Source organism: Coptis chinensis, chromosome 2, assembly GCF_015680905.1.
Source record: "Coptis chinensis isolate HL-2020 chromosome 2, ASM1568090v1, whole genome shotgun sequence".
In the NCBI taxonomy this organism is placed as follows: domain Eukaryota; kingdom Viridiplantae; phylum Streptophyta; class Magnoliopsida; order Ranunculales; family Ranunculaceae; genus Coptis; species Coptis chinensis.
In genome coordinates, this window is record NC_141457.1 from 84,275,387 (window position 1) to 84,347,475 (window position 72,089).

A 72,089-nucleotide genomic window follows, 5' to 3' on the forward strand; every position below is an offset into this window, starting at 1 on the left:
AGGGGCGCACGCCCCCATGCTGTGCACAGGTAGAATTCCGGTTTTTCGCAGATAAACCGAGATGACTCAAAATTTTGTTTTACACTAAAATTTTGGAATCCTATATATATGAAGTTAGGGTTGTTTACCCAGAAGGATACACAAGAGAGAAACCCAATTTTGAGAGAAAACCCTTGCAAATAGATAAAGCTTGTAAGGAGATATTAGTGAAAAAAGATGGCTTAATTACTGAAATATGCAACGTACTTAGGTCCATTTAACACTTGTATCAACATACAATTTTTTTTTAACAAACGTATCAATGTACTATGCACGATTTAACAAAAATAGCAATCCGATAGGATCTGTCAGTTAAGTGATTATGTATCTATTTTTTTTTCAATTTTGTTTTTTTGCATTTTCCACTCGGCATACCACCTCAGCATTTCTACCACCCATATAACCCGTTTTCATCATCTCTTTCACCCATTTACAAATACAGATACAAAATAAGTAAAAGAAAAAATCCAAAAAGTAAAACTCCTAATCACTCGTTCTCCACAATGAAAAAATAAAATAATCTTCCCTTAATTTCTTTCCTTTTTTTTTTACTTATATTTTCTGATGATTCAAGAATGTTTGAAATGGTTAAGGGTCTATTTTGACTCCTTGGATTAAAGTTTTTCACGTACAAGTAATGAACATTTGATGCTTGAACGAGCTGCTGGGAAAGCACTCGTTGACCTTGTTGCGTGTCAACCCAGTGAGTCTAATGAGCGGAGAGAATCAATGACTCGGTGGGTGAACCGGTTGCGAATAACTAGGTTCAGCTCTGTTGCTTATAGTGATGACATGGCGGATGACGTGTGTGCTCTTTTGAGGAGGTATAAGGAAGGCTGGTCTATGATTTCGTGCTCCGACATTGGAATATTTTTGGTGAGGAAGGATCAACCGGTTGTATGGGCTTGTGCGTGGAAGTTGTGATTCCCGCCACATTGGAAAAAATCATTTTCCTGGCACTTGTGTTGCATGGGTTGCTTGTTTTGGAATTTGGATAGGATCATGCAATCACTTACTTGAATTTGGATACAATTGAAGAAATACATGATTGTCATTGGTTTTTCACATTGTTATGCTATTTTGTTAGCTGTTAATCATCAGAAAATATGTATCTGAAATTGTATCCGTATTTCAAAATGGGTGAAAGAGATGATGAAAATGGGTTATATGGGTGGTAGAAATGCTGAGGTGGTATGCCGAGTGAAAAATGCAAAAAAATGAAATTTAAAAAAAAATGGACACATCATCACTTAACTGACGGATCCTAACGGATTGCTATTTTTGTTAAATCGTGCATAGTACATTGATACGTTTGTTAAAAAAAGTTGTATGTTAATACAAGTGTTAAATGGACCTAAGTACATTGCATATTTCAGTAATTAAGTCAAAAAAGATCTAGTAAGTTTAGAGAGATTTGAGAGGAGTGATTTTAATATTCATTTCCATACTTATAAAAGGATTTGTTCTTGTGGAAGTAAGCATCATTGGCCGAACCACGTTATATTTTTTGTCTCATTGTGGTAAGTTATTTTACATTGTTATTGCTTGTTTGTGATAGTTAATTCCATAGCTTAGGCTAGTGGTTGTTGGCTATAGTGAAAACTTAGATTTTTGTTATTGGAGTATAGAGTGTTCATATTCAAGCTATCTTAGTGGGGAACGATTGGTATCGTTTTCCCCAACAGGTGGTTCACCCCCCATGAAAGGAGTGAATGGCATGTCATACTTGTTTGTTAAGTATGATGCATCAAATGTAATATGACATCGGCAAACTCTTTGTATGTTGCTCAACACCTACCATCTGCCCAAAAACACATTCCTCAATCGACCTTCATTGACTAAATCCATCGAGTGAAAAAACTTGGAATTCTCAGTTTGCATTTTTAAAAAGTAATTGCGCATAGCATTAGCATGTCCTTCTCCAAGTTGCAAACGACGAAATTTTTCAACATGATTTATACAGTCTTTCTCTAAATATAGCAAGTTCTCATGACCTTCTACCTCGAAAACAAATGAATTAATACTCTTATTCAGACGGATGCCGGATTCATCATTGTTTTCAAGCCTTCTCTTGGCTTTTGTTGCAAGTTTCCTATTGCATCTATAAAACATGGATTTGCTCGGACTTAAACCTTGGTTATGTTCAAGTATTGTAGAGCACTTTCCATCAAGGCGTAGAGCTAATGTAATTCTAGCTTTGCAATCTGTTTTTTATATTGGACGCATATTAACTAGACATTTTGACGTGCGCCGAGCCTTTCCTTCACAGCGAACAAACTATAGTCAAATACTTCACCTCCATGTTATCATCTTTTGGTACTGCTTCTTTTACAAATACCAAATCCCAACTCTTTTATGTAAATGAAGCTTTCCCACTACAGGCTTCTCAACTGTAGATTCTACATTAATTGTTTTATCCACTGGATTCACTTCACTTTCTCCCATCACCTCTTGATTTGAAAAATTATATGGTACTTCTTCCATTGGTATTCTAACGGCGACAAAAAATGAACACTATACAAGAAAAAAAAAATGAAAAACAGTTTCAGAAAAGGTGCTACAAACTAATGGTAAGATTAAATGGTGTTGGGCTCTGGAGAAAAGAGTACTTCTGGAGAAAATCTTACTACCGTTAATAAATTTTTGCAGGAACCATATAGGGAAAATGAAAAGTCGTGGAGGGAAAATAGAATTGGGAATAAAAAGTCATGGAGGGGAAATTATTTACTTTTGCTTTGTTAGTGGAAATCCTAGCCAGTGGGAATTTAGTCAAATTGGGTAACCACGTCAGTTAGTGACTCTTTGTTGGTAAAATTGTTGGTGCATATAGTATTACTCATAATTTGGTGCTTGTAGATATTGTACTAGTTATTAGTACTTAGTACCTGAATATGTAGAAATAGTGGTGATTTGGGTTGTGTTGTTCATCTTAAATCTTTTGTTTGGAGGAATGGTTTGATAGTTGAAAAATCTCTTCTAAATTTTCTAGTCTTTCTTTACTCTTGTTCTTAAGGTTTTAATGGTGGAAACACTAGTTCTTTATCTAGAATGGTTTGAAATCTTAATTAAACTATTGATTTGATAGAGAACATGTATGAAAATGGTTTAGATGGATATCTTGCTCATAAAGTTATACTCAAATGAGTATAACTAGTGTTTTTGGGATTGAATCAAAGATTAGGAAAGTAATGAAAACTTTGTATTGAAGATAATAAGAACTTGATTTAACCACTAAAGCTTGAAGAACATAAATAAGAAAAACAAGTAAAAAACAAATTACATTATTAATTTAAAACATATTATCTACTCCTAATGACCAAAAATTAATTCTAGGATAGAAAAATAAAGTTACAAACCAAATGGTTTGGACCCTAAAAACATTAGATACCTAATTCTCTACATCTCTTTGGTTTATATAGGACACCAATTACATATTTTCCCCTTCTTCTAGAAACACCACTACACCAATTTGCTTAAAAAACAACACCTGCCAGCGGGCGTAAATGAAGATTAATAGCTGTTGTTGTTAAGCGAGTGGGTTTAGCCGTGGTATATTGACTGAAGGGCCGTGGCTCTTGTATTTGCTCGGTCCCGCCCCATTTTTAGTGAAACTTAAAACATGCCACCTCAGTTTTCGGAGAGAAGAAACGGAAATTTTAGGGGGGAAAAAAAAGAACAAACTTTGTGTTCTAGGGTTACAGTTGTTGTACAGTAACAATCGATTAATGTTCTCACTTTCGCTTCGATATCTGCAGGTTTGGCTCCAGTTTTTAGATTCTCTATACTTCACTTCAAATCATTCGTTTCATGCTGGAGAGTTCTTCTCTATTTTTGCAAATATCATTCAAGTTTCTCTCCCTTGCTCAATACTCCAATTAACAGGTGCACATTAAAATTAAATATGTTATTATGGTATGGATATATTGCAAATTTGCATCTTTTCTGGGAAATTGGGTTTGCTGCGATTATTTGTGATAAATCCTAGGGTTTTCTCTGCAAGAACTGATATTGTGAAGTTTAGTGAGATCTATTTCTTCTTGTTTAAATCCCGTGAAGAAGGAAGGAAAGAAGTTTGGTCGCATGTGAAGTTAACTTTGGTGACCCCTAAACAATTAGACTAAGCTGCTTCTCCCATAACCCATCTCTCTCACCTCTTGCATAGGATGTCCATGCTATATCAGTAGCAAGAACTACTTGTAGTCAACAACAAATAAAAAATATTTCTTATCTTTGTCCTATTCTATTATACTTTCACCCTTTCAATCTTTTTAATTTGATACTTTTTTGATGACCTATGCTTTGGAATCATTTCTGGGAAACTGATTGATTGTCTAGTCTGCCTATTGATTGGGAGCATCATTTCTAGCTTTACTCTCTTGGATTTTGCTATTCATCTGATATTAGTCCTTAGTCTGAGTTGGTACCTTGATTTGAAGCAAGTAGTTTACACTTCTATCATTTCATCATCCTTTAAATTTTGTATTCTTTTTTTTTGGATTTTGGACACGCCTCTTTCAAGTAAGTGGTTGATTATTTTTCACTATTATTTCCTTTAGTTTTGGTGGTGCTGAATTTGGGTGGGATTATTACTTGTTGCTGAAATTTGACATTTGCAAATGTATAGCTAGTTAATAATGTGTTGTAATTCAAACAAGTGTGATTTCAATGGCTATATGACGTTAGCATGGTATTTTAAGTTTATAGTATTTCTTTTATGCAAATGCTTGTTTTTTTATGGTCTAAGTAAGACCATGGTAGCCAATTTGGTTTTAGAAATTTGATCTGTCTTCGCTATGTTTCTAAGGATTGTACTTATATTCTCTGTTAATCTATGGAATGTGTATGATAATCATAGTTAGTATAATGCGATTCATTTTCATATCAGGTTTTCGTACTCCGATATCATGTCTAATTGTCTATTGTACCATGAGCTAACTGTATGTTGAATAATTGATATTTAGGAGGGACTCATGTCACCGAATCACCCTATACATTCCACAAGCAATGTGCTCCAAAGTGGGATGTCACAAGTACACAACATTGTTCAATCTAGTGTTGGGTGTGGAAATTGATAATGCCGTTTGTTAGTGCTCTTCAGGTATAGTTTTATGATAAACGTTGTTAATGGATACCCAACCACTTATATGCATATGGGTTGCTAGTTGATTATTTATGTTTGCACTTAAATCTGTATGAATGTTAGCTAACTTAGAATATTGATATGAATTTGTGCTCTTTTAATCCCCCATACCAAATAGATGTGGCAACTCATACTAGGAAGAATGGAGTGTAGTCTTTATATGTTTATTACTGAGTCTGCTAAAAATATTCACAAGGAAAAAATGAATTTGTAGGTCTTTTGAGTTTATGGAAGGGGTCGGGTTTAAGGCTTGCATATTGGTGTCTTCTGCTTGTAACAGGACTTGGCTAAATGTTCAGGGCAGGTAAGTACTTACTCTAATTTATTCATAGAATAGTTTGCTTTCTTGTTTACTAAGCTAGCTAGCTTAAATAGTTTGATTGCATGGTGTTGTAGTCTGCCCAGTTCAGTAGCACTGGACTGATTTCCAGCAGCCTTTTGACATAGTTTGAATCAAATTTAGGTTTTAGCGACTTACATAATAAGATAGTATTTTATGTCCTATTTTCTAGTGAATCCTCTTTGTTGCATTTGGTTATCGTAGTCAGAAGTTACGATCGGTCGAATATGGCCTGGTCAACATTGAAATTTTGTTCTTATACATATAGGTTTTATTTTGTTAGGCTATGTTAAGTATTTGTATTGATACGACCAGATCTCATCGCTATTGGCGTACAAGCATTCAATCAATCATTGTGTATACATGTAGTGGTGAATTAGTGCCTATTATTTATAAACCCATGAGATTAAGCTTGACATACTTTCATTTGCTAGCTTATTAGTTGTCTTATGTCAGCGAGTCTTTTTCTTGTACTAGTGTAAGTTTGATTTTAGGAGTTTAAGAAAGTAGAGGTAAGTAGCTGGTGAGGGGTAGATTGTATGCCTAGTACATTGGATTTCTTCCTTTTTCTTTCATTGTTTGGGATGCTGCAACTGACTTATTAGTTTCTTTTGCTTTAATTCCTCTTTCTTATATATGAAGCTGCCAAGTTTACTTATTCCTTATTGAGTCTACAAGAAATTACCAACTATAAATATATAATATTGCTATATATTGCTATTCAACATTGTTATACAACTCTTGATTTTACACATGAATAGACTAGTTGACATGTTTGTCGTATTGAGATTTTCTAACTACTTCATATCTTGTTTGTTGCAGACAACTGGTCATTCATTGTCTAGGCAACCAACGGTATCGCGTTCTGGACAAACATGTGAGCTGCAAAGCATGGGGGGTAGAGTGGTACCATTGGAAGAATGCTTGGTGATCGAGCTGAAGTGCCTGAGAATGCATATCGGATCGTAGTGGACGAGATTCTAGAATTTCACGCGGAGTTGTTTGGTGTTAGAGGAAAGACCTTTGGTGACATTGACGTGGGATCTACTGTTATATGGCCTAAGACTTTTACAAATGTAAACTAAATTATTTTCTTTAGTTATACTAAAGACTTGGTTGTGCACAAGTTGTTGTATGCATGGGATTTGTTCAAGTTGAAGTTTTAAGCATTCAATCAAAATATTTTGCTATTTTTCAGGTTATTTTCTTATATTTTGTTACTGTTCTTTAGTTTTTATCAGGTGCAGCAAAAAAAAGGGGATACTAAATAAATAAACGACAGTGAATTGTTGAAATATTTCTTCCATAAACGACGGCTAAGTTTGTCATTCTATTCAAAATAAACGTGGACCAGATTTTAAGAGAAACATGTGCTGACGACCGTCGTTGATTTACAAGTGTTAAAAGCCGTCGTTGTTTTTTAAATATTACAAGTGCCCCGGACCGTTGTATTTCAAAAACTACAGTGGTTTTTATTACGACCCTAACGACGGAATATAGCACATGTTTTCGTCGTAAATGACAGCTATAGGCCGTTGTTTTTTTATTGTTTTTTTGTAGTGCACCTTGAAGATAAGATTAAGCTTTGTGGGCTTTTGATTTAAGCCCATATATTTGAATTCTTGATTTGGCTTTAAGTCCTTGAGTTCATAACTTTTAGCTTTGAGTCTTTAAGTCTTTAGCTTTTAGTCCTGAATCCTTGAGAGTTGACTTTGACTTTTTGACATTTTTGCTCCTAAACTGGAATCTTCCCAAGCAGCGTCAATAGCAATCCTTTTTGCGCTAAAATGCATATTTTAGGAATATGCGTCCTAAATGGCTGGTATCCTACAAAAGGTAGCAAAATCTATTAGTTGTCTGTTCATTAAGCATAAAAAGGGCATAATTGAAGCATTGTAAAGGTAATAAAATGCATATTTGGGGACTGATCAACTACCCCAAATAGCATTTTGCTTGTCCTTAAGCAAAGATGAGAGAGAAAAAACTAAGATCATAAATGTGTGATTTATTATACTAGTCTCATTTTGCGGAGTGCGATTGCATTGACCATATGTAACAAGACCTTAAACCACTAGAAATTCCCTAGTGGATGAGCATAAGCCTCATGAGAGTTTTCCATAGAAGGTACTCACAAACTTCCTTTATCTAGTACAAAGGGTCTTGTTTCCTTGTTTATTCTTAGAGGTCTATACATCTCATTAGCAGGGAATAAGGAAAAGCTCCTTTGAACTCAAAATAACATATACACAGTAATTTAATCATCTAAAGATATATAAACGTGCAAAACATAAGCGGTGAAATGTAAAAGTAGAATCGTTTTTGAAACTTTTGGAGAGCGTCCTTAAGGTGGGTTCTCACAGGGGTGTGTTGTAACCACAACTCTCTAATAGAATTACTCAAGTTTCATTTTCTTAAGTGAAGAGAGCACTTATATTCTTCACATACACAAATGATGTCCAAAGAAACCGGGATCAATTTATCACAATATCCAGTTATTATCATATCATCCTATTCCTAGTTGAGCTAGAGGTCTTTTATTAGGAATTGAATTACAGGGTTATGGTAGTGGTTTAGAAAAAATGGAAGAGAAAAGAAACTCTGATAAGTTAAGAAGTTGGGTCTTCAGGATATTTGTAACTAGAGAAGAACCTCGTTTTGTTCTTTTGCTTCCGAATTTGTGATTTATTCTTTAACCCTTTGGCTTTGTAACTCTATATGATTTTGATTTTTGGGAGTTCTAACTTTGTTTTTGTATCTTTTGAAATCAACTCCTTTTGATTTTGAACTTTTGGGAGATTTCGATTTTTGAATCTTTTATTTCTTTTCTTTTTGAAGATTCTAACTATTATATTTTTGTACAAGGCATTCTCTTCTCTTTTTACTGTTCATCCAATTCTCAACTCATCAGCTGGGTACGCTTTTTATTGTGTGTAGTAACGGTTCAGGGATTGATGTCAAAGAAATAAAAAGGTTTTTGGAAATTGGTGAAGGCTCAAGGGGGTAACTAGAGAAAAACTATCTTTTTATGGTTTTAACGTTTATTTGGTTATATCGATCCAAAATGGCCTAAATTCTCTCCTAGGATATGACGTGGTGATCAAGCAAGTGAACGTGTTATCTTTCTATCCGGACATCCTTTGTGTCATTACTCAATAATTATTCAGATGAGGCTTTTGGCTAGATTCTTACAGGATATGAAACTTAACTGTTCTAACCTTGGTCTCAAAAACTTACTGCTATATACAATCAAATGTTTATGCATACCATTCATGAAAAGATGCAGAAAGTATTGTATGTATATTAGTCTGAGTTTGAAGAACGAATCTTTACTCTATTGCTCTAATGAAACTTCTAAACCATTTGTTCATCATAGAAAAAGGAAAACAAGACGTTTAGTACTAAACAAAAAAATATTTTTAGTCTTTTCGAAATTTGTTTACAGAAAGAAAGAAATATAGAAATATACTTAATATATCTAATATAAAAATTACTATATAATAAATGCCTAGTTTTTGCAGAATGTTGCTATACCACCCCCCAAACAGAAATATGTTTTGTCCTCAAAGTACTATGTTCTTCGTGATGAGAATATACCACCCCCAAACAAATTCGAAACGTGGGTTGTTTGATATAGAATAAGAAATACATTGTTTATCTAAATAGTAAGCTACTTAATTATTCTACCATGAAAAAAATTTGGGTTTTTTTTAAGGTTGTTTTTCTCAATCTAAATGTATCTCTAACCATATAGAAGGTTTCTACAAGAGAATAAAATCATACGTTTCTCCAGTATCATTTTGGTTACTCTGGGGCGTAAGATTTTAATTTTTATATCCTCAAGTTTTGAAAACTATGTAGAGATGTTATAAAGATAACACGTAGAAAAGTTGTGATTTCTAAAGCTAAGTTTGAAAAAACAAACCATAACATGTGATCTTAGGCAACTTTCGTGTGGGCTCTTTATTGAACCCAATCCAGTCAGAATGTGGCTTCAGTTATGTGTGTTAGGGGATTAACTGTGCAAGACTTAAGATGTCTCGTACAAATATCATGGTGATATAGATAAACCTTAGTAACACATAACTGATCTTCAAACCGCCCTTAGAAGAATGGAGATTGCGTACTTCTAAGGGTTGGTCTATGTGGAGTCCATTGCCCGTGTTTTTAGAAAATCATATAACTATTGTTGTATCGAGAAACTCTATTATAAGAACGGGGAAAAACAAACATTTATGAAAGGGTGAGAGAAGGGTTTTTCTTTTTGGCCTTTTGGGTTTTTGTTCCTAAATTACTTAAAACAATAACAGAAAAAGAAAAAACTACTAAGAAAAATCACTATGAGGAGAGTGATCCTCCCAATAGAAGAAAAAGATTTTTGAAATTAGGTGACTCAAATTGCGAACCATCCCATAGTTTGGCCTCCCTAGATCTTCCACCTCTTGTTTTGCAAGTAGGCAAATCTAGTGAAGAGGACTAGCTCTATTTCTAGATAATCTAGTCTCTCCTCTCCTACTTTCTAGTTAGCCCTAGTTAAAGTCATTCCAACTAGATTGTAAGACAAAACTCAAAACAACTAGAAATCGCCCACAGAAAGAAAAAAAATTCGAAATAAAAAGGCTCAAGTTGCCAACCATCCTATGGTTTGGCATGCCAATAATATAAGACAAAGCATGCTAAACAACTACTCAATCACCATCTCACCTCTGCTTTGTTTCACATCTCTTCTTTATATAGGAAAGACTACTCAAGCATCAAAAGTGAAGATTGAAAGAAGGAACTTATGTAAGACAGAAAATTGGGAAATAACATAAAGCAGGAAATGGAAAGTAAATGACAGAAAAAGAATGCTATTTTAAAAAGAATGCAAAATAAAGAAAAAGAAAAATGTATATTTGCTCCATAAAGGTACACTACTCAAACTACGAGTAAAAGTGCTAACAAGAAATATACAATGTATACGTTGACTCAAGGCTCCAGCACAACCACACACTCAAAGTAGAGGGTCCCATTACCTTCATGATGCACTCGATCCTATGGAATGCATTGAGAACACATAACCTGAATCTTTTATAGTAAGATATTCAAGACTATATGTGGGGTCGTTTTAAGTCATATTCCCCAAGACTATGCATATGAGATGTATTATCTGCTATTAACTATATACTAATAGTCTAAATAGTTGGGGATCTTTATAGAAAAACATATGCAAGCATTTACCCCCAAACAGAATGAAATGATGCATTTGGAGTATAAAATACAAAATGATTAAAGAAAGCTTCATGATGCACTCCCATGGAATGCATTGAGAAAACATAACATAAATCTTTTATAGTTAGATATTCAAGACTATATGAGTATATGTGGGGTCATTTTAAGTCAGATTCCCCAAGACTATGCATATGAGATGGATGATATGCTGTTAACTATATACTAATAGTCTAAACAGTTGGGGATCTTTATAGAAAAACATATGAAATCATTTACCCCCAAACAGAATGAAATAATGCATTTGGAGTGTAAAATGCAGAATGATAAAATAAAGCTTATGTAACGCATCATGGAATTTATACAATAACTCATCATGTTTGAATTGTCCAAGAGAGTGTGAGTGTGGTAGTAGTTGTTCTTCATGAGGCTTAGAGGATGCGACGTATGGCAAACTGGGTTTTTCAGCCACTTGAATAAAGGGATCATCGTATGCTCTCAGGAACTCATATTCCACCTTTGATTTTATTTCCTCTTTTTCTTTCAATCAATGCAGGGCTCTTCTCAACTGGAATGATAGTCTCGGGAGTTTGTATGTTGAGCAAAGTCTCTTTACTGGGAAGATTTAGAAAATTATGAAGGATTTCAAGAGCAATTGGCTTAAGTGCAAGCTTGAGGTTTTTTTGAAATGGTTTAGTGGTGCAGTCTTCAGAATTTGGTGGATTTTTTATGAATGGAGGTTGGCTTTCGATAGATGTTAACTTAGGGGAATGATGGTCGGGTGGTGGTTCTTCATATGATCTCGAGGACTCAGGGAACTCTTCATCTAGCTTTAGCGTTTCCACAAATTTGTGGTTCATATCGGCAATATTAAGGATGTCACAAATTTGTTCTATCGATAAATCTTTAACGGCCAAACTAAAATTAGATCCACTTTCCACTATAGAATTTATAACCTTTTCTCTAGGCCCTTGATTTTCTTTATCCTCTTTATCATTGTACAAGTGTGTCGAGTCCAACACATGTTCTAGAGTCTCTTTTGTCGGAGTGTTCTCATGCATATAGTCATCATTATAGAATCTATAATTCACACGATAGTCAGGTAGATTGTGATGGGGTTTTAATTGGTCATAAATATCAAGATGGTCTTTAGCAATTGGTTTTGTTATAGCAACACTTTGTTCCTCTTGTTAGTTGGTTTTTGGACTGGTGGGAAGAACATTAGTCTCAGACGTGGTATTGATTGAAATGGATTGGAGAGAATAGAAGGTCTTTGCTATTTGTTGTATTTGAATTGTTTACTCGGTCGTTGCTTGGTAAAGTTGGTATGTGATAGATAATGGAGTGGGATAGGAATTAGATATGGATGGTGATGTGAATGGTAATGGGCTTTGGGTGAAACCACACTCTGACTGACCAGGTGGATATATGAATGATGGTTGACTATTTGTGGTAGAATTCCATGAATTTTATGCATGATTAGAAAACTCTTGCGTGTATTGGGTACTAGGGAAATTTGAAAATTGAGGTTCATAATCATAATAATATTCTATAGGAGGCTTGAACTCAGTATATGATGTGCATTGAGACTCCCAGTGATACATACTACCACAGCAAGAACAAGGTTATGGGTTTGCATTATAATTCTATGACGGTTGCGATGCATATTAATAAGCCATGGATGCTCAAACAAGCATGATGCACAATCTGCATATATTCATTTATGCCCTTGAAGTTTTTGAAAAGTTTGCATGCAATGTCTGTAGATTAGATATTATGTCCTATTCGAATCGAACAGTGGGCGCAAATCTAGGATTTTGGCTCTACACGTGTCAAGAGGGAAGATTGCCACTTCACCAGATGGTGTGCCACCAAGAATCTCACCCACGATATTTCTGAGGGAGGGGAATGAGGAAGATGGTTGGTCCACTGAAATCTATTAATTCAGTACTCTCTTTGTTCGTGCTAGATGTTTGTCCTTATGGACATGACTAGATTGGCTCTGCTTGATTGATTTTATCTTTTTAGTTTGGTCTATGTGACAAACAGTTCACGCAACATCCGTTCTAAAGTGGGGCTTAATCCCATTTTTTGTTCTTTTAGGGCTCGGGTTTAGCCTTAGCGTTAATGTAAAGACGAGATTTAAACGTAAATCACATAATCATCCAAGCATGCTTAGTAACATACAAGTATCCTCTTACACTTTGTAGAGAGGAGGTTTAGAAATTACCGCCCAAGGTGTGCGTACACGACCCTTGGGGTGAAGGCGACGTGGTGAGGTTGACTTAATGTTTGATGTCTTGCATAATGAAGCTTTAATATTGTAGTGAGTATACTTTAAAAGAGTTTAGATTAAGAGTTGAGATTCATCCTAAATTGTACGCACTACTGGAAAAAAGTCAATAGATAGCACTAAAAAAACGCTATGAAATCAAGTCGATAGCATTTCGACAAACGCTATCAATCGCCATGCTATCCTTTTTAAGATAGCGTTTGAATAAAACGCAATAAAAATGATAGCGTTTGTGAATAAAACGCTATAACAACGATAGCATTTTAGATAGATGCTATTAAAATTCAATAGCGATTTCCTCAAATGCTATTGTACTTTTTATAGTGTTTCTGAGAAAAACGCTATGGAGCCTGATAGCAGTTTTTCAACGCTATTAAATATTTATAGCATTATTTTTAAGCTTAAAATCGGATTCAAATGGATTTGAACCACCAACCTCTCAATTAAGAGCGCTCTTACTATTTAGAGCTTATGAATCCATTAGAGAATACTTATTGACAACTATGAGTTTTATCATTAAACAAATCTATGAGAAGTGATAATAGAAAATGCTTGTATATGACTGAGCAAATTACTTAGGCTATAAATTAGGTAACATGCAAACAAATTGGACTCGAGCAACATACACATTTAAACTGCACCCTCATCATTAACATAAATTTTTTTCCTAAGTATTCACTAATTTTACAGTATGTCAAGAGTAAACGTTAGAATTGAGCTAGAAATAATGTAGCAATGTAGCATGATTGACTACACGCAGGGGAAGGAAAAATAACATGTCTTGAAGTACATCTAGCGCGCACCAAAAAATTACAGTATTGGAAAAAAAAAACAAAGTAGTCTAACAAGTAACTATACAGTGAAGGAACCCTTTTATGGGAAAAAGGTGATAGAATCATACAACATCATATCTATTCCCTGTTGATCCAATCAATGATCTGCCTTCTTCTCTAAGACCATTAACTTATCAAATTAATTGATAAGGGTTATGAACTTCCTACTTAAATTTGACTTGAATTGGGCCTAACTCGGTTCTAAGCATATTGGGGGTGGGTAATTAAAACTAAAATTTGGGTGTACTAGAATCCTAGAAGTAAGTATTTTAGAATACATTGGGGGGGGGGGGAGTATATGACAAGTATATATATTATTTCAATGAAAGGCTTAGTGTGTATATTTATGGCTTTATGACCAGGAAGATCAGTGTCTACTTCCAAGATATTTCCTACCATATTTAAGCCTTTCTTCTTCATGTAATACCACAAGAATTGATCTAACCTGTATATAAATAATTGATTTACGTAAATCAAATATATATAAAAACCACCATACATAATTAAATAAGCAAACAATAATTAAAAAGATCGACTCAAGTACTATACAAGATTTACATATAAATCCAGTCATATATTCATTTGAGGTATATTGATATTTGACCCAAGTATTATATCATGCTGTAATAGAGAATTGAGCAGAGTATAGCAACATAGTCTAAGAACTTAATGACGTGTTTTATAGTCTTCTATGTTCGCCGACTCTTAAACACTTTGCATGATACTTAAGTGATGTCTCCACAATATATTTAACATACACCAAAACTCTACTACAATACTAAATATATATGTCACGACATGAAAAATTCATAGAAGAATAAATGAATTAATGTAGACAGAAAGGTATATAAAGCAGGTGAGGGAGCTGAGGTACCAATACTAACATAATCCATGCAATAAGATTAAATTAAGTTAATAAAACTTTGAGGGAACTCTAAAAAACAAAAGTGGTCCAGAAGTGGTGATTCTTACTACCTCAGGAAGATGATAGTTGGGTCCTCGGGAGATGGTACGTACATGCTCTTAGCCACTAAGCATGTTGATCTGCTCTATTGAAACTACAATTGACATATAAATCAAAGACGAAGCAAGCAGTTGCTTATATTGAAATGAAGTTCTTTGATCTTCATACAGTACTTAAGTCCTAAAACTCAAAATCAAGACAGGAAGTTGCACAATCTAACTCACACAACACATCCATATAACCACCAGAAATAGACCCCATCCCTTTCTAATATCTCAAACAATCTCGCTTAAATCACTATCCAACACTTAAAAAGTGTACTAAGTATGCAACGGTAAACAAGTGTTGGTAAGTGAAAATATTGTGCGTTGCTAATATCCAGTTATCGGTGTGGTGCCTTGTCATATATACTGAGTTCAACAGTAAGAAGACAACCAATGTGTACTTATAACAAGCACATGCCGTCAAACAATTACTCGTTAGCTTAAATCCACATTGCTTTCAACCTTATATGCTTATTCCTTCCAAGTCTCCAACTATCACTAGATAGCTATCTTTTCTCTTATTGGTGCTACCATTTCTGTCGAACCTTAACATAATTTTACATCATTGAAACCAAGTAACCCTTCAACAAAATAATTTCCAAACCTCCAACATGCACCAAAGTAGATCCACATAAAATATGTGTGAGTGTGTGACATTCAACATAAACAAAGCTCACCTGCTTCCTGCTCCAATCATATTGCCTGACCACAAAAGCAAGAGCAAACTGAAGAAGCACTAATCCCTCTTTCGACAACCTATACGCACTTGACTGCATCCATAATCAACCATTAAACAACACATCATAGAAGCCAAATTTTGAAGGTAATCAAGCCATTATATTATTTAATACGAAATATAAATCACCAAATAGTTCTACGTTCGAAATACAATCTTACCGTATCAAGTATCAAATGCATTCTCATTTCTTGACTTTAAAACTCCCCATTAGTTAATTAAATATTGGCATTGAAGTGATTGAACATTCCTCAACAGCACATGTACTAAAATTGACATTTTCTCATTCAACATTCAAAGGTATGACAACACTACAACATTCAACCCTCAGAAGACTACTATAATTACGGGAGCTATGTTTCATGATGATGCACAAGCGCTGGCCCAGATACTGGGTTTGGAACTTGTGAAATCTCCAGTAAGATATCTCGGTCTCCCACTCATTTCTGCTCGACCTGGAATCAAAGAGTGCCAACCATTGATTGAAAAGGTCACAGGCCGCATAAAGGACTGGAAAGCTAAATTACTATCTCACGCAGGCAGACTACAGTTGGTCCTCGCGGTCTTGAGCTCTCTAAACATCTATTGGGCCAGAACATTCATACTTCCTATAGCAGTGCTGGAACAAATTGAGAAAATATGTGTCACCTTCCTATGGAGCGGAACTGAATCCAAAAGGTGTGTACATCAAGCAAGCTTGAGTACCATATGCAAAACAAAGGAGGAGGGTGGCCTAGGGATGATGAGTATGGAAATATGGAACAAGGGCACGCATTGTGGGCTGCTGTTCAAGATCGTAAGTAAAGAGAGTAGTGTCTGGGTCGAGTGGATTTGGATAAATCAGTTGGAGAATAAATTCTTGTGGACTATGCCGATTCCCAGAGATTGTTCTTGGTCATGGCGCAATATCTTGAAGTGTAGAAAGGAAGCAAGAGAGCTAATCTGTTATTCTATCTCAAATGGGGAAGACACTCTCTTATGGCACGACATTTGGTGCAGCAGCAGTCCTCTCTTACACAATTCACAAGCGGTAGCTGAAATCATGCTTCCCCTCAATGCAACAGTGAAGGAACTATTGACCAATGGAAGCTGGAATGACATTGTAAATAATATACAGTGCAGTACCCTCAGAGAAGATATCTTGAGTACCAAAGTGAATCGACACATAGAGAGAGATCGAGTAGTATGGACACCGCATCATAGTGGATCATTCACGACGAACAATGCGTACCACGCTCTGAGAAGACATGGGGGTAAGGTTAGATGGCAACGTATGGTATGGGGCCGACTGGTTATCCCTAGTCATTATTTTACTGCCTGGCAATTATTCTCAAACAGCCTCTCAACTCAAGACAGGTTAGTTTACAAAAAGATTCTAACACATTCATCTTGTTGCCTGTGTCAGCAAAGTCGGGAATTCTCAAATCATCTGTTCTTTGACTGCTCCTCTCGAAAGGTGATCAATGGCATTAAGATAGTCTTGGGTATTGGAACTGATTGCAGAAGCTCAAATAGAGAATGGTCTTCACTGCTGAAACTTTGCAGAAAGTCGAGCCAGGTGGTGGAAATCTATAAGAGTTACATATGTGCAATAGTTAATGGGATTTGGAAGGAGCGAAATGCACGTAGGTTCTCCAATCATAGTAGGCCAGCATCAGCGGTGTTGAAATGCATTCTGAGAAAGATGAGAAGATATTTACAGGTGAAGGTATCGGAAATGGAGGACACGGACGTCGCCCGAAGGCTAACTCATGATATCGGGATCCAGGTGAAGTTTAAAAGTGCGACACAACAGTTTTGTACCTGGGAACCACCTGAACAGGATAGATTTAAATTGAACCTGATGGGGAACATTGCGGATAATGGTACGGGTCATGGGGGAGCAATCAGAAATAGTAAGGGTGAGTTATTGAGAGCATTCACTGGTAGTGGAGGAGAGAGGTCAGTACTCTTCCAAGAATTGAAGGCCATTGAGATTGGGTTGTGTATATGTTTGGAAATAGGCTGTGTACAAGTGGATGTGGCATCGGACTCTCTACAAGCAGTACAAATGAGTAACAAGCGAGCCAAACCGCCATGGAACTGTCAAGATGTGCTAAACCATATTTTAGATATAACGTCACAGTTGTTAAGTTGTACTTTCTCGCATGTTTTTAGGGAGTCTAACAGAGTTGCCGACCACCTAGCTGGCCTATCTATTGACCATGGTTGTAATATTGTGTATGTTGGTCCTCCAATAGGTAGGGAGTTGTATAATTTCATTGAGGAGGATGCAAGAGGCACCATCTATGTACGAGTTGGATGATGAATACAGGTGAGGGTCAGCCTAACCCTAGCTTAAAGTTTTAAAAAAAAACACTACAACAGTATTAGCAAAAGCCAGAGACACTAGATCACAACAGTTTATTCTATTATTATTATTTTTTTTTTTTTTAAATTGTGAGTTTATAGAAATAGTTGTAAGAAAGATGAGGGACCTCAACTAGATTCTCTTTACAGTTTACACATCTTCCTTTTTGCCGCCTCCCAAAATACATCACTCAAAAGCAAACCAAGTACTACTTCCACCAGCACCGCTATCAACACTCAACTTTGAGTGGACTGTTAAAAAAAAATAGAGAAGAACTAAAGAAGAGAGTGTAGAGAGTGTAGGGAGGCTGGAGAAGAAGTGAAGAACAAAGAATTGAAGAAGAATTGAAGAAGAAAAGAAGATAACTGAAGAACATAAGAAGTGAAAATTGAAGAACAATAATAAAAAAAAATAATAAATAAAAAAAAATAGTAGAGAAGAACATAACTGGAGAGTTCAAAGTTGACACGAAGAACACCAAAAACCAATATTTCAAGTTTAACACAACAAATTGGCAACAATATCAACACCTAGATTATTCTCCCCAACCAAGTTTACCCATAAAAAACCAACCTTTATAACAAATACCAAAGTAAACTCACTAACAACACAATCCCCAACTCCTAATTCCATCAAAAAACCATTTTTCTCCTTAAATTACTCACTTACAGTCAATAATTCAAAAGAAAATAAGATGTACCTGAAGACCAGCTCGATTTGATGGTGGTTCCAACTTCTAATCCCATCAACCATCGGAGCTCCTTTCTCAGATTTTGTTTTTAGGGCTTTCAATTTTTTGTTTCCCCCGAAGTTAATGAGTTCATGGGTTCTAAATAACTTATATACTCCGTTGATTTTGTCACATGTATTAACTTTAAGTGCCCGATTTAACCACGTATGAAGTCGAGATAGCGTTTATTAGGATCTAGGGACAGCGTGCGAGCACTAAACGCAATTGAAATCGAAAGCATACTAGTAAAGGATTGCGTTATATTTGGCAAACGTAATGGCTATTTTTTTTTATAGCATTTTTTTATAAATGCAATTAAACAAATGCTATCTATTGACTTTTTTGTAGTAGTGTGTTTAGAGTTTGAGTGAGGGAGATATGAAAAAGAAAGGTAGACTCTTGAATATTATAATGGTTCTAAGCTAATGAATTTGAAAGTTTTGATTGTTTGATTGAAATGACTTGAAAACATGAAAGAAAGATTGATTAAAACATTGAAATAAAAGTAACAAACAAGATTGAAGATTAAAACAAAGAACAAATAATACAAGTTTGATTGAAATAAAGAAAAGGAAATAACAAGTTGATTGAAATAAAATAAAACAACAAGAAATTAAAGACATGAATTGAAAAATAAGACAAGAAAATAAACAAACCAAATGGTTTGGATCCTAAGATAATGGATGAGTTCTCTCTCCCTTGCTTTTTGTTTATATACCCCTACTTTTGCCATTTACATATTTGCCCTCATCTATTATAAACTAGACACCTCACCCCCTTCACTTTTGCTTTTGCTTTTTGGTGCCTTCTTGACCAAGATAGGTTTAGGGATAAGTCTTCATAATTTGAAATAAGGGCCTCCATCTTTGGTCTTTTGAATTTAGGACTTTGATTGTTGACTTTGACCGTTGATTTTGACTTTTTCAGTACTTTTCTATAGCAGCTACTGGTCTTCATAATAAGCGTGATTAATGCTCCTTTTGATGTTAAGACGCAACTTTTATGATAAGTGGTCTGAAATACTCCTTAACTTAGTAAAAGCTATGAGTTGTCTTTTCGTTAAGCATATGAGGGATTGTAATGCAGCAATATACGGGTAGTAAAATGCACATTTGGGAGCTGATCACATGTCAACCCACCATTCGAGCTTTTCCTTACGGTTACAAGTTTGATCTATCTGAGACCCACAAGTCGGGTCAAAATGTGGCAAAGCCAATAAGATACAATTGGTTGCCTTCGTGGGCTTAAAACTATGAAAGCAATAAACACGAAAAGTAACTACGTTTAGCTAATTAACTATTCACTAATGATTACTTAAACAAAATATGTAAAAACTTGGAAAGTGTTCGCCAAAGATTGGGATGCGCGAGCATGATGTTACACTACTCGCCTCACACATCCAACCGGTCCAAGTTGGTTGAATCCCCAACTTTTAGTAAGTAAACTTAAACTAAAAGACTAAACTTTCAAAACTTAAACTATTTTGTATTTATCCTAATTAATTTTTTTTTGTATTTTGACTTAACTGTATGATATTATCTTAATCTAATCATGCATAAACAACAATTAATAGAAAATAAAACCTAAACATGTTACTAAACTAATTTTAATGTTTAACTTTATTGATGGATTACTAATTCATTTTAATTAATAAATTTTTAAATTTTTAAATTACTTTTTAAATTGAATTTTTTGTTTTGAAAACTCAAAACTTTGCAAATCTATCTACTTTTTATCTACTAACAGTTGAATTAAAAAGACTATGGAGAATTAAAAGTGACTTACACATGAAGATTCTGAGCCAACAGACTCTTTGTTGGAAAAAAACAAGGTGTGGCGCGGGTTAATGAAGTGCGGGTGCGTGTCACACGTGGGAGCGTGTTTGATAGGTGAGGGGCGCGTGGGTATCAGGCGCGGCGCGGGTAGAGGTGCTTCATTTGCGCTCATTTTTCTCCAGCAGTCTCCAGTGAATCGTCTCGAACTGGAAATATGCAAAAAAGAAGCATCAGTAACGAAATAAAGGAAAAAAACTTGAAAATTTTGAAAATAAGATTGAGATGAAGAGTTCAAAGAGTGATTTTTTTCTCCATCTTCCTCTTTCCATTTGGATCCATGACGGCGACACCATTTGAATATGTAGAAATAGTGGGGATTTGGGTTGTGTTGTTCATCTTAAATCCTTTGTTTGGAGGAATGGTTTGATGGTTGAAAAATCTCTTCTAAATTTTCTAGTCTTTCTTTACTCTTGTTCTTAAGGTTTTAATGGTGGAAACACTAGTTCTTTATCTAGAATAGTTTGAAATATTAATTAAACTATTGATTTGATAGAGAACATGTATGAAAATGGTTTAGATGGATATCTTGCTCACAAAGTTATACTCATTTGAACTTGTTAAATGAGTATGACTAGTGTTTTTGGGATTGAATCAAATATTAGGAAAGTAATGAAACTTTGTATTGAAGACAAGATTGAAAACTAGTATTGAAGATAATAAGAACTTGATTTAACCACTAAAGCTTGAAGAACATAAAAATAGAAAACAAGTAAAAAACAAATTATAATATTAATTTAAAACATATTATCTACTCCTAATGACCAAAGATTAATTCTATGGTAGAAAAATAAAGCTACAAACTAAATAGTTTGGACCCTAAAAACATTGGATATCTAATTCTCTACATCTCTTTGATTTATATAGGACACCAATTACATATTTTCCCCTTCTTCTAGAAACACCTTGAGGATAAGATTAAGTTTTGTGGGCTTTTGACTTAAGCTCATATATTTGAATTCTTGATTTGACTTTAAGTCCTTGAGTCCATAGCTTATAGCTTTGAGTCCTTGAGTCTGCAGCTTTTAGTCTGAAGTCCTTGAGAGTTGATTTTGACAATTGACTTTGACTTTTTGGCACTTTTGCTCTCCTAAACTGGAATCTTTTCAAGCAGCATCAATAGCAATTCTTTTTGCGCTAAAATGCACGTTTTAGGAATATACGTCCTAAATGGCTTGTATCCTGCAAAATGTAGCAAAAGTTATAAGTTGTCTGTTCATTAAGCATAAGAATTGCATAATTGAAACATTGTAAAGGTAATAAAACGCACATTTGGGGACTGATCAGTACCGTAGCCGAGTAGTCATTTTTTTTAATAACAAAACACTCGAAATTGTAGCCTCTTGGATCGGTGTACTACTGTACTAAATGTATTCAAAATTTCCAATCCAGCTGACCTTTTTGTCTTGGATACAATAAATCGGCATTAAGGGATGGTTAGAGTTTAGAGGGAAATATCGGCATATATTCATAGAAAATATCAGATTTAGATAGGTATTACGACAAAACCCTACATTTTACGATACTTTGTGCTAGGAGTCTATTGCCTGATTTGGCATGTCCACTGATTGTTGTACCATGAGTCCAATACTCATTTTGATACAAGTGTCCAACCAAATTAGGATCAAGCAAGATCAGACAAGAAGTTCGATCCTAATAGGCAGTTCAAACTTTTCTTGTTCTCTCTAACCACTGAACCACCTTTCTTAATTTCTTGAAGCTTGGTCTTAAGCTGAATTACATGTGCTCAAGATAATGTGGAAAACCTTGATTCTAAAGTTAGCCATAAGGCTCTAGACGATTGAATACCAATAACATAAGGCAATATTTCTTCACTCAATATAGCATTCAGCCAAATGAGTAACATCTGACCACGTTTAATCCAAGATACATAATAGGGATTTATCTGAGAAGTGACATTACCAGCATTGTCTAATAAAACTTTCGATAGACTAGAATCAGTACCTACAATGATACTATGTAGATCATAAGTGTTAAAGATTGGCATAAAGAATTTCTTCCAAATCAAGTAGTTTTCTATAGTTAGCTTTAGTGGAACCATATTGGAAATAATCTGAAAGGAGTAAGATGTGTTTTAAGGTGGTGCAACTATTGGCATAGTGCACATTGATCCTTGTTGTTGTTGATGAAGTTCAGTGAGATTTGGTTGCTGTGAAGATATAAAACTTTGATTTGGTTGTTGTGAAGATGTGAAACCTTGTGTTGGTTGTTGTGAAGCCATGAAACCTTGATATTGAGGATTTATACTATAGGTAGAATTGAATCCATGAACCTGCTGATTAAAACTTTGAGTTTGTTGATTCCTTCCTTAAATCTAATTGACTTGACTTAAATCATTGAAAGAAGAAAGATTTTAATTGAGTAAAGGACTCGAAATTTTAATTTTAGAAATTGATGGATTATGATAACCGTAAAAAAAATAGTAAATTTCTCTAACTTATTCTTATGCTATTGATTATTATTTCCCACTCTCAACATATATATTCATGCAATACATAGAGTACAGAATCATTCCACTCTTAATTCTCTAGACCTAAACGACTTGCAGTGTAATACCCAGTTGGGGTATACTGAAAAGGCGTGTATCTCGTGGGAAGAGGTTGCGTCAAGTATTTGGAAAGGCGCCTAGCCCTTGGGGTGATGGTTGCGCCAGATATGCATTCTACCACTTGGGAAGGTGTTCGAGATCTGGGGGCTTAAGTAATCGATCTACCAAATCCTAACGTTGATGCCTTTTCTGGATCATTTGGCTGTGGGGTTGGTGAGAACTCCACAGTTAAGCGTGCTCAGACAGGAGTAGTTTTCAAGATGGGTGACCTCCTCCTGGGAAGCTGCTGCACAGAGTCTGAAAACCCCACACTGACGGAGGTCTAACAGTGGCTAAGTGGGGACAGTATCGACGTGATAGATTGGGGCGGGCCATTACATGCAGCCATTTGATAATCGTAAAAAATAGTAGATTTCTCTAACTTATTCTTATGCTATCAGTGATTATTTCCTACTCTTAACATATATATTTATGCAACATATAGAGTACGGGATCGTTCCACTCTTAATTCTCTAGACCTAAACGAATTCAACTAATGGCAAACAAGTAAACAGTGGTGAGAGTAATATTTCTAAATAGAACTAGTATGGTGCAAGTTGATTTAAATCTATACTAAATTAACTAAAGCAATAAAATATAAACTATGAATATGAATATGAAGGAGAAATTAGAGAGAATTTTAATCCACCTTAATGAATTCCTAATATGCTAGCATAGAGTTGTTGCAACCCTACTCTATGTTTGATACTCTTGATGTTTTCACACAAGGTTCAAACATAAAGGTTAGGCTTTTATTGATCCCTACTTATGGTATCTCTAGTCATATAATAATTAGCATGAGAGAAAGTTTAAATCCATTCTCATGGTGGATTAACTATCATCTAGCCTAGGTTAATTCAACTTATGTCTAAGTAGAGAAACCTAAGTTTGAAGCTCTTTTAACAACTACTCTACACTAATATATCAAGTCCCATCAAAGCTTTAATAAAAAACCCCTTTAATGGAGGTTTAGTTATGATTCATTAGACTATCATGTAAATAAGAATGAAGATAAGACATAGTAATAAAAATATTTTGTATTAAACTAAGAACTTGAAGTGTTTTAATGGAGTTTAAGGCTAGAATAAGAACCCTAAATTATTCTAAACTAATGGGAGAGGAAAGCCAAAAGAGATAATGCTTTGCCCTAAACCTATTTATAAAGCGAAGGTTTAGGTTACAATTTCGTGCATGAGCTTTGGAGATGTGTTTTGGGCCATCAAGCCCAAAACATAATTACTTAAGTCCAAAAGGATTCTCTCTGTTGGAAGTTACTGAAGTACTCTTTTCGTCTACTTTACTACTCTGATTGGGTCGAAACCTATAGCATTATAAATCTCTTTTTGAGCCGGTCATTTTGATATAAAATAGGTCTAATTCCGAAGTATGAGTCCAAAAATACACCCTTTAAAAATTCTGATGACTTTTTGTTATTTTTCTATCCAAATTGACTTTGACTTTCCAGCTTTGACTGGGCTTGAAAATGTTTTTTCTTTTTGATTCTTGGGCTTTAAACATAGAACTCTTCTAACAATCATTTTGACTCGTTTTCCATACAAAATGACGTCTTTTAACACATAAACAGCTTCAAGACCTAAAATACACAAAATCACGTAAATAGTACCAACTCTTATTTATTATAAACATAATTGGCCTAAATGTAATACTATTAAGGGATTAATATAAAACTACAGTTTTGGGCACTTATTAGATTATAAACAACATCAGGTAGATTTGTTGGTAGATTAGATGGAATTTGATCGTCAGCTGTTGATTTGATTTGATATACTGGAATTTGAGCATCGATAACTATGTTTAGATTTTGATTGTTTGTAGATGGTTGAGTGTTTTGGGTTGTTCTTGCCATTGAGAAAGATTGAAATTTTGTTTCTTGGATTTTAAGAAAATAGACAATAGCTGAATTGAAGTTTTAATGGAGTTTTAATGGCAAATCAAAATTTTACTTTTCGGTGTTACGCTCTGATACCATAATAAAATGAAACCCTAGATATTTGTGAGAATGAAACAAATGATTTCATTTATATGTTTTTCAGTTTCAGTATTGCTTTATATACTCTGATTACAAGGTAGTTATGCACTCACTAATCAATCATTAACTAATAACTAATTTTGTTGTATACAACTGTCAGTTTGTTATTGAGGAATCTTCTTTTGGCGTAGCATATTCTGTTGATCTTGAGTTTTGACTTCTGATGTATCACTAATACATCTTTCATGGGTGCAGCAAAATATTTGGTTTACGCTAACAATTATCTGATATAGGAATTGGAGCATATAGGGTTAGTGGACATTGTCACAGAAATACAGAATGGTACCTGATGTTGATGTGAAGATAGATGTTTGGACATGGTAGATAATGTTGACTCAAAATTATAGTTTCCAGATTGATTTATGGACCTTACTATTTGTTATCATATACCATAGGTATGCATTGAGCTGGTTCCACCAAGTACACTAAGTTCAATCTATTGATACAATGTTTCAAATTCCTGATAGAAGTGACAATCTGTACAAATCCTACCTACATTAATATCGATTCTTCCAGGATGTTCATAGTGAGCCACGTCAGCAAATTTTTTAAAATAGTCCCTACTTGAAAAATAATTACTTACATTCTTACTAAAATAACCCTGAATTCTGTGTCCTTTCTAATTTAATATAAATCAAAATTTTATTTTGATGTGTTGAAAAAAAATAAAATAAAACTACGTCCGTTATTTCAATTCTCTGCATGGCTATTTTAGTAATTATAATATAAAAAAAAAAAAGAACCCAACCCTTCGTTAAGCTTAACCTAACCGCATTCTTCTTCTTCTTATATATATTGTATTTTTTCAATTTTGTCAAAAACCGACCTATCCGACAAAATTCCGAGATTCGGTTTGAATTCGAAATCACGCACTTATGAGTGTAAGTGTGTGACTGCTGTAACACATTTGAAGAATTTCACAATTTATATATTTAATTTGCTTGATCCAGCATAGTACGTCTTAAAACAAAGTTAACCTCTGACAATAACCATTGCACACCTAATCTTGAAGAAAAGCAAGGATGGCGTGTTATTTAGATGTCAACGAAGCGTAATGCAAGTAATGAATCTGTAAGAGAGGAGACACGGTCGCTGATGTAGCAACATGGCATGTTCTTTGGAAGCAGTAGCGGATCAGCAAAATAATATATGGAGTGTGGAAAGTCTTGGGCGTGTTTTACACTAAAAGGTTCATCTGTGCCTGTTTAACTATAATACCTCATTTATAATACACTCTTCTAAATAAGAAGGGTTTCTCTGTTTTTCAAGTTTGATTATAACAATAATAATATAAAAAAAATGGAATTATCGATTGACTATCGTGAACTAGCTACATCTTATTATATTTAGTAGAGAGAGAATGCAAAGGTGAGCTAATACTTACTGGAATGGCTCCGGTACACGGGCATTCTTCAGAAACAAAAAAATTTAGTGCAGCAACCAGAATAACAATGAATAAGATTGCTCTGTTTCTCTTCATTTGTTCACTCTTTGCTTTTTTCTTGGTTTATTCCGACCACATCAACTTTGTAAGTCTTCTTTCTTTGAATTCTTTCACTACTTTATTTTAAACATAATCTTAGTGCAACTTTTTGTAGTTCACTCATGGTTTATTGCCTGATTGGTTGTCACATTTCCTTAGACAACGATGATTTGTTATGATTTATATGTGGCATTGTGGCAAAATCTTCCCTAATAGAAACAAGTGCGAATATACTGACATGTTTAGCAACGAAACAAAGATGACATAGGCCAGTACTAGCTAGGTATTGTTTGGTGCTCATGAAGAGCAGGGGATTCATATTTGTGCGGTGGATGGAATCTTCCATGTCCTGCGTAATCTTCTTTTCATTCAATTCTTTCTCTCAAGCCTTCCTTATCCTTATGTTAGTCTCTATTGCAAACAAGAAACTTATGTTTTATTTCGTTCTTTAGGTGCATTTGAAGATCCAGATATCATTCGTGTTGATGATTCTGTGGATCCCGTGAGGGATTTAGAGGTTATTACTGAAGAGCTGTGGCTGAAGGTATTTGGGACGCTCTTTTAGTTTAACTCGATTTATTGCGTTGTGAAACATGCTTCAAATTACTTGGTGATCAGAAATTGCTCATTGCATACAGCAAATGTAACTAGCAAATGATAACTGGCAGTCTTCTTTCTATGTTGTAGGATATTGAATTTATGGAGAGGAAGGTGGAGGATCTCGAAAAGAGCATGAAAAGGAGCATGACAAGCAATTGAAGTTAGAGCATGATTGTTGCGAGAAGGTTCTGAGTCTCACTCTCTGGATATTTTTGCATTTTTATTTGCATGTGATATTCTGTTGAATGTGTTATATCCCTTATGCTCAGTTTTCCACTCATTTGAACTTCTGCTTAGTGTTTTGAATTTCTTATATCGGTTTGTTCTACTCCTGCTGATGGAAACACGTTGTGTTTTACTTTGAAGGGAGCAACTCTCTCAGTTGTTCCGAATTTGGATGGGAAACCAAGAATTACGATTCTATATCAAACGAGCCAAATTTTCCGATGTGTTAAGACTTTGTGGCAGTGTAGACCTTAACCTTTTTTTTTTTCCTGTTAGAACATTTTTCACTTATAAAAAAAAAACATTTTTCACTTGAGCATGGGGTTGGAAGTTGGAAGGGTTAACGGTAGAAATAAGAAATAAGTAATTTAGCGCTACTGGAACGCTTTTTAGGAGTCAAACTCCTATCCCAATTTTGTAGTGTTTCATGTCTGTATGGTATGTTGGTCAAATATACATTAAAGAATGTATCTCTTTAAGCACCATTAGAAGCATTTTGTATACAATCATACATCATAGAGCCGGGTCTGCAGGTTGTAGTGCCTGCTATTTCCTTTCCTGTTTTTTGAATATAATATCCACTTGAAGTAATGGATAAGATACATTGATCCTAGACTTGGATCTTTTTAACAGGATATGCACAATGAAAATCTGGAGGAAATGATCCCATCTCCTTGCAAAGTTTCTGAATCAATTTATTCAGTCCAACAAATAGCTAATGAGTACAATATGGAGCAAACCAATGCATATTCTGTTGAAGATGATAGTTCTGTTCAGGAAAGAAATTGTCTTTCTCCTGTTAGATATCCACTTCTGGAAGTGAATGAGACTGGTTTGGAATGCTTCAAAGGTCTATCCACAGTAGAAAAGTTTAATCTACTTATAGAAAAGATCGAGGGTCAACACTGGACCCAAAATAATAACCTAACTGGCGGTGGCAAAGGACGACTACTGACATTGACATCTTAGAATGTTTATCAGAAAATTCTCCAATAAAGCATCTTGATCCTGAACCAGCATGCATTAACTTGATGCTAGAAGTGGACTTTGTATGCCTAAACGAGACTACATATCTTGAGGGGGGGGGGGGGGTCAGCTAATCATCCCATTAGATTTGACTTTTACAGTGACAAGCCTGATTCATGTTGAGGAGCTCCAGATTCTTGATGTGGATTCCTGTCTATCCTTTGAAGAATTTGTTGGCTCACACGCAACAAAAGAACCCGAAACCTGTAGCAGAATGTCTTGCTAAGGGGACGACACGTTCAGTTCATTGCCTATACCTGTTCTCTCTAATGACACAGAGATATGGTCTGTCTCTGTTGTTCTTGATGGAATACTATACATATACTACTATTGAAGTAAATATTTAATTTAATTGTATTTCCTATTATCTGGATCCGTTTGTTAGATTATCTAGCAGCATAAGGCTATTGGTGAGGGTAGTATGTACATTTTCTGATATGTTTTTCATATCAATAGTTGGCAAAGAGATTATCAAATAACCATCATCAAAAAGTTAATCTGTTACACTCAGTGATATATCCACTAATCCATGTGTTCTGAACAAGTAAAATTGACCCTGATTTGGGTATAAAATCTCATTGGTGTCGTATGTAAATCATTTTTTTGTGGTAGGTGAATACACTGAATACACTGAATACACTGAATACTGATTTAGTAAGTCAGTAGTGATTTAAATACCCTGATTTACAATACCCTGATTTAAATCAGTGTAATCAGTGTAAAATACCCTGAATACACTGAATACTATGTAAAATACACTCATGTAAATCAGTAGTGACTTTCTTATTTTAACTATTTTTTGTTCTAATTTAGCAACAGTTGCATAAAATAGGGGCATTAATGTCCAAAATGAAAGTGCTATTCAGTTTTGGTTTTGGTGTGGTATTATGTGTTTGTCTAAGCTGAAAACTTTCAGTTTATTTGTCTATGTATCACATTATTTTACAATCTTCATTGATAATGACTTCACTCGAAAAGCCCGAGAGTTGGAGAGAGGCCCCACAGTGTACCACTAGGGAACATAATACTTGGGTAAAATCTTACAAATGGGCTTATGCAATTAAACACATCAACCAAAATTAAAATTAACATGCCAGACATAATAGGTTTTGAAATAGCAGGCCCGACCACAGGTCGACAAGTGTAGCACATGATTTGGTAGTGACGCATGGTGCCATGACGCAATTATGTTACAAAAAGACACTTCTAACACACATTCTACCTACATTAATATCGGTTCTCCCAGGATACTCATAGTGAGCCACGTCAGCAAAGTTTTTAAAATAATTCCTACTTGAAAAATAATTACTCACCTTCTTACCAAAATAACCTTAAATTTGACCTGCTATCTAATTTAATATAAGTCAAATTTGTCTTTTTATATGTGTTTTGGAAAAAAAAAACAAATCTACGCCATTATTTGACCTTGACCTGTACGCCCAGGGTAATTTAGTAATTAAGAACCCAAAAAAGAGAAATAAAACTCAACCTTTCGTCAAACCCAAAACTCAATTACTAAAACTCTTCCTCCCAAACCACTAGCCACCACCACTGTTAGTTGGAAAAACGATTTGAAAGTAGTAAATATAGCAAAGCAGAAGTTTACAGGCATTAACCATCAATTTAGCTTTAACGAAAGGGAGAGCTCATTCATTATGCATCGGGCAACTCAAATTCCCCATATTTAATATATCAATAGCTGTTGGTTGGGGTCCATGGCAGGACGAGCCATTGTTTCATTTGTTTGTTGAGATTTGAGAAGCAGCAGAGATGTTGTCTAATTTCGATCGAAGAGTCCGCCTGGTCCAACAGCGGCAATTGGTAATTGACTCGAAATATCGCTTTCCCCTTCCACACCTACTGTGCGGCCAGTGCTTCCTCCTCATCTTTAACGAAAATTTTCTTCCAACCACAAGAGGCGAGGAACAATATATCGGGATGTATTTATTGGTCTGCTAATAAGATTAAATCTATCTTCTTATTAAAACTTCAAATTCAATCTCATTCAACTTCGGCATGGAGTTTTCATAGCCATAATAAAAACGAGTTACTTTTCGGAAGAAGAAGAAAGGTATGATTTTATATCTCTGAGTTGTTTATCGTTTATGACTTAGTTGTATTCGGCATTTATTTGTAATCACATTAATTTTTATTAGTGTTTTCTAATGGTTTCGATTGGATGTTCAATTTACATCTCGAGTTGCTTAATGAATTCCTCTAACTAGAAAAAAATAAAAAATAAAAAATAAAAAAAATCAGCAAATATATCTTGCTAATTAGCGCTCTGTCTCATAATATACTACTTTGATCAAAGTCTTGCTACCGACAATGGCACTAAAAGGTGTGTTCTTTACTCCCCAATTTCATTCGAGTCAAATGATTTACGTCATGTTATTTTAATCTATCAATTAAGTATAGTCATCTATTTGTAATCAAAGCATCTAGGCATTTTACTTTGCAAGTTATATTGTAAATGTTTGCATTTCGATGGGATGTTGGACACAATGCTCTGAAAACAGTTGTGGTGTCCGTTATAATACAACGAAGAAAAAGGCGCCAATGTCCTTCTAGGCAGTTCAAACAATTAACAATTTTTATTTTTATTTTTTAATTTTTTTTCACAGTCTTTAATTTCAGTTTTAATTTGCATGTGGTTGTATTACATGAACTGGTCTGTGCTTGGAATCAACAATGGCATAAAGAGATTGAGTTCTTTTGTTGGAATTCTAGAGAAGCTTTAATTTTGTTTGAATATTGGATTTAAGACAAAATTATATTGATCATTATTACTTAATTTGTTGTAATGTAGGTGTTTGTTTTGATATTTTTGAAAAAATTTAGTCATGTTACAATATGTACTATTCAGTATGAGTCAGAGTTTAATCATATACAGGTTTAGAAAAGTGACATACCAAAGCATCGAAATCGTTTAAGGATTAGTGTCTTAGTGGTCAATGATAATCTGGATAGAGTATCATACATGAAGGTAAAACGTCACTTTGAAGTTATAAAACAATGTGACATTGCAGCAGGGGAAAAAGAAGCACTATAACATTAAAGTTGTTGTCTATAGCTCCGGGATCGTTCTATGACCATGTTGTATATGTTGCTGCCTTCAAGGTGTTGTATACAACCACTATCATGTTATCTTTCCTTTATTACATTTTCACTCTATTTCATTTATATGATCCTTTTATTTGACTTTTGATTCGATGATGTAGTAGTGTGATAAGATTTTCTCTTATGTATGCTCGATGTTGCTACATGCGTTATACTTACTTGGCAAGTCCTAATTCTTTAAGGCGGTATCTATTTCTCGATTTCCTTTCTTTGTACCGATGATCTATATGGTGGACTGATCATTAGCTCTAGAAATGAGTGTGTTATTTGAAGTTTTGTGTAAAGAGAGTATGTATAATTAGGTAGGTGTGTATAATTTGTTGTTGGGGGTGTGTATAATTAGGTGGTATAATTAGGTCTCTACGACCTAATGGGCCCAATAAGCTTCATTATCACCATAATGTGCTTGCACAGTATTAAGAAACTTGATTTCCGACTCAGAACATGTTGGTTTGTTAGAAATCCTAAGTCAATTTAAGAAAATATTTTGGAATAGAGAAGGTGAAAAACTAAATGTATCAGTAGTAAGTGGCCAAGTGAAATCAAGGGTCAGGTTTAGAAAGTGGCATTACCGTTATGCAATATCCATATATAGCCAACACCATCACAATTCTTAGTTACAGGGAGTTCTAACTTTTAACTAATAAAAGGCACAACATTCAACTGCCATCAAATAGATTATGCCTACTTCTCAAATTGTGAAAATTTTACTTAATAGTTGGAACTAGCCATCTTTCTTTTTCTAAGTTTGCAATTCAACTGTTTGGTTCAAATGTTACAAACATCTTTTTATGAAACTTATATTTTGTTAGTCATTTAATCACTTAATTTTCTTTTATTAGAATTTGAAGGAACTATAGTGGAACAAGCTAGAAAAGTGATTGTCAAGCACAAGATGAAATCAATTATGCTGAAGACTTTCTGAGGAGCTCAATGTTTGTACACTAGGCTTGCTATAGAAGAGGCAAAACGTGAGGACAAACTCTAGCTAGACCAGGTACATTTTTTTATTTATTTTTTTCATTTTTTCAAAAATTCATGTGATTTGGTGTTAGGCTACTCTAATTTTCATGTGTCTAAAAAGGTGTATTTTAAATGTTGATTCTTGATTATCATCCCAAGCTGCTTCATACAAGCATTTCTACTTGACTTGGTTGTATATGCTTTCAGCAAAGCATATCATTGATTAATACCCAAATTGAAAAGTATGCACAATCTTATATATTCAGGTATTCATGGATATATAGACAAGCCTGAAAAAACAGCCTTCTTCTACTTTTCATATATATAAAACTCAACCCAAATCAATTCAACATTTAGAAACTATATATATATATATATATATATATATATATATATATATATATATATATATATATATATATATACATCCCGCTCCTAAAAAGGACCTTAAATAAGTACCAAATCTAAAACACCCACAACTTCACCTACAAAATGATTTATAATCTAATCTTTTGTGCATATGATCTACTAACCATAAAGAACATCTCTACAAAAATTCAACTCGTTTGATATACTCTAACTTAGATAAAATTATTTTCCACTTTTGAAAATATATATAAAGGTCCAGAAATGTCTAGTTTTTGCAATTATCATTTGCTAATGTTAAAAATTGTCAAACAAGTTGAATTTTTGTAGAGATATTCTTTATGGTTAGTAGATCATATGCACAAAAGATTAAATTATAAATCATTTTGTAGGTAAAGTTGTGGGTGTTTTAGATTTGGTACTTATTTAAGGTCCTTTAAGGTCCTTTTAGGAGCCGGGTATATATATATATATATATATAGTTTCTAAATGTTGAATTGACACTACACCATAATAGGATATTTGCAACACTCCCTTTTTTTATTTGCAACGGTTATTTAGCGTTAGTAAGTTTCCAACGTAAATAAGCGTTGGCAATGTTGTAAAGTGTTGCTTTATTTGGGTGAATTTCTGAAATTAATTGCTAACGCTTAAAAAACGTTAGAGAAGTGTTACAAATTAAAATTTTGAAAATTTCAAGAAAACTAAAAAAAAAATCGAAATATAAAACATAACTTTATATTATATATATATATATATATATATATATATATATATATATATATATATATATATATATATATATATATATATATAGTTTCTAAATGTTGAATTGACACTACACCATAATAGGATATTTGCAACACTCCCCTTTTTTGATTTGCAACGGTTATTTAGCGTTAGTAAGTTTCCAACGTTAAATAAGCGTTGGCAATGTTGTAAAGTGTTGCTTTATTTGGGTGAATTTCTGGAATTAATTGCTAACGCTTAAAAAACGTTAGAGAAGTGTTACAAATTAAAAACTTGAAAATTTCGCAAACGAAAAAAATCGAAATATAAAACATAACTTTTTTTTCTCTCCTCTCTCTCTCTCACCGCCGCATTATTTCAAGATCCCTAATTTTCGCACTCCTCAAAATCAAATTCCATATTGACCGAGTCAGTCGTTACTAGTTGATGTACAGATCTGTTTCTAATTCCCTTATATCTTTCATTTCTGCTTCCAAATCTTCACCTCTCTGTGCTGGTTTGTTTCTTTAACTATTTTTTCAATTCAATCTACATTTCTCAATAACATAGGGAAGATTTATAATAATTCATTATTGTTATTGTGTAGAAGGGAGAGCAGTTGCCGCTGCAACAGCTACTTCATTCAGGGGAAAAGCACCTGCTGTCACCTCGTTTTATGGAAGAACAGAGTCGAGGAATGTGCCCAACGGATGGCTCTCTGGATGCTCGCCCTTCCCGGCCGCAGGTTTACATTTATATATATTTATTTATTTTTGGGTGTTTGTATTGTTCCTCTAAGAGGATGAAAGGAGATGATGTATTGTTTAAAGTAAAAGGTCTGAGTAGGAATTTATACTACTCATTTTGTGGGTATGAATTTGATGGTGGGTGACAGAGTTCCTACAACCCCTTCTATTGCTTACTGTTCAAAGCCTGAAGGAGAAGAATCTGAAACTTATCATATTCGCTGTTCTTGGCAGGTCATTTTTTTTTTAAAGGTTGGTTTCTTTTGTTGTTGTTTTTGCATTTTTGGTTGTTTAATTGATGATGGGATGTTTTTACTTTGGTTAAAATAGTGAAGAAGCTGTGAAAGATGCTATAATTTATAGTTATAAGGCTGCTGCTAGTGGATTTTCTGCTAAACTTACTCCTGAACAAGTTTCTCAGATCTCAAGTATGTTATTTTGTTTCTTTCTGTTTTGTACTTTCAATTAAAGCTTGGGATTGGTATGGTTGTTGCAATTTGTGATTGAATTGAAGAGTTTAGGTTGTTTAAATAATGCTAGTTATAATGATTTGTTGGATTGAGTTGTTTTTATTGGTCCATGAATTTGATGAAAATAGATTTGATAGGGTGTCATTATTGGAGCTCATTCGAATATGAAAGTCATTAATTGGCACACCACCATTACCAGATCCTTGACTACACGGAAATGATTAATTGAAATGAAGAAATAATGAGTCCTTTCGTCTTGTGCCCCTTGGAGAGCCATTTACTGACAGTAAGAATTTAGCTTTGAAAACGGGTTTAGATCCAAGAAGCTTAAAAGAAGCATAAAACACTGATAATCATTTAGAACCATTGTTTAAAGTAAAAGGAGATGATGTATTGAGTAGATGATGTTCTGGGCAAAATGAAGAGGGCCCCTGTCCTTGTTGGAGTTATAGCAATGTGACATTCGCAACCTCTTCAACATAAACTATATATCATATAAGTATAGTGGGTCGGAATAAAAGGCGTGGGATGCATTCTTAATTTGGATGATATTCTAGACTTCTCCCGACATTTATATACATTACTCCCTGAACTATATACTCATCTTTTCACTACCGTTATTTCCTGCAGTGATCAAACCTTTCTCTCGATCCTTTCATTTCATTTTTGAATTTGTACACGGTCGATATGATTAACACATCTTATATTTGTCTTTTCAACTTGTGCATATTTAGCACTGAGCTCTCTTAGGTGCTATGCTTGATTTCTGAAATTTAACTTCTCATTTTGTCCCTTTTGAGTTCCTTGATGTGCAATTAAGCCAATAATTAATTTCAGAGAGACATGTTAACAATTACAAATCCTTTTTACGTTTTTACTAAAAAATTCGTTTTTGGGTAAATTGAATTGCAATCTATACGCTACACCAGTTCATGTAACTAAAGTCTCTGTGCTTTTGATGAACTGATCAAATCATCTCACTTGGTTTCTTTCATTTGGATGATCTGTTATGAAATGGTTCACAATCAAAGTCATTTTAACCCCAACAGTTAATATTGGACTAGGAGCATTCATTGCTTTTTGTATCAGAAGCTGTTGCTAACTTGCTATCAATTAATGCTTTCCATTTTTTTTTATTTCAAAATACTTAAGTCAATTGAACACAACGATGAAGTATGAATTATATAATTAGATAGAAAATATATCGACTTTATATACTGAAAACAGTATTCTTATTTTTTGAGCTTTTAGCAGCCATAATTCTTTATCATAGTTGTTGTGCACTCGCCTAGGCTATGATCTAGTACCTAGGCTCAAAGCTAAGTTACATTGAACAGATAAATGTAGTGACTGACATGGCGAAATAAAACAAATTGAGGTATATTACATGCTTTGTGTCCGACACGAACATGTGGATAAGTTGACGACATGGATTACCTTCATAATATGTCGTGTCCATGTAACATAGCCTCAAACCCTGGCTAATGTCTTGTCATTGTGATTTAAAAAGTTTAACTATGTGACTTAATTAGAAAATCCTGTTTTGTTCATTTCTGATTCTGAATTAATGGTCTATTCTTGTAGTTTACATGCTTAAGGAGCAGGATGTATATGCTGCAGAGGTATGAACTACTCTAGATGAATCTTCTCTGGGTTGCACACTTTTTGTTATACTGTTTGTTAACATCCATTTGCACTTTGTTTATTCAGATGGAACACACTTTTATTGCAATTAAACCTGATGGAGTGTAGAGAGGTTTGGTAAGTCTCTAGACATATTTTATTTTGCAGACCACCTAAGTCAGCAGACTGTATACACTAGCCACCTTTTCCAAAGGACTAGACTGTTTCTATTGGCTTGGATTTTGCATTTGAGTATGGCACATTATTAGAAATATCTCTTCTATCCCTCTCCATCAACCCAATTTGTTTTGTCGAACTCATCACTTGAAAACTTCTGAGTCTGTCCTTTCTTGGAGTCGATTATTGGGTTTCCCTTACTACTTCTCTTTTCATTCTTGGACACGTCTTAAACATTTTCATTTTTTGACCAGATCGCAGAAATTATGTCACGTTTTGAGCGCAAAGGTTTTAAATTAGTGGCTGTTAAGCTGGTGGTTCCTAACAAGGAGTTATTTGAGAAACATTACCACGATCCGAAGGAGAGGCCTTTCTTTAGCGGTCTCGTGACTTCCTTAGCTCTGGACCTGTGCTTGCCATGGTTAGGATCACAAACATTCCCTTGCTTCATGACAAACTCTTCTCCTTTGCAAGTCTGAAGTTAAGTATTTAAATGTATATAGGTCTGGGAAGGCAAAGGAGTTATAAAATATGGGAGGAAACTTATTGGAGCTCTGCAGACCCACGTAAAATCGAGCCGGGAACTATAATGCGTGGTGATCTTGCGGTTGTGGTTGGGAGGTAGATAATTCTTACCTGAAGACAACTTTAGTTTTGTTCCCTTCATTTTATTCCCTTCATGTCTTATGGTTTGTTTCATCTGTACGGACATTGTTCAAGTTCTCTAAGTATCTCTCTTACTTAAGTATTTGGTTTATGTGGATTTGGATTAGGGGTAGAAGTTGAAAGTTGCAAGTTTTTTTTTTTTTTTTTGCTTGACAATCAATATCATTTTGTAGCATCCTTATGTTTATGGGCTGTTCTTGACAACCCACTCCTACCGCCGTTAGTGTCCCACTAACCGCCTTCCCCCATAATGAGAGGTACGGTTTTCCTCGAAAGCTCCGTAATGAGTAGATGCCATGACTGTAACCCTGGTCTTGTAGGAACCTAGACGATGTGGGACTAAAATACTTTCACCCCGTGTGCTAGGGGCTTTTCCAACACAACCGTGGTAGTATGACATCCTCTTCCGTAAGTAGCTTTCTTACCTAATTACCGACTGCAGGCAAGATACACCCTATTTATGGTTATGATTTGATCAGATATTTAAAGCCGGAAGGAACATTTGTGTGGTTGCTTCAGAATTGGTTCCAAATAGTTGCTTTTTTTTTTTTGGCAATATAATGACCATGTTCGATATTAACCAATTAATACTTATTTTTCTTTCCTTTTATTTGTTTTTGTTTTATAACGGATGGCGGTTGTACCGCCTTGAACTCCTCGGGGGCATGGATGGTCGAGGCCCGCAATTGGGATTGTTGAGCTTTCTCGAGTGTCATTCAGTGCATCGTTTTGGAAGGACTAGTTACTACAGTTTCCTTTTGTACTAGATCGCAATTCATTCAAGATTCCGCTTACTTCCTTGCTTACAAAGTGGTCACGAATGCAAATTTACTCATCGCGATATTCGTACTCTTTCGCAATAATTGGTTCTTTTGCTAACACAATACTTAAAATCAGCCTTTATCGATAAGAAATATTGAAGGGGTGTGAGGGAATCTCATCACAACAAAACAAAGAGGCAACAAAACTATGCAAAATTAAATGCAAGTTACACCGGATATCCCCGGTCCCCAATCTCTTTTACTATATCCAAAGAATAGCCCCTCCTCTCAATTTACATAGAAGTTCACAGCCATATGGTGGCCTTAGTGTTTCGTATTGTCGATGCGGGGAAGAAGTTTCTTTGTACAGTTTGTTGCACATATACAATATACTTTATAGTGTTGAACCCTACCGTCATATAGCCGGTCTCTAACATTCTTTTGTGCGCCGTTCCTCTTAGTGCAAGAAAGGGATCCGGCGGATCAACCAAGGCGATGCACCATTTTTGCGGTGCCACATTTTAGTGAAGTCATTTTGAAAAAGATTGCACGCATAAGGTAAGTTCATCCAATTACATTTGGTATTCTACTTCAAGAGAAAGGTGTTATTGGCTGCGTAAAGAGTATCATCTGATAAGGTTGTTAGACCTACTAGAATCCTTGAATGGTTTTTCGAGGATGTGACTGAAATTCTTTTTGGCTGTGGTATATTGAACCAAAAAGATGTTAATAGTGGACCAAGCTATTCTTTAAAGCATGCAATCGACAGAGTTCATATAGGTGCCTGCTTTATAAGTCAGTAGACTATATCACAGGCCCGAGCTACTTGTACAACTACAAACTTGTCAGTCATTTGTACCTGGCATATACCGCATTGAATATTTGTAGGACTGTACCTGCACATGGAAACATGTAAAAGCTGGCCAAAAAAGTATAAGCATGAAATTTCAGGCAAGAGCATCCCACTACATGTCCGTACTCCATACTATAATTGTTGATGCTATTGTCATCTACTCTTCTCCATAGGTGTCTAAGTCATGTTGAGTGGTGGGATAGCACATTCAACGATCTGTTCTTAGTTAGTAGTAGTAGTAGTAGTAGTAGTGGAAGTAAATGGGCGTAGGGTTTTCCACAACGTAAGTTGTTATCTCTTGTTTAGGATCATATAGTGTATGAAAACTTTTTTTATGGTGATAGTTCAACAATAAGTTTGTGAGGTTTAGAAAATCGCTCAAAGTTGTGAATATATATGGTTGGATTAGTTTTGTACTTTATCAGTTTTTTTTCCCATATATATTATGGTTTCTTTGTAAAATAGTATGAAAATGTATTGTGTACAGGATAAATTTAGCTTAAATAAGAATTTAAGATTTATGTATATGGTGCAAGAGGGGGCATCTTTTTGTAGGTTTAGCTAGTCGCCACAAAATATGAGAATTTTTTTTTTTTTATCAGCAACCCATCAGCAACGGTTCATAACCGTTACAAATGATTTTTAAATTAATTTTTTTTAAAAATTAACTAACAACTTTACAACGGTTAAAAACCGTTACAAATTACCAACGCTTAAAAAGCGTTTGTGAAATAAAAAAAACAGTTGCAAATGTTTTAAATTTGTGTACAAAATAGTTATAAAAAGTGTTGCAAATCATTATTGCAACGCTTAAAAAGCGTTGGAAATTTCTATTTGCAACGCTTATTAACCGTTGCAAAAATTTCCAACACTTTACCCACGCCATATTTGCAACGCTTAAAAAGCGTTGCGAAAATTATTAGCAACGCTTTTTTGCCGTTGCAAATAGCCTGTTATGGTGTGTGTGATTTGGGTTGAGTTTTATTTTACCAATTTGATATTTCTTTTAGAATTTCTCAAGGTCAAATGCTTAATGATTTGTGAAGTGGCTTTTATCCTTGATCGTAAGTACGAACAACTTCACTAGATGTCTGATGATCCCATGAATCAAGTTTCTCAGTAAGCTCTATCTCTCTCTCATATTTAGCTTACTATTTGAACAACCTTGCGAGCTTAACTTGAATTTGATTTCTCTCTGGAGAGTTTTTGAGAGGTCACTGCAATATGTGAAGCCCTTTAGTAGTTAAACGAACCCAGATGCTGTTAGGCAGGTTCGAGAGTATCCTCCAAATTAGTTTAACTATAGAAAACTGTTTTTGCTTTAAACTTATATTAAACACTTCTTCGATATATAATAAAAAGTCTCATTTGTACTATGATTACATGATTAGTTATTAATCATGATTACATAATCACATTTTGTAATAAGAAGAGAGAAAGTGTGTTGGTATTATACATTTGTGTCTTGAGGGGCATACACCCATACTTGCCATGCCTATACCAGCATCACTCCTTGCTACAAGGGAAAACCGTTATTCAGAGTCATTATTTTTTGCCATTGTTTGGGTTGTATTGCTGGAGTGGAACTCGCTATATCTTAAATTTATTTGACTTGAAATGAAAGGATATTATGATTAATACTTCCAAGTGTTTATGGTGTGTGTGGTCTGTGTCATAGTTTGTTTCAGTAGCTCTATATTGGCAATATGATCCTTAACTGCCCTGTAGAATCCTGAGTAGGTACCAGTTAGCCGAATTCGAGGTAATGTTTAGTATGTATTGTTTGATAAAAAGAAAAGCTTATTTTAGGATGTTGATTTTAGTATTAGAACCTATCTAAGAACAAATTTCAGTGCTTAACCAATGATTTTGATGGTGCCAAGTTGAGAAACATATCATTCTATAAGACTAAGCCCAACAAAATAATAATGGGTTAGCACCTTATCATTGAACATAAGCTACCCACTCAGTTTCAGTTTAGGATCCTAAGTGTTTTGAGTATTATTCTAATAACAAAAAATGTTTTTTTTTTTATTTCAGGTGTCTCAGGAAGCATGTCAATCTAATTACCAGCAACTTTCGAGATGTGAGCATGGATAGGAGTTGGGTTTGGACGATACAATTTCATTCTCTGACGACGATTATGAAAGTTTACGATAGGAGCGTCCTGACAGTTGCTGTAAGTAATGATTTTGAAGGGGATATGACTGAAATCTTATTTGATAAGGCAAAAAGTTTAGATGAATTGTACTACTAGAGCTTGACTAAGTGGTGGGAAGGATTGATTTGTGGAGGACGAATGATACATGTACAAGAACTTCTCAATCCTAGAGCTAGATGGACATAAACATATTCTATTAGTAAAGTAAAATAGAAAACAGTATTTACTGTGACTTCATTGAGAGAATCGGATTTGTGCTCGCATATGGTTGGATCGTTTGAACTCAAAGACGTGGCGATATAATTTGAATTGTACATATCAGTTAGTATTTAGAATTTCTTAGAGAATGATTATTGTGAGTATATTTGTTCAAGTTCAAAAGCTGCATGTTAGCCTTGCATAACGAATTGTTATCTAATAGGAAAATGCTTGCTCTTTATTTCATTAGATATTAAACCTCACAAGTCAAATTAACATGCCTAAAATGAACAGGCCCGGCCTTAAGGCGGGCAGCGTGGCTAGTTAATAATAAATAGTACTAAGAATTCCATCTTATTGGTTCAGTGGATGGCAAATATCTTATCGGGTCGGTTATTCGGTTATCGGAACCATTGACAGCACTAGAACCGACTCAAGTTGGGAAAGCATGCGCCTTCTGAAGACCCATAAAACCTTTATGGGTGCTATTAAACCTTTTTCCCAAACATTATGACCCTAGAGAACTTGCATTGTTTAACCATAGACTGAATCAACCAAGCAGATACAGTGTATGGTTGATATGTGCATAATGGTCACTAGAAGTCTAGAAGTGGATACGCCCACGCATATTTGTCACATCATAGACACATATCAATTACTTAAATGAACCTTTCCTGGCTCCATCTAATGCAGAGAGAGTAGCCGAAGTGCTAAAAAATGTTCTGGTCCAATTTTTGGTTCACCACATGGAAGGTTGAATATTGAGTTTAATTTGCCGTATGTAACTTTCTCTACAAGTAATTGATGTAGTGTTGAGAACTGTAGGAGAATGCTTACAAGGTTGTTCACAGAGGAAGATTGGCAAACTCTCATTATGGATCTGAGTAATTTCAGTTTAATGGAAATCACACATGTAACGAAATTTTAAATGTTATAAATTTATCGCAAGTTCTAAACATCCTCTCCTACACTCTAGTCCCAAATAGCTTATTGGTGTTACTGTAGGTTTTGAGACAGAAGAAGTTAAGTGGTGGGGGAGGTTTGATAATAAAGTAGCATTGCCAAATATGGGGCTGGAAAAATCCAATAATGAAGAAGCCAAGGCAGTTAACTTGTGATCAAACCTGTCATTCAATCCTAACAGGTAACTTTGGTTTTACTCATCAAAATCACCATCAGGTACGTTTCCTCTTTAATTAATTAATTAATTTATTGTGATGCTGGTATTAATGATAATAACAATCATCTATGTCACATTCACTAGGTGTAAGCAAAGTGTGTAACATATTTTTTAACGTAAAATATACATTTATCGAGAGGTGCAAACTTCGTCTCCTACTCCCTACATAACATTACTCTCTTTAGGGATACTATAATAAATATTGAAGAACTGCTTCCATTAAAACTCAAAATCCTACTCAAATATTCGTAACAACTTAAGTATACAGAAAAAAAAAAAAAAATACGATGAATAGGGCTGTAAAGATATTGGTCCTGCTACTAATCTTGAAGGTCACAATTCCATCTACTATACCCATGCCCTTATGCGCCCTTATATAGATATGCAGTTTTATAAAATGATCTACGCCTCTGGTATCAACTTATACGATCCAGAAATCCGAAAGTGTTGGATATCTCTTGGAGATTGGTCATCTCCTACAGTAGATTGTATGGGTGAAATAGTTTATTCATATAAAGACAACCAAATGGACCAAATTATGAGTTATTCATGCTGTAAAGTCATCAGAGGATTTAGTGAAAAGTGTTGGAGTTATCCCTCACATGAGGAGAGAAACGGAGCTGATTCTGCGTGAATATGTCAGAACGCACCTACGCTCAGAGGAGGCGCACCTGCGCTCGTACCGTAAAATCATTCCAGTGTTTTGAGCGCGACCTGCACTCAGAGGAGGCACACTTGTGCTCTTGCCGTGGAAGCATTACAGTGTTTTGGGCGACTCAAGCTCGAGAAGCGCTCGCGCCGTGGTTCCGATTTTTTCGTGGGTCTCGCTACAGTAACCGCGAAATTTGGTTTTTTGATATAAAAACAAAATCAAGGTTTTGGAAAACCTAAGACGAAGAACCAGACAAAAACAAAGAGAGAGAAACCCAATCTTGAAAGCTATCAAGATTGAGAGATAACCTTTACTGAGAGATACAACCCTCAGAAAGAGATAAGAGTGATCTAGTAAGGTGAGAGACGAAAGGAGAGATTGTAATCTTCCTTCCTACTTTATAAAGAACTAGCTCTTGTGGAAGTAGGCACCATTGGCCGAACCACGGTAAATCTTTGTTTTGTGGTTTGCCTTTACTGCTTTGCATTATTATTTGTTGTTGATAATTGTTTAGTGAGTTGGGCATGTTAGTATAGGTTGTAGTTGATATTTAGATTTTGTCCAGGAGTTGAATTGTTTCCATATATGAAGTTATCGTGTAGTGGGGAATCGATTGGTATTGGTATAATCCCCAACAAGTGGTATCAGAGCCTTGGTTAGAATAGCCTAGGGTGTTATCCGAATCTTGGTCAGAAGGTGTTTGATGAAATTCCTGAGAGAAGATTTGAGGTTAAATAACTTGTAGAGATGGACCATTCCGTGAATACTCACATGATGAGTCTGAATAGGAAGAACTACACCATCTGGAAAGCCAAGATGGAAGACTTGCTATACTGCAAGGACTTCGCACTTCCCATTGAGAATGAGGTAGTAAAACCAGAAAAGACTGATGAGGCTGAGTGGAAAAAGCTTGACAGAAAAGCGATTGGATACATTCGACAATGGATTGACGACAGTGTCTTTCACCATGTGTCCCAAGAGACTACAGCCTTCAGTCTGTGGAAGAAACTCGAAGACCTTTATGAGAGGAAGTCGAGTGGAAACAAAGTGCTAGTCGTTAAGAAGTTTGCAGACACGAAGTACCAAGAATGTTCTTCAATGTCTGAGCATCTTAATGAAGTACAGAATATCATCAATCAGATGCATTTGATGAAGATCAATTTGGGAGACGAAGTTGAGGCTTTGTTTCTATTAGGCTCTCTACCCAAAAGTTGGGAGACATTAGCAGTTTCTCTACATGGAGCAGCCAATAATGGAATTGTTACCATGGAGATGGCTACCACGTCTTTGTTGAATGAGGAGACTAGAAGGAGTGCAAGAAGCAGCTCCTCTCACTCAGAGATCCTTTTCACAGAGAAACGGGGGAGAGGTCGAAACAGAAAACCATCTCGCTCTAGAGGTGATGACAGAAGTAAATCTAGGGGTGAAGCTAGAACTCCTAAGGCAGAGAGGCAATGTTACTATTGTGCCACCAAAGGCCACTTCAGATATGAGTGCAGAACACTGAAGAGGGATGAGAAGAATAACTATGTACATGAAGACATGGTGTAGAGGAACGGAAACACAGGCAGAGATACTACCGCACTAGTCGACGACCTAGTGGGAATTGTGTCAGATTGTGGTGTGTGTTGTCTTAGTACCTCATGTCAGGATACAGAGTGGGTGATAAATATGAGGAGCATCCTATCACGCCATTAACCGCGATTGGGGATTCTTCACTACCTACAGCTGTGGTGAATATGGTGAAGTAAGGATGGGTAACAGTGGCATCTCGAAGATTATAGGCATTGGAGATGTTCATGTAGAAACCAATGTCGGCTACACCTTGACACTCAAGGATGTAAGACATGTCCCTGACATACGGCTAAGCCTAATTTAATTTCGGCTGGGAAATTAGATGACGATGGCTTTGTAAACTCGTTTGGTAACGGGTATGGAAACCGAAAGCAGAGGTTCCATCAGAAGCAGCCGTGAGGAAAGAAAACTTGCTCTCTTTACAAAACAAAGGCTAGTTTGTGTAAAGCAGTATGAATGCGCGAAGAAGAAGCTTCTTCATCCGAGGCGTGGCACAAGAGACCGCGGTCACATGGGCATAAAAGGGATGGAAGTTCTTACTAAGCAAAAGGTCGTGCCAGACATTAAAGGTACACATTTAAATACATGTACTCACTGTTTGGTAGGAAAGCAACACAGGGTGTCTTTCCAAAGATTCCCGTCTCACATAAAGGACAACCGCCCCTGAACTAGTGCACACGACTTATGTGGTCCTATGAGAGTAAAGTCCCACCCAGGGAGCTTCGTACTTCTTGACATTCATTGATGATGCATCAAGAAAGATATGGGCCTATAGTCTGAAGACCAAGGATGAAGTACTTGGCGTGTTTGAGAAATTCCACAAAGATGGTGGAAAGAGAGACTGGGAAGTTGTTGAAGTGTATTCGCTCAGATAATGGGGGTGAGTACATTGGGCCATTTGAAGAGTATTGCCAGAGTCATGGGATTCGTCATGAGCAGACCGTTCCCAAGACACCGCAACATAATGGAATAGCAGAGAAAATGAACCGCACCATTGTAGAGGATGAGATGCATGCTATCTCACTCTAAGCTACCTAGAAGCTCTTGGGTAGAAGCAATGCGCATGACCGTGTGCATGTGATCAACCCGTCGCCGGCAAAGCCTCGAATAGTAATTATCCGAGAGAGAGAGTATGGTCGCAGAGATGTTGATTATGGATACTTAAGCGGTATTTGGGTGCGGGGCATTTGTGCATATTCCGAAGGATGAGAGATCCAAGCTTGATGACAAAGCCAAGCAAAGTGCATTTTTTTCCGGGTTATGGAGATGAAAAGTTTGGTTACAAACTCTATGATCCGATTAACAAGAAGGTAATCCGAAGTCGAGATGTTGTGTTCTTAGAAGACCAAACCATATCAGACTTTGAGGAGGGTGAGAAGCTACAGGCTTTCACCAATGATCTTGTTGATTCAGAACAAGAAGTTCCTACTGTGGAACGTGCAGAAGGCATTGAGAATGCAGAGAACCATGAGTTTGAAGCTCATGATAAGAATCCTATTGCTCATGATGGGATAGAACCTATTGGTATAGAAGATGCAGATGAGATGCATGAACCACCACCAGAGCAAGCAGAAGTGCATCCTCCTGAGGCACCAGCAGATGGGGCAAGGAGGTCTGACAGAGGGAGACTAGCTTCAACCAGGTATCCACCACATACGTACGTGCTACTATCGGATGGTGGAGAACCTATGTACTATCAAGAGGCACTTGAAGGTACAGACAAAGAAAAGTGGTTGAAGGCCATGCATGACGAGATGGATTCTTTGCATAAGAATCACACTTATGAGTTAGTTGAGAAACCCACAGGGAGAAAAGTTCTCAAGAATAAGTGGATATACAAAGTCAAGCATGAGGAGAACAATCCTCACCCAAGGCACAAAGCTCGCCTTGTTGTGAAGGGATTCGGTCAAAGGAAAGGGATTGACTTTGATGAGATTTTCTCTCCTGTAGTGAAGATGACTTCTATCCGGGTGGTATTGGGTATGACTGCAAGTATGAACCTAGAGGTTGAGCAGCTAGATGTTAAGACAGCTTTTCTTCATGAAGAACTTGAAGAAGATGTCTACATGGACCAGCCATAGGGGTTTGAGGTCAAAGGCAAAGAGCACCTAGTATGCAAGCTAATAAAGAGCTTGTATGGGTTGAAGCAAGCATCGAGACAGTGGTACATAAAGTTTGATTCCTTTATGGCAAAGCAAGGATACAAGAAGTCTGCTTCCGATCATTGTGTGTTTGTTCAGAGATTTCCAGATGGGGATTTCATTGTGTTATTGCTGTATGTGGATGATATGTTGATAGTTGGCCCAAACATCAACAAAATATCCAAGCTAAAGAAAGACTTGAGTAAGTCCTTTGAGATGAAGGATTTGGGTCAAGCAAAGCAGATACTTGGGATGCGGATCACTCGTGACAGAAAGAGTGGGAAGTTGTGGCTTTCTTAAGAAAGCTACATTGAGAAAGTGTTGAAGAGATTCAACATGGATCAAGCGAAGCCAGTCAGTTGTCCGCTTGGTGGCCAGTTTCGCATGACCAAAGAGATGTGTCCTAAGGGTGAGCATGAGCAGAGTCAGATGGAAAAGATTCCTTATGCATCTGCAATGGGCAGTTTGATGTATGCTATGGTGTGTATTAGACCGGATATTGCTTTCGCCGTTGGGGTTGTAAGCAGATTTTTGTCAAATCCGGGTAAAGAACATTGGGAAGGTGTTAAGTGGATATTGAGATATCTCAAGGGCACTTCTAAATCGTGTTTGTGCTTTGGTGGAAGTAAGCCCTTACTTGAAGGCTACACTGATGCAGACATGGCAGGTGATGTTGACTCAATGAAGTCCACCTCCGGTTATCTGGTTACTTTTGCAGGGGGAGCAGTTTCTTGGCAATCTAAGTTGCAAAAGTGTGTTGCCCTCTCCACTACAGAAGCCGAGTATATTGCAGCCACTGAATGTTGCAAAGAGATGTTATAGATGAAGAGGTTCTTCGACGAACTAGGGCTAAAGCAGAAACATTTTGTAGTTCTATGTGACAGTCAGAGCGCCATCCACTTGAGCAAGAATCCGAGTTTTCATTCTAGATCCAAGCACATACACGTGCGTTATCATTAGATTAGAGAAGTACTCGAAGACAAGCATTTGTGTATCGATAAGATCCATACCGACAAGAACGGGTCGGATATGATGACCAAAGTCTTACCGAAAGGTAAGTTTGATATTTGTTGTGCTACCGCCGGAATGGTATCAGACTCCTCCTGTTGATTTGGAAATTGTATGGAGGTATCCCCCTCACTGTTCGGGAGGGGGAGATTATTGGAGTTATCCCTCACATGAGGAGAGAAACGGAGCTGATTCTGCGTGAATATGTCAGAGCGCACCTGCGCTCGTGCCGTAAAATCATTCCAGTGTTTTGGGCGCGACCTACGCTCAGAGGAGGCGCACCTGCGCTCTTGCCGTGGAAGCATTACAGTGTTTTGAAGCACTGCGCTCGAAAGTAAGCGCACTGGCGCGGTTCCGATTTTCGTGGGCCTCATTACAAGAATCATGAAATTTGGTTTTTTGATATAAAAACAAAATCAAGGTTTTGGAAAACCTAAGACGAAGAACCAGACAAAAACAAAGAGAGAGAAACCCAATCTTGAAAGCTATCAAGATTGAGAGATAACCTTTACAGAGATACAACCCTATAAAGAGATAAGAGTGATCTAGTAAGGTGAGAGACTGAAAGGAGAGATTGTAATCTTCCTTCCTACTTTATAAAGAACTAGCTCTTGTGGAAGTAGGCACCATTGGCCAAACCACGGTAAATCTTTGTTTTGTGGTTTGCCTTTACTGCTTTACATTATTATTTGTTATTGATAGTTGTTTAGCGAGTTGGGCATGTTAGTATAGGCTGTAGTTGATATTTAGATTTTGTCCGGAGTTGAATTATTTCCATATACGAGTTATCTGTGTAGTGGGGGAATCGATTGGTATTGGTATAATCCCCAACAAAAAGTGCATGGATGGGATATTCCGTCGCCACAACTCTGTAGGGAATGTCGATTCCTTTCTTCTTCGACTCGAGGATTATTGCTATAACCAGAAGGAAATATATCCTCACCTGCCACCTTTAAGCAATTAATACTGATTCATGGGGCATTTTTTCTTTTCTCTTCCATATTAGTTATCAAAGATCCGATTCATTCGAAGTAGCCCGATTTCAAGTGTACAATCTAATGCATAATTTGCTGCCTGTAGCCCATAGGTGTGATTGGTGAAATTCTTGTCAACCATGTCATCAAAACCATCAGTTTCTAGTTTGTCAACAGACCATGATATTGCGCTAGTATACATGCACTATAGAGACAGCATTTTTCACAAGGATAAAATCCAGTTGCCCAGAAATGGTGCATTCAATTGAGCATAACGCCATGGAAACTATTGAAAATGAACCTATAACGACTATAACAAAATTTTGGCCAAATCGAATTGGGGAATAATCTGTGACCTATTTGTTGCTTCTTCGCCTAATTTGTAACTCGTAAGTATGAGAATGTACCAAATGTACCGAGTTTTCTCCCATGCTAAAGAACAATGAGTAAGTGATATATGGTACGCGAGATAGCAAGAGGAATCAAAAGATTAAATTCTCAAGTGGGGTATGAGCTTAATTTTCTTTACCAGCCAGAGACAGATAGACTCAAAGTAGTAAATTCGAGTTCACCGAATTCCAACTGAGTTCACCTGAGTTCTGAAATTCCGACCGATTCTGCCAGAGTTTCGCTACTAGCTCATCATTAGAGAAGTGGTGAAGGAGATCCAATCTCAGGGTCTACTCATAAACTCCTGTCACTCAAGAGGAAGAACTAAAATCTACCTAATCCTCAAGTTAGCTTCTTTTGGGTTTATTTCTGGAAGATCATCACCTTAATCCAATTCGGATTTGTTTCAGTAAGATGATTGTGTTGTTGTTGGGAGAGAAGACACTTTTTGGGGAAGTTGTTCGTGGATAATAGCTAAAAATTCTAACACCATTCCGGCCATCATAGGTATCTTCAGCTACACAGTTACAAATCACTCATTGATTACCAAAACAAGATTGATTATTTGATTGCTCTCACCAGAATAGACCTGCTTAGTGCGCTGCTTCAGGGTATTGTTGGTCTTGGTTATCTTACTAACTTCTGGACAAGTGTTTTGTGGTGGGTTAAATTAAGATTTGATTGAGGATATAAGGGTTAATCTGGTAGTATGTGAAAATCTTTCTATTCAGGGGTTTTCTTTGAAACTCAGGATGAGGATGGTGTACTAGTAGCTTTTGTGTTCAGCTGATTCCATTTTTTATCAGAGCTGATTCAGCTTAGGATCAAGTGTCACTTTTTTGGAAGAGCATATTTTGCTCACTGGGTGGTAACTTTTAGGCATGATAGCCATAAACTATCGGGGGATGGGCACCTCCTCTTCAGTTCATATCATAAAGGACCTCATTGGTGCCCACGATCCGGATGTCATTTGCTTGTCTGAGACTAAAGCAACAGGAAAAAGAACGAAAATAGTAAGGAAGCAGTTAAAATATCAAGGTAGTCATGTAGTACCAGCTGATGGAAGAAAAGGTGGTCTCACAGTTCTATGGAAGGAAGATTGTAATGTGGAGATACATGCAGCAACAAAAAACTATGTCATAGGCAAAGTTACAAATCTTGGCTCTGTATCATCATCTTGGGTATTTACATTTGTCTATGGAAAACCAATTTCTCATCATCAGAAGAAAGTATGGGATGAGTTAACAAGTTTAGTTTATCATATAGATGACCCCTGGATTCTTTTCAGGGATTTTAATGCAATAACAAGTTTAGATGAAAAAGAAGGAGGGAATAATATTAGAAGCAGAAGCATGGTAGACTTTAATGACTTTATAAATGGCATTGGATTAGTTGATTTAGGCTACATAGGTTCGAAATTTACATGGTGCAATAATAGAGCATATGGAAGTCACATAATGGAGAGGTTAGACAGAGCATTAGCTACTACTTCATGGATGGAATTTTTTTCCAGAGGCTAAAGTTACAACTGTCACAAATGTTTCATCAGATCATCTTGCCCTTTTCATAAGTTTACATAAAGCCGAGCCAATTCCAAAAAAGCCTTTCAAATTTTATGAAATGTGGCTGAGAGATGACAACTGTAAGAACGTTATTGAGCATGCCTGGAACTCAGTGGAAGAAAATGAGAGTATGTCACTGGTAGCACAGAAACAAGACGCCACAAGGGAGAAACTAATGGTATGGAACAAGAGAGAGTTTGGGAATGTGGTTTTTGAGATTAGAAATGTTAAAAAACAGCTTGAGAAGTTGATGACTGGGGACATGAATGAAAGGAAGTATCAGAAGATTCAAAGCTTGAAATCCAAGTTGGTAGATTTACTTGAGCGAGAGGCTAGCATGTGGAGGCAAAAGTCAAGTCAAAACTGGGTAAAGGACTATGCGAGGAATACGAAGTATTTTCATATCTCCACTGTATATAGGAGAAGGAAAATAAGATGGATAAACTCAAGAATGAACAAGGGATTTGGAAAAAGGGCATAGAGGAGGTAAGTGGAGTGGTTAATTCTTTTTTCACTAATCTTTTTAGCACAAATAGCCCAAAAACTGATTCTTCTATTCTTAACCTTTTCAAACCTATTATAACAAGTAGAGAGAATGACATTTTGGGAAAGATACCTACTGATACAGAAATATGGAATGTTGTCAAGAAATTACACCCCCTTAAAGCACCAGGACCTGATGGCTTCCAGGGGGTGTTTTACCAGAGTTGCTGGGATATAGTAAGGCCTCTCATCACCAAAACTGTTAAGGATTTCTTCCTTTATAACATGCTGCCACATAACTTTGATTCCCAAAATCCCTTCCCCATACTACATTTCAAAATTCCGACCCATAAGTCTATGCAACTTCACCTACAAAATCATTTCAAAACTCCTTGCCAATAGATTAAAAACCCACTTACACAAAATAATATCCCCTTTTCAAGGTGTCTTTGTCAAAGGAAGATTCATTGGTGACAACATAGGATTGGCACGCGAAATTTTCCATCACATAAGTAGAATGGAAAAGAAGAAACAAAGATGGCTAGCTCTCAAATTGGATATGAAAAAGGCTTTTGATAGGGTGGAGTGGCAGTTCTTATACCAAGTTTTTGAAAAGCTTGGTTTCAATAACAAATGGATAGCTATGATTAGAAAATGTCTAGAGACAGTATCATATAGAGTTCTTTTAAATGGTTCACCCTTGAGTAACATTCTTCGTCAAAGAGGCCTAAGGCAAGGAGACCCCTTGTCTCCATATTTATTCATTCTTGTTACAGAAGTATTGTCAGGACTGTTGGGAAAGGCAGAAGAAGAAAAGAAGCTGAGTGGAATCAAGATGAGACAAAACTCTCCTCCAATCAATCATCTGTTATATGCTGATGATTTGATAGTCTTTAGCAAGGCAAGTTTGGATCAAGCCAGTAACATGAAGGAAATACTTGGTCAGTATTGCAACGCCATAGGTCAAGAAGTTAATTGGATGAAGTCATGCTTTCTTCAGTCAGAATGTACATCAGCGACATCAAAAGATTCTTCTTAGGAAATGGAAAGTGAGAAGATTCATGGAAAAAGAAAAGTATTTGGATGTGCCAATTTTACTGGGTAAGAAAAAAGGGGAAGATTTTGAATATCTGGTGGACAGCGTACAGAAAAAAGTTGCAGGATGGAAGGTCAAGGTTCTCTCACAAGCAAGTCGAACAACTCTTGTTGAAGCAGTGGGTCAAGCTGTTCCAATATATGATATGGGTGTGTATCATTTACCTATTAGTATATGTGATAAGTTGGATAAGATCAATAGGGATTTCTAGTGGAATGGCAATGCAAATTCAACTGCGTGGCACACACTAAGCTGGGAAAAACTATGCAGAGCAAAGATGAATAGAGGCTTAGGATTCAGAAGAGCAAGAGACATGAACATGGCAATGCTTGCAAAGCACAGCTGGAGAATGATAAATGATCCTAATTCTATTTGGGTTAAGACATTCAGAAGTTTATATCAATGGGAGATGACTTCACAAGACACAACTAGAAAAAAGATACCTACATCCTATTTCTGGAAAGGAGTTGTGAAAAGTATGGACTCAGTGAAGGAAGGATACATGTGGAAACTAGGAGATGGTAATAGTATCCACACTTTTACTGGACCTTGGTTGCTCCTTAACAATAAATCAATTCGGCTGTCAGATCATGTCATTGATGACTTCTCATTCTCGGCAGTAGAAGATAGTACACATGTAAGTCATCTGTTAGAAAAGGATTCAATAGATTGGAATCAAGAAAGGTTGGGAGAATTGTTTCCCAAGCCAATCGTGGAATGCATCAACCTCAAGGAAGTAAATCCCACCTCTCAAGATAAGCTCATCTGGTGGAGAGATAGCAAAGGAATCCTTACAATAAAATCAGCCTACAAGATGCTCATAAGAGAATCTGAGAAGGGAGAGTGCTCAAAAAGTAACTGTAGAACTATAAAAAGAATATGGAATCTAAATATAGATGCAAGTACTCAGTTATTTCTATGGAAGCTATATATGGGAGGCTCACTGGAGATGTTTTATTAAGAAGAAAATTCAAAGGAGATGCCAGCCATAGTACAAAATGTTACGATATATATCGAGAAATTAGAGATGGATATAGAAATATCGCGATATTCAATTGGATAAATACTAGTGTAACTATTGATGATATTTATAGATATATCGCGATATTTCGACGATATAGCGATAGAGAAAGTTGAAAGAATTTTTGGCGATGAATTGAAGGCTTAAGAAATTTCTTAGACGGAGAGTTTAAATTCTTGAAAAAGGGATCAATCTTTTGGATTTCAAGCCAAGTAGAGTGAACTCAATTATTCAAGTTACAGATCTCAAAGATATGCCCAAGAGAGAACTGAAAGTTGCTTCTATCCAAAGTTTGTCTTTGTTTCAAGATAATTATCCTGAAATGGTTGCTAGAAAGGTAAGTGCTACTTTTTGAGATTGAATCTGCTTAGAATCTCAGTGTTTCTAATGTGAGTTTCGGTGATGCAGGTTTTATTAATATTCCATGGTACTTTACTATGTTGTATTCCATGTTTAGTCCTTTCCTTACTCAAAGAACTAAGAGCAAGTTTGTGATATCTAAGGAAGAGAATGCTACTGAGACCCTTTACAAGTAAGTTAATCATCCCAGAAATGTTAAAACAAATTTGTAGCTTCCACCATGTTGTATTGTTTAAAAAAAACAAAATTTTTTTTTGAATGGTCTTGGTAGTTTGGTCATTGGTGGTAGGGTTGCTATTTCTTTAACTTGAAACCTTCCTTGTCCACTTCCTTTTCAGATAGACCCATTTTTTTGAATTTGAAAGATCTTCCTATTAATGAATTTACGTTACTTAATTATTATGTGCAAACCTGATTAGGATTTTAAATATTGTTGCTCTAGCTTAATTTTGTTACTCCTTTTAGTTTATGTAATTGATCTAAATTTATCAATTACTAGTGATTAGGTTATTTATAAAACCTGAGAATGTGCCAATCCAGTATGATGGACTTGGTCGACCAAACGAACTAGAGGACGGTCCGCCTAAACCAGCATCCGAGTTTAATGGAGGAGGAGAGAAAGTGAACCTTGAAATTGATGGAATTGAGGTATTCATGTGTTAAAAATGTTAATTTGAATTCTAAGTTGAGTACATTAAGGTTAAATGCAGGCATAAGAGCACCTAAGGCACCTTAGGCTTGGGCCAAATGGGTGCCTCGTGCCTCCTAGGCTTATCCCTATCGCCTGAACCTTTTATTTCATAGCTTTTGGTTGATTCTAATTTGAAAACTGAGCTGGGTTAAGTTAACTGACCACCTTTGCTTTTTTTGAATTGTTACATTGTTCTTAGTGTGGTGCAACAATAACTTGGGATATAGTGGTTGGGAGGATGGAAAGTGGAATATAGTGCTGAATTCATACCAATTATGGAGGGAAGCTACACTATTGCCATAGAAAAGCCAAAAATGATTGCTACACTGGAATAACCAATTCACAATTCTTTCACACCTAGAGAAGCTGGTAAGATGGTTCTCTCAATCAATAATACAAGTTCTCGGAGAAAGAAGGTTGCTGCTTATAGATACTTTGTGCGCAAATCGGTATACTATACACAATTAGTCTTAAATAAATTCCCCATTTAGGTGTTTAAGAATGAATGGTAGAGATAAATGCTTAGATATAAAACATGGTATTAAGTGAATCACATGGCAACTGTCTTATGATGTAATTAGTTAAATTTGTTAATCCATGATGTGGATCCTTTGCTCTATCATATTTGTTTTACTAGCATCTTTCTTGGTGTGGATACCTTGTTTCTAAAGTGGTGTCTATTGTGTGAACTATATGGGTTGTCATTAGGTAGTTGGTACTTGATGTCGGATGGTGATAGAGATGGGGATGCATGAAAAGTTAGTCTCGAAGAGTTTATCATTGATACGCAACTTTAAGTTTAGTGTGGATCGTATTAAAACAGTTTTCCTACAGTGATATTTGAAACTTCATATCAAAGTGGAATCTTGGTCTTTTTGATTAAATCCAATTCTTGATGATATTTTAGTGAGTCATCTATCCAACGCAGCAACCCTCGTTCAATTTGGATGTGGGTGGAAAAAGATATGCACTCCAAAATACTACGCGTCAGAAAATTTCGCTAGTCAAAAAAACAGTTTCTGCACAATGTTAGACCTCAGTTTTTATATGTCTAGAAGGAGAGATAGGTTTTTGGTAAAACATGAAAAATTAAGACCCGTGAGTCTACTTTCTAACCCAATTGGCCTCAATGCGTTCCGAGGCCTGTGGAGATAGATATGGCACCGTGAAGTTGGGTTGACAGAAAAATAGTGCGTCAGAAATCAGTTTTTGCACACTGTGTTCGAGCCAAGTTTTCGCCTATTTAGAATGAGATCGAGTTTTTTTGTAAAACATAAAGAAGTAAGTTATATGTATTAGAAGTTTAACGCAAAAAGCCTCGATGCTTTTGGATATCTATGGAAAGAGTTGTGCTATCCCAAAGATAGCCCGTCAGAATTTTCGTTTGCTAAAAATTTGGATTGTTACCAAGTTCGCGCTATAATTACTTCTAGTTAGGCTGAGATTGGGACATCGGGTTGTACATGAAAAAGTAACTGTATATATCCTAGTTTTCAAATAATCAAGTGAGGTCTCATTTGGATGACTGTAGGAAAAGTTATTTTATTGGTAACTCAGCTAGAAAACCTACCGTGTTCTATTTTTATGTGCATGAACCTAATTTGAGAGATATTTTTAGAAATGAACTAAGAGTTTCTTTAATCATTCCTGAACGTTTTGTACGTTGTTTGTAACCTACTTCTAGTTAGGCTGAGATTGGGACATCGGGTTGTACATGAAAAAGTAACTGTATATATCCTAGTTTTCAAATAATCAAGTGAGGTGTCATTTGGATGACTGTAGGAAAAGTTATTTTATTGGTAACTCAGCTAGAAAACCTACCGTGTTCTATTTTTATGTGCATGAACCTAATTTGAGAGATATTTTTAGAAATGAACTAAGAGTTTCTTTAATCATTCCTGAACGTTTTGTACGTTGTTTGTAACCTACTTTTAGATAGTGGTTTTCATTTGGAACGACATGGTTCAAAAGATAGTTTTTGGTGACCCAAAAATATAGTAGAATTCGTTTTTGAGCAATTTTGACTAATAGGTTCATTGTGCATCATTAGGGTTGGAACTTCATTTATTTTATAGGGGCACTATTTGGAGCTTATCTTTATTCGTTTTGAGATGATCTAAGTTGTTGGTTTCTTTAAGTGTAAATGTTATTTAACTGTTTTGGCATTTGTCGAGACAGTTATGTACTTGATCTATGTATTTTTAAATAGGAATCATCAAATTTAATTATTTTTTCAATGTATATATTAAATTATTCTCGTTCGCGTTAAACGAAAGTAGAAATGTCAAAGGGATTTGATATCAGGTGGGACCACACTATTCGTATTTCTGGAAATAAAAATGGGGCACGGTGCAAATACTGTGATAAGATTTTAGCTGGAGGTGGCATTGCAAGGCTTAAAGTAAGAGCAAAAATGTTGAGAAATGCTCGAAATGTGAAAGGAAATTCGAGACATGTTCCGACAAATGGTTGAGTCTGGGATTGAAAAAAAAAAAAAAACAACAACAACAACAACAACAACAACAACTACAACAAAAAACAAAGCTCAAGAACATTATAGAGCTGCCATGTATGCACACCCTCCTGGAGAAGACTCAGACGAGGATGACTACGAGTTCGAGATGGCTTGGCAACTATCTAAAGATAAGTACCAGAGGTTCTGCGAGAAGGGCTTGTGGGATATTTTATTGTATCTCATGTACTGTAATTTCATTTTGTGTAAAATCAAATATTTTATTTCATATATATAGTGTAATTTTATTTTATTTTATTTCATGTATTTTGTTGTAGAAGTAGATATATAATGTTATTTATGTATTTGTTGAATATCTTGGAAATGGATATGTAACTTGTATATATGTAATATTTATTTTGTTGTTAAAGTGGAGTAGTGGAGTATATATATACATATCTCGGAAAGGTTGATCAATGAAAATTGTATTGTTTTGATTTTCAGGTTATGACAGGATTTACGTGTTTTAAATATCGAAAATACAAAAGAGACTCTTCTGAATTTTATAAAAAAAAAATTATGATTTATCATTGATTTTATTTAATTAAAATTGAACGTAGTCCTATTAACATTATTCACACTTTACAATGACTGATCAAATTCAAAGAAAATATAGTTGATTTGTGGATATTTATCGATATTTGTTGATATTTGTCGATATATCGCGATATATCCACGATATTTGCAGTTAGAAATACCGACACATAGTCTGTGGATATTTGTCGATATTTATCAATATATCTCGATATATCCATGATATTTGCAAATGCCCCAATGTAATATATCCCCACACAGGGGGATATATCCACGATACATATCCATAAATCAGAGGTCGATATTTTGCCATATCCTGATATTTTGTACTATGATGCCAGCTGCTCTTTTTGCCAAAAAGAAATTGAAACAGACTGCCACCTTTTTATAGGATGTGAATGGGCCAGAGCACTTTGGATGGGATCTATTCTCGGACAAAGAATGATGCAGAACGAGAAGAAAGATGTTAGAGTGGCGGCACTAGATTCCTTGCTAGAATGGGGATTGAAGAAAGAGGACTTGGAAGGTCAGTATGCAAAGACCTATGCACTATGTCTTTTAGAGCAGATTTGGAAAACCCGGAATATGATTCAATTTGAAAAAAAAAAGAATCTAGCTTTCAAGAAATCTATGGTCACACACACTCTCATGCAGCACGAGTCACTGAAGCTTACAAAACAGTTGCAACTCATACAAATGCAGAGAGTAAGTCTGAAGAAATAGAGTTCAGTACTGAGAAGAGAGTGAAGTACGAGCACTCGCACAAGGTTTCTTGTGATGGAGCCTATGAGACAAAAACAGTCAGAGGAGCAGCCGCAGCTGTATGCAAACGACAAGATGGAAGTACACTTGGTGCAGTTTATAGTAAGTTCATGTGTGATAGTGCTATGCAGGCAGAATGTAAAGGTGTTGCACTGGCCATACTTCTTGCTCAGAGACTACAACTTTCAAATCTGGTGGTACTCGGTGATAACAAAAGATTAATGAAAGCTCTCGCAGCAAAAGATAACAGTTTTCTATGGAGTTCTGAAGACAATTACAATCAGATTCAAGCAACAATGACGGATTATCATGCAGTAAACACCTCCTTACTGGTTCATTTCTTTTGGATAGCTAGAAATTGTAATAAAGATGCAAATCAAGTAGCTAAATGGGCCAACAAGTATGCTGGGATTAGCCCTCCACCTTGTTGGTTGCATGACAAATGTAGACCTACTGATCAAAGTTTAAGTATTACGGAAAGTTTACTACCGAGAAAAAAAATAATAAATAAATAAATAAAATCACCTAATTTTGAAGACATACTGGCATGCAGCTTGGAAGAATTGACGTCAATGTTCTTAGCTTGTACCTACCAAAAAAAAAGTTCTTAGCTTGTGTAATGCATTTAAAATACAGGAAATTGGGTATAGGTACACATACGCAAATTTTTTAAGTTCAGAGGAAATAGCAAACTTTTTTTTTGTTTTTCCTCCATAAAAACTGAAATTTGATATCTGTCTCAAATTTCAGACTGGCTTTTACAATTTTGACCTCTTTTATTAGTCCCAACTAAAGAAGCCAAGTACCAACAAAAAAAAAACTACGTACTAAATTAGTTACCAAAAGAGTAGTGGGTTAATCAAAATAACTAAAATTCATCCAAAATCTACAAAATTCTAATTAAAAGTGAGATAAATTTCTGGAGAGACCAAAACAATGTGGAAAACATCAACTTCAAAAACGGAAAAAATAAATGTTGATTACAACTAATTTCAATACAGCTTTAACAATTTAAAATGCATCTCTGATAATTTTGAATAGCATGTTTAAGCTTTATGTAATTCAAATTGTGAAATTGTGAAAGGACAAATGGTTTTTTTTTATAAGACAATTATATTATTTGATTGCAGTACATCTCGGAGCAATATACACGCACCCTTGCCTAATGAGTGGCCTTGATTGACACACACACCTACAGCATGCGCACATTAGATTTTTGTATTATTTATTTGTTGAAGAAATTGACAGTTACAAATAAAAGGGTAAAAAGGAGAAATAAGAAGTTTTAAAAACAGTTAATACACCCAAAAAATGACGTGTTGCTAAAATTGGAGTAGAATCAAAAGATAATATTGGTCTTTCTCTAGACAAAAAAGCACACTAAAGAAAGTGTCTAGAGCCCAATTTCTAAATTTAAAATAACCAGATTTCAAGTGTTCTATCGCATAATAATTGTGTGTATGCCGCAATCATGTGCCAGTGCCCAGTGGAATAATGAGAGAACAATTTTTGAAACTACCCAATTCAGCCAAAAATGAGAGTGACCAAAAAAAAATTGGCCTACATGCTCTAGTACCGACTTTTCAATATAGATGAGTAGGTTCACATACAATCCTGAATCCGGCCTATTATTATGTTGTTTGTAATTTGATCCATAAATTGGAATTTTATTTTTGTACGTTACAAGCCTTCTTAGCTCACAACACTAGGCCAGAGTCCAGATGCAAACACTTGATTCAATGACACTTCCTAATCAACGAGGCCCTCAATCAAGTTATTGTTGCGCAAGTCAGTTGATGAGTCCGTGAGTTTTGTGTGGAAGTAAAGTTTCCGCAAGTTTCAGGAAAATTTCATGACAGTTTCGATTATGCCGAGCACTTAAAAATTGACATTTAGAGATGGCTTGCGGAAATATAGTGATTATTTGAATTGATATAATTAAGCGGGCTCGGAGTAGGTGGTCATGTACTCACGTCCGTGGTTATTGTAGGTTTTGAGGGAGAAGAGTAAGTGGTGGAATGTGTTGTTAATAGATGAAGAAGTCAAGGCACACCTATCGACGGACAGAACCAGCAAGATGAGTAGTCGTTCAATCCTAACTGGTAAAATTTCGTTTTGGTTCCAGTGATCATCAAAATAACCACCCCCGCGTTTTCTCTTTAATGAATGAGATAATGACATTGATCTTTCAGTTTCAATTTTGATCTTGTTATGCTTAGAGAATCAACTTTTTTCCTTTCATTCATTTTTCATAGTTATTATGGAGGTGTAATTCTAGTATGATGTGCAATATGAGCTGTAAGCAGGGATAGTATTGTAGTTATTTCCTTTTGTTAATCCTGTAATTGCCTTATTGCCTTTCTAGGGTTCCTCTTATATTAGAATAAATAGAAAGTGATGAGAAGAAACTCTCATACATTTCATTTTTTCCTAAATTAGCTTCTACATGGTATCGGAGTCAAATTATATGAGGTTGCGATTGCTTTTTTTATCTGATTTATGCCACCGCCGTTTTCTCTGGGTTCGTTTTTCTCATATATGTACAACTGTGTCTCATATCTCTCTGGTAATGCTGTTCGGATCGCAACCTAAGCTTTCGCACTTTCTTTTTTGTTTGTTTCTTGTTTTCCAGTCGCGAGATGCGATAGATGTTGATCTGAATCTTAGATCTATTTATTATTGTTGAGGTAATTTAATTTATTGAGATGGCTACTGACGATGTGTCTAGTATCTCGACTGTTTCTTCGGTTGGAACGAGTGAGGATGTCCAGTCCTTCCACTCTGTTCATGATAATCCGAATCTCAAAATTATCTCACAGCTACTAGATGGCTTGAACTATGTTCGATGGGCACAGTCTGTAAAACTGTTTGTTGGCGGTCATGGAAAGATAGGCTTTCTTCTGGGCACAGAGAAAGCACCTATAGAAATTGATTCGAAGTATGCTAAGTGGTTCTCAGACGATTCTATGGTGCGGACTTGGTTGATTAATTCAATGCAACCAACGATTTCTACTGGCTATTTATTTACAAACACTGCACATCTTATTTGGGAATCTCTTTATAAGGTATACTCTCAGAGACAGAATAATGCAAGGAGTTTCCAACTTTCTAATGAGATTGGAAAATTCAAATAGGGTACCCGATCTTTGGGGGCGTATTATGCGAGACTTCGATCTGGTTGGGAAGAATTATCTCATTATGATGGCTTCAGTGAATGGCCAGCTAGTGCACAAAGTGAAACAGCTCCATCTCCACCTACTGCAACAGAGATTTATGCAAAGATTGTGGAGAAGAATAGAGTATTTCAGTTTCTTGCTGGACTCAATCCTGAGTTTGAGTATGTTGTTGTTCATCTACTGGACAAGTTTTCGTTCCCAATTCTCGAGGAAGCACACGCCTATTGTCTCTCTGATCAGAGTCGTCGAGCGCCTATGCCTCATACTACTCCTGGTCTTTTGTCCGAGACTTCTGCTATGGCAGTCCGTTATGCTTGTCCATCACCACCATCAGTTTCTTCACACTTTCCAGGCACCACTACCGGTTCTTTTGCCACTGCCAGCTTCTCGTCCTCCGCAAAAGATTTGGGCATGTAAAGGCAACGTGTTATAAGTTACGCGGTCGTCCTGGTTCTCAACCACGCTCATCATCTTAGTCATCAGCATACCTATCTGCTGACTCTAATACACCAGGGTCTTCTAGTGTTCTTTCTCCAGAAGAGATTAGCAAGTTCTGACATTTTCTCTCTCTGTCTTCTCAACCGGGGGGTTCTCATGCAGGTAATTTTGCATCTGCCAATAGTGCTTCTACCCCAGACTTCACCCTGGATTGTTGATTCTGGTGCCACGGATAATATGACTGGTATGTCCTCTCTTTTTCGGACTTATGCATCTAGTTCTTGGAAACGGACAGTTTGTCTTGCCAATGGGGCTAAAACTCCTATTGCAGGGAAGGGTTGTATCCCTGTTACTGATTCCCTTTCGTTACCTGATGTTCTTCATGTCCCAAAGTTGACCACCAATCTTATTTCTGTCAGTAAACTCACTAGAGATATAAACTACAGTGTAACCTTTTATCCATCTTACTGTGTTTTTCAGGATCTCGTGTCGCAGAAGGTGCTTGGTAGTGGACGTGAAGAGGGTGGCTTATATGTGCTGGATGGACCTGTTTCTTCTGTCTCTCCTCATGCCCTCCAATTAAAGTCTTCGTCTCGTACTGAAAATGTCAAGCGGGTGTTACATTGGCATCACCGTTTAGGTCATATGTCTTTTGAGTATCTACGTTATTTGCTTCCGTCTTTTTTTTCCAAAGTGTCCATGTCAAGTCTATCTTGTGAGACGTGTGAACTGGCTAAACATCATTGTAGCCCTTATCCGTTAAGCAATAATAAAACTTCGTCTTTGTTTGATATTGTGCACTCGAATGTTTGGGGTCCTGCCCCGGTCAATTCTATTTTAGGATTTCGTTATTTTGTGTTATTTATTGACGACTTCTCTAGGTGTACTTGGGTTTATTTAATGAAATCCAAGGATGAGGTCTCCTCTATTTTTCAGACTTTTACAGCAATGGTTCGTACTCAATTTGGTACAACAGTTAAAGTCTTTCGTTCCGATCAGGGTGGAGAATTTATGTCTCATTGTCTTCAAAAGTTCTACAGTGCTAATGGTATTTTGCATCAAACCTCTAACACTAAGACTCCACAGCAAAATGGCAAGTCAGAGAGGAAAAATCGTCATATTCTTGATCTTGCTCGTGCTATGTCTATTGGTATGAATGTTCCTTCGTGTTTCTAGCCTGATGTTGTCCTTACAGCAGTGTACCTTATTAACCGATCTCCATCTCGAGCTCTCGGCTTTCGCACCCCGTATTCTATTATTCATCCTGATCGTCCTGCTTTTCAGGTACCACCTCATGTCTATGGGTGTGTCTGTTTCATTTAAGTCACTAGGTCTACCTCTAAACTAGATCCTCGTGCCTTGAAATGTGTGCTATTGGGTTACTCTCATACTTAGAAGGGCTATCGGTGTTATACCCCTCATCCCGTCGATGTTTCACCTCCATGGATGTTACCTTCTTCGAACACGCTCCGTTCTTTTTAGGCGATGTTCTATCTCAGGGGGAGTGTTTTCTAGTTCATCCTTTTCCTACCATGGATTTATCCATGTGTCCTATTTCCTTACCACTTCCGCTGAGCGTTCAGCCAGAGCTTCTGGTCTTTCCTCTAGTTTCACCTTTGGTTCCACCTCCTTTACAGGTCTATACTAGACAACACCCAGGGCGCCAACCTCTTCCCCCAAACTGCCAAGCACCTTCTACCTCTCCAGGTTCACCACTTGCCACTGATTCACCTTTTCCAGGTATTGAGCCCTTTCCTACTCCTACTATACAAGTTCATATTGATGTTGATTTACCCATTAGTGATAGAATTGATACTCCACCTATTGTTGTTCGGAAAGAGAAGCGCACTGCAGGGTTGCCTGCTAGATATTGTAATACAGTGGCTTATTTTATCACTGATTTTACTTCAGATCATCGTTTGTCTCCTAGTTATAGATCTTTTCTGGCATCTCTCTCTTTGGTTGACATACCACATACAGTGGCAGAGGCGTTGGCCCAACCTCATTGGAAGGCTGCGATGTTGGAGGAATTACATGCCTTTGAGGTTAATCATACTTGGGCATTGGTTTCTCTTCCACCTGGGCGTAGTGCAGTTGGGTGTAAATGGGTTTTCACAGTGAAACAAAATCCAGATGGAACAGTTAATAGGTACAAAGCTCGGTTGGTTGCTAAGGGGTATGCCTAAATTCATGGGGCTGATTATCAAGAGACATTTGCTCCTGTGGCCAAGATGAATACGATCCGAGTTATCTTTTCTCTTGCTACATCCAAGTCCTGGCCCCTTTTTTAAATGGATGTGAAAAATGCATTTCTTAATGCGACTTTACAAGAAGAGGTTTATATGTCTCCACCACCTAGTTTTCATTCTTCTTCTTCTGCTTCAGGGTTAATGTGTCGGTTGAAGAAGTCTATCTATGGACTTAAGCAGTCTCCTTGTACTTGGGCTGATACATTTGCTGCAACCATGATTGCATATTGATATGTTCAGAGTCAAGCTGACCACACCCTGTTTCTTCGACATTCTGGTGCGCAACTTGTTGTGTTGCTTGTTTATGTGAACGACATTGTTATTACCGGCGATGATGTTCAGGGTATTAGTGACCTGAAATCCTATCTCAGTACCTGCTTTCAAGTGAAAGATCTTGGTCCCTTGCGTTACTTCCTCGGGATTGAGGTTGCACGCTCTAGTTTTGGTATTTTTATCTCACAGAGAAAGTATATTCTTGATATTCTCTCTGCTTCAGGGCAACTTGCTTGTCGTCCTACTGAGACACCTATTGGACAGAACCATCACCTAGCTGACTACGATGGGGAGTTGTTGGACGATATTGGTCAGTATCAACGACTTCTTGGGAAGCTCCTTTATCTTTCTCTTACTCGTCCTGATATTACATATGTGGTTAGCGTTCTCAGTCAGTTTATGTACTAGCCGCGTCTTCCTCATCTTCAGGCTGCTATTCGTGTGCTTCGTTATCTCAAGGGTTGTCCTGGACGTGGCATCTTGTTTCGAGATAAGGTCACTCTCGGGTTGAGGCGTGGACTGATGCTGACTATGCAGGTTGTAGATCTGACCGTCGATCTACTTCTGGGTATTGTACCACTATTGGTGGTAATTTGGTTACATGGCGGAGTAAGAAACAAGATGTTGTTTCTAGGTCTAGTGCCGAATCAGAGTATCGGGAAATGGCCCAAGGTATGTGTGAGCTGATATGGATCAAGCGTCTTCTACGAGATCTCCATCTACATGTCTCTCTTCCTATGATGCTTTACTGTGACAACCAATCTGCTCTTAGTATTTTGGCTAATCCTGTGCAACATGATCGTACCAGACATATTGAGGTAGATCGGTACTTTCTACGTGAGAAGGTGACTTCTGGACAGATTTCTGCTTTATATGTTTCGACATCTCAGTAGCTTGTAGATTTTCTCACAAAGGCAATTAGTAGTAAACTATTTTATGATGTTTTATCTAAGCTGGGCATGTGTGATATTCATGGTCCAGCTTGAGGGGGAGTGTAAGCAGGGATAGTATTGTTATTTCCTTTTGTTAATCCTGTAATTATCTTATTGCCCTTCTAGGGTTCCTCTTATATTAGAATAAATTGAAAGTGATGAGAAGAAACTCTCATACACTTCATTTTCTCCTAAATTAGCTTCTACATGAGCACCTTAATGTCCTTCAACTTTTCATTTTTTTTCATCACTTCGATATCAAATTTCATTGTCTATATCCATATTGTGCTCTTTCGTAGCTCTTTCTGTGCTTTTCATTTCATTAATTTGATTGATGATCACCCATTTAGTGATCTTATATGTATACACGTACCTCACTTCCATCATCCTTGTGGGGGAGTGCTTGCTTGAGACATGGCTTTCTTCTTCAATTTCTTGTTCTGTTCCCTTCTTCTTGCTTGCACTGCAGTTCACTCCTTGAGGAAAACCAGTACCAAGGCGGATCCAGACGGAGTTTTGATTGATGCATGTTGAAGTATGTAGAGTCTCACACATTCTATAAGTGTGAGACCGTATCTTATTTAGTAGTTTCTATTTCGGTGAAACCTATCACCTAGTATAAATATATGAATTGTAGGTTAGAGTAAATATACTCTAAACCCTACCTTCTTCTTGTGCCTCCATCCTTCTTCTTCTCCACTTCATCTCTTTAACCTAACCAACTAACCACTATATGAATCTCCTAGCATAATTTAACATGGTATCGCCATCTCTCTGTATCTCTCAGTTTAATTTCTAAGTGCAGGTGCGCACACGCTCAGTTTCTCCTTTGCCAAGGCACGCACACGCTTTGGGCCTGTATCTCGCAGTCTATCTTCCTTTCCATACAGTGAGTTTTCCTTCTTTTTAGAATGACTGAAGTTGTTTCAAAATCCGATGAATTTGGTAATACGTCCCCTGTGTTCTCTGTTGGTATGACCTCTGTCAAATTAGAGGGTGTTGCCAATTACCTTCAATGGGCGTAAAAGCGATTCGTTTATCTTCTTCGAAAAGGTAAGGAAAGTCATCTGACAGATTCCCCAGATGATAAAGTAAAGACAACCTGGACGAAAGATGACGCATTGGTTAAGAATTTTCTGTGGAATACTATGGAGAAGGATGTTTGTAATACTGTGCAGTTTTTCAAAACCTATAAGGAGACTTGGGAGTATCTACAAGAATCATACTCTAAATCTCATAATACTTCACGTATCTTTCAGTTGTATGAAAACATCTTTGATCTAACTCAAGGCGATATGTCTATCTCTGAGTATTATAATTCTGTTCGTAGCAAGTGGGAAGAATTGAATATTTATCACCCACTTACTACAGACATAAATCAGTTGAAGAAACAACGAGAGGAATTTCGAGTCTCAAAATTCCTATCTGGGTTACGTCCCGAGTTTGCTAATGTGGAAGCCCAAGTTCAAGCTGAATCTAAGCTCCCTACTCTGTCTGAAACATATTCTCGTCTTTCTCGTATCATTGCACCTCCTCCAAAGCACAATGACAGTGCAGCTTTATTGATCCCTCCAAGCAGCAATAATTATAACAATCCCTCCTCTGGTCGTGGTAATGGAGGTAGAGGTGGTAGAGCCAGTCATGGACGTGGAGGTGGTCGCAACCAAGGGAGTGGTCGTGGTCATGGTATGGGTGGTTTTGATCCTTGTGAGCATTGTGGACGCACAAATAATAGTTCTGATTTTTGTTGGGATATAACAGGTCGCCCACCTTTGCACAAAGCCAACAATGCCACAGTAGTTTATTAGAAAGTGACCGACTTTCAACAAGTTCAAGAAGACCTTGCAGCCCTGATGAAGCAGATACAAGCTATTCCAGTCAGTTCATCGAGTCCATCCAACCAACCCATTGCAACCCTAGCAGACTCAGGTAAAACATGTCTTCATACAAGTGGTAACAACTCTTGGGTCATTGACTCAAGAGCTTCTGATCATATGACAGGTAATCCCCAGTTGTTTTCTAATCTTGAGTATACTCATACACCATCATCTGTCATATTAGCAAATGGGGCTAAGGCTAGTATTCTTGGTCAGGGTACTATTCAATTAACTCGTTACGTGTCACTTGTCTCTGTCTTACTTATTCAAAATTTCCCCTTTAATCTATTGTATGTTCATCGTCTCACCCAATCTCGTCACTGTAATGTCATGTTTTCTTCCACTCATGTTGTGTTTCAGGATCTACAGACAAAGACACTAGTTGGTGGGGGGTATGAGCACGGCGGCATCTATTACTTTCAAGATGCTTATGGGCACTCTCACTAGAAGCAGGCTCTCACAGTCTCAATCTCTCCGATTCAGTGGCATAGACGTCTTGGTCATCTTCCTCTGACTAGTTTGCGAAGTTGAGTTCCTAATATTTCTTCTAGTATTCAGTCTTTAAATTGTGAGGTTTGTGAGTTAGCTAAACATCGTCGTGCTACTTACAAAAATAGGTTAAATAAGTGTTCTAGTGCTCCTTTTCTGTTAGTTCATTCAAATGTCTGGGGTAGAACCACTAGCCTTTTTAGACCCAAGTACTTTATTACTTTTATCGATGGTTTCTCTCATGTTTGTTGGGTATATATTATAGAAAAATCGTTCTTAAGTATTCTCTGTCTTTCAAAAATTCTATACTGAGATTACTAATCGGTATTCTGCACACATGCATGTTTTTCGAACTGATAATGCCAAAGACTATACCTCTGCCATATTCAAGTATTTTTTAGATGACCATGGCATTACACATCAAACCTCATGTGTGGATACACCTCAACAAAATAGGGTTGTTGAGAGAAAGAACAAACCCATTCTTGAAGTTGCCCGATGCTTAATGTTTCAAACAAATCTCCCAAAGTTTTATTGGGCAGAGGCAATCCTTACAGCCACACACTTGATTAATTGTATGCCCTATTCAGTGTTAGGTAGAAAAACATCACACTCTATTTTTTTTCCTGGTCAACCTTCTTTCCATCTTCCCCCTCGTATTTTTGGTTGTGTCTGCTTTGTTCATAATCTTCAACCGAGTCATGATAAATTGGACTCTCGTGCTATTAAGTATGTTTTCCTTGGGTATTCACATACACAGAAAGGGTACAAGTGTTATAGTCCTCATCTGCGCAAATTCTTTGTCTGTGCTGCTATTACCTTTTTTGAAGATGTCCCATTTTACTCTTCAGTAGGGAAGGTGTCCTCTGAACCATTTGAGGATTGTGTTCTGCCATCTGGTGTTGTTGATCTTCCTGCGACTATTGGTGTTCATGGGGGAGCTAATGATCAGGTTATCGCTACCGATGTTGGAGAGCCAGTAGACGGAGCGCGTGCGCTCCCTATAGATGCCCTTACAGGAGCATGTGCATGCCCTACAGATGTTAGAGAGCCAGTAGACAAAACGCGTGCACGCCCTACAAATGCCCTTACAGGAGCGCGTGCGCGCCCCTTGCCCAAAGCTGATGTTCGCGAGTTTGAGGCCGAAAGTTCAACTGCTCCACTGCCCTCACCTCTTCCCACTGTGTCTTTGGATCCTATTGTCATTCCGTCTGACCTCGATGTTCCTATTGCCCTACGGAAACTTAAACGTCCACCTGCCAGTATGCGTCTTCCTAGTAAGTATGCCCAGTATTCTATTTCTTAGTATGTTTCCACTGATCATTTACCACCATCTATCAAGTCTTTTGCTACGTCCTTGTTGTCAGTCTCTGTCCCTTCTAACTACAGGGAAGCTCTATCCCATCCTGGCTGGAAGCAAGCAATGGACGAGGAGCTGAGTGCCTTGTATTACAATGACACTTGGGTCCTTACAGATCTTCCTTCTAGGAAGAAAATGGTTGCTTGTAAGTGGGTTTTCACTATTAAGCATAATCCAGATAGTACTATTTCTCGTTTAAAGGCTCGCCTGGTTGCAAAAGGCTTTACCCAGACTTATGGTATTTATTACTCCGATACGTTTTCTCCTGTTGCAAAGTTAGCATTTGTGTGTATTGTTATTTCTATTGTTGTTCATCATCACTCTAGCCTCTTTTTCAATTGGATGTGAAGAATGCCTTTTTACATGGAGATCTCCTGGAGGAAATCTATATGGTACAACCTCCTGGTTTTGTTGCTCAAAGGGGGAAAGTCTGTCGATTAAAGAAGTCTCTTTATGGGCTCAAGAAGTCTCCTAGAGCTTGGTTTGCGATGTTTAGCCAGGTTTTGATGGCTAATGGAATGACTAGGTGTGAATATGATCATTCCGTGTTTTACCGAAAGACCCAGCAAGGAATTATTGTCTTAGTTGTGTATGTTGATGATATCATTGTCACAGGGTCTGACAAACAGGGCATTGCTCGATTTAAAGTCAATCTCTCAAGACAATTCCAGACCAAAGATCTAGGAGAACTGAAGTATTTCTTAGGCATTGAAGTTACAAGGTTCCCTAGTGAAATTCATCTCTCACAAAGAAAGTATGTATTAGACCTGCTCAGTGAGACAAGTAATTTAGGAGCTCTCCCAGTAGAAACTCCTATGGATTCAAACGACAAACTCCAGTCAGATGTTGGAGAGTTATATGTTGATATTGAGGGATACCGTAGGCTGGTGGGAAAGCTGATCTATGCTACTATCACTCACCCAGATATCTCGTTTGCAGTCAATGTAGTATCTCAGTATATGCATGCACTAGGGATTCCTTACTACCAAACAATTATTCGTATTGTGCGGTATTTGAAAGGTTCTCCTGGTCGTGGATTGGAATATCGTTCTAATGGAAATTTTGATGTTGTTGGATATTCAGATGTTGATTATGCAGGATCAGTTTCAGATAGACAATCCACCACTGGGTATTGTACCTTCCTTTGTGGAAATTTGGTGACATGGAAAAGTAAAAAGTAAACAGTTGTGTCAAAGTCTAGTGTAGAGGCTGAGTATAGAGCTATGGCTCAGGGGACTGGTGAGTTAATGTGGATTCATAATCTGCTACATGAGTTAGGTTTCGAGGTACAGCTACCGATCCATCTTCATTGTGACAATCAGATCCATCTTCATTGTGACAATCAGGCAGCCATTCATATCTCTTCTAATCTAGCATTTCATGAGCGAACTAAGCACATAGAGGTAGATTGTCATTATGTCAGACATAAGGTTGAAACAAAGGAGATAAGTACTCCTTATGTGGTGTCTCAAGATCAGTTAGCTGATATCTTCACCAAACTAGTGATCCGTCCAGTTTTGAATTATATTGGTAACAAGCTGGGCATGACCGATATCTATGCTCCATCTTGAAGGGGGGTGTTGAAGTATGTAGAGTCTCACACATTCTATAAGTGTGAGACCGTATCTTATTTAGTAGTTTCTATTTCGGTGAAACCTATCACCCAGTATAAATATATGAATTATAGGTTAGAGTAAATATACTCTACACCACTAGCCATTAATCCCGACCTATGGTCGGGCCTGCTACCTTGATAGTCTAATATATGTTTGAATAAATTTTTTAAATATGTATGTATTTTATGAAAGCCATTAAGAACTTTTAGTTCATGTGTAAACTTGCACTTACATACTGAAACGTTAAGTTGTGATGGAAGAAGAATCAACAAATTGGAACGAAAAAATTTGTATTAATTGAACTATTATTTATCTGCTACTATTTATCAATGCATGTGTAGTTTACAGTGAAAATGAACGGTGTATCCAGTTAAAAAAATGTAGAAATAACATTAAAAGCCCAAAGTTTTCTAATTAGGTGTATCAAATTGAAGTTGTCAAGCATGAAGAAAAAATGTGATTGCATTTTTGCAAGGGTAAGCCCAGAAAAATATCATAGTTGATGTTGGATGCTTAGTTTTTGCATATGTTGAACCTTGGACATTTTCTAAATATGTAAGTATTTTATGAAAGCCATTAAGAACTTTTAGTTCATGTGTAAACTTGCACTTCCATACTATTTTATGAAAGCCATTAAGAACTTTTAGTTCATGTGTAAACTTGCACTTATATACTGAAACGTTAAGTTGTGATGGAAAAAGAATCAACGAATTGGAACAAAAAAAATTGTATTAATTGGAAGGTAATAGATAAATAGTATACATGTATTCCCTATCTTATTGCTTCTTGAAGTGAAACTTGCACTTACATACTGAAACGTTAAGTTGTGATGGAAGAAGAATCAACGAATTGGAACGATTTTTTTTTTATTAATTGAACTATTATTTATCTGCTACTATTTATCAATGCATGTGTAGTTTATAGTGTTTGGTCAGAGTATTATTTATTAATAACTTTTTATTCATGTATAAACTTGCACTGGAGTTTCTAGTGATAACGAACAGCGTATCCAGTCAAAAAAATGTACAAAGAACTTCAAAAGCCCAAAGTCTTTTGATTATGTATGTATTTTATTAAAGCCCAAACTTTGGCTCATAGTTGTGTCTTTGGTCAGAGTATTATGTATTAAGAAATTTGTATTAAATTTATAGTCAAAATGAATAGCGTATCCAGGCAAAAAAATATATGAACAATGTGAAAAGCCCAAAGTCTGCAAATTATGGGGCCTATAGTCCATTAATTTGTTGAACTTTTTAAATTGTTTGGGCCTCATTGTTTTTTTTTTTTTTTAAAAAAAAACCAATTAAAGCCCATTAGATAGGGTTATTTTCTTAGTTGACCATCTTGAGTCGTCGGATGCAAATATTGTTGGGAGTCTCTCTTTTCTCGTCAGTATATCCTTGACCA

At 36.4% G+C, this 72,089-nt stretch overlaps 2 protein-coding genes, 3 long non-coding RNA genes and 2 pseudogenes across 13 annotated transcripts; all 7 read left to right on the forward strand.

Annotated features, from left to right (window-relative positions):
* Window positions 1–3,674: 3,674 nt before the first annotated feature.
* On the forward strand, window positions 3,675–5,644 carry LOC147518417 (uncharacterized). Its single transcript, XR_015214056.1, has 3 exons — window positions 3,675–3,794; window positions 5,001–5,069; window positions 5,394–5,644. It is a non-coding gene; the product is annotated as an uncharacterized LOC147518417 (long non-coding RNA).
* Window positions 5,645–26,360: 20,716 nt separating this feature from the next.
* LOC147518418 (uncharacterized) lies at window positions 26,361–34,399 on the forward strand. Of its 8 annotated transcripts, none has more exons than XR_015211798.1 (7): window positions 26,361–27,000; window positions 27,100–27,191; window positions 27,335–27,432; window positions 28,106–30,569; window positions 31,528–31,618; window positions 32,461–32,615; window positions 34,284–34,399. It is a non-coding gene; the product is annotated as an uncharacterized LOC147518418 (long non-coding RNA). The 8 variants fall into 8 exon arrangements; XR_015211799.1 differs by having other exon boundaries at window positions 31,531–31,618; XR_015211793.1 differs by having other exon boundaries at window positions 28,106–31,803.
* Window positions 34,400–34,405: 6 nt separating this feature from the next.
* Window positions 34,406–37,785, forward strand: LOC147518419 (nucleoside diphosphate kinase III, chloroplastic/mitochondrial-like; annotated as a pseudogene). Its single transcript, XR_015211791.1, has 6 exons — window positions 34,406–34,656; window positions 34,753–34,850; window positions 36,477–36,514; window positions 36,603–36,653; window positions 36,947–37,113; window positions 37,196–37,785. The product of XR_015211791.1 is annotated as a nucleoside diphosphate kinase III, chloroplastic/mitochondrial-like (transcript).
* A 916-nt stretch (window positions 37,786–38,701) lies between these two features.
* Window positions 38,702–41,514, forward strand: LOC147518420 (uncharacterized). The gene is made up of 2 exons (XR_015214057.1): window positions 38,702–40,091; window positions 41,013–41,514. It is a non-coding gene; the product is annotated as an uncharacterized LOC147518420 (long non-coding RNA).
* An 8,642-nt stretch (window positions 41,515–50,156) lies between these two features.
* Window positions 50,157–51,294, forward strand: LOC147518421 (uncharacterized). Its single transcript, XM_086593911.1, has 2 exons — window positions 50,157–50,661; window positions 50,765–51,294. The coding sequence occupies exons 1-2, from the start codon at window positions 50,157–50,159 to the stop codon at window positions 51,292–51,294; spliced, it is 1,035 nt and encodes a 344-aa protein (XP_086450037.1).
* Window positions 51,295–53,388: 2,094 nt separating this feature from the next.
* Window positions 53,389–55,187, forward strand: LOC147518422 (patellin-6-like; annotated as a pseudogene).
* A 5,790-nt stretch (window positions 55,188–60,977) lies between these two features.
* On the forward strand, window positions 60,978–61,865 carry LOC147518423 (uncharacterized). The gene is made up of 2 exons (XM_086593912.1): window positions 60,978–61,337; window positions 61,407–61,865. The coding sequence occupies exons 1-2, from the start codon at window positions 60,978–60,980 to the stop codon at window positions 61,863–61,865; spliced, it is 819 nt and encodes a 272-aa protein (XP_086450038.1).
* The last annotated feature ends 10,224 nt before the right edge of the window (window positions 61,866–72,089 follow it).

What these genes read in the sequence shown, in the direction of transcription:
- LOC147518423 (XM_086593912.1), top strand. Translation starts at nt 60,978, where the DNA reads ATGGCTACTGACGATGTGTCTAGTATCTCGACTGTTTCTTCGGTTGGA. An exon ending in TTTGGGAATCTCTTTATAAG is followed by an intron (nt 61,338 to 61,406) that starts GTATACTCTCAG and finishes AAATTCAAATAG; the next exon opens with GGTACCCGATCTTTGGGGGC.
- LOC147518421 (XM_086593911.1), top strand. Translation starts at nt 50,157, where the DNA reads ATGGGCACCTCCTCTTCAGTTCATATCATAAAGGACCTCATTGGTGCC. An exon ending in AGTTGATTTAGGCTACATAG is followed by an intron (nt 50,662 to 50,764) that starts GTTCGAAATTTA and finishes ATTTTTTTCCAG; the next exon opens with AGGCTAAAGTTACAACTGTC.